This window comes from Nicotiana tabacum, chromosome 11 (genome assembly GCF_000715075.1).
Source record: "Nicotiana tabacum cultivar K326 chromosome 11, ASM71507v2, whole genome shotgun sequence".
In the NCBI taxonomy this organism is placed as follows: domain Eukaryota; kingdom Viridiplantae; phylum Streptophyta; class Magnoliopsida; order Solanales; family Solanaceae; genus Nicotiana; species Nicotiana tabacum.
This window is the reverse complement of record NC_134090.1, coordinates 21,950,137-22,022,225: the sequence shown is the minus strand read 5'-3', so window position 1 is coordinate 22,022,225 and position 72,089 is coordinate 21,950,137. Positions and strand designations below refer to the sequence as shown.

The following is a 72,089-nucleotide window of genomic DNA, read 5'->3' as shown; positions in this document are numbered from 1 at the left end:
TTTGCCTTGAAACTCAGAGTGCTTCTGTGAATAGTAACCCTAATGGCAATCCAGGGTGGTGGTGGCCCAGGTGCTACTAGAATCTCTACCAACTAAGGCTGGGCTGCATGGTGGACCAGGTTCTACTAGAATCTCTACCAACCAAGGCTGGGCTGCATGGTGGCCCAGGTGCTACTAGAATCTCTACCAACCAAGGCTGGGCTGCATCCCCCATTTCATACTTTTCTAGATATTCTTTTGGCTCTACATCTTCAAATCCCAAGTATGTGTTCAATGTGTGATGATCAAATTGCACTTTGAGGTATCTCACTTTCGTCACCTTTGTCCCCTTTTTGATATGCGCCACATTGGCATAGAATTCCCGGACAAGGTACTCTTTAGCATCCACCACACTCTAGGTGAACCACATCCACCCCTTACGTTCCTTGAACTGTCTCAGCACTGCCGGGTTATACTTCTCCAGATCTTTCAACTGAAACTGCCACTCAAGAGTAAGAGACCTCACTGCCCACCATTCACAGAAGCTGGTAAAGGCGACTAAGCTGACAAACCGGTCCTCCCAGGCCTCTTTCTTCTTCATTTTTTCAAGGCCAACAATTATAGCATCTCCCTCGCCTCCATCATCGGGGATGTCCTGAACTAATGTCTCTGGTGCCTCAGGGGCAGGTGTAGTAGATGGCTCAGAAGCTTAACTAGCACTTTCCAAGCCCTTGGAAGTGCTATGAGATGTGGATGACTTGTCCCTAAGTTGATACCTCCCTGGAGGCCTTGACTGGATAGCCGGCTGCGAGATTGAATTGTCCTCTGATGCTTCCCTAGATGGGACATAAGAGCTGGTCTCAAAAAGGTCTGCACCTCTCCCTCTACCGGTTGTAGGTTTCTTTGTGATTGTTCTTTATTGGCTGAGGGGTAAGGCACTCTTTCCTCGACCCCTGGAAGGTTCACCCTTCCCTTTCGAAGTGTCGCCTTTACCTCTAGATCGAACCATTTTCTATACCAAGCAAAGGCGATTATTAGTTACAATTCAAGTTCAGACATACAATGAGATATGTAAGGACACACCAGAAGACATAGTGAGGAAAAAAGTTGAAACTTACTTGTAGGATAAGTATCTAGGGTTCGCACATTTTTCTTTGCAGCCACAGATTGGGCCTTGTGGACCGCATAATTCTCTATTGCGACCATAGATGTGAATGCGGTTTGCACATTTTTCCTTGCGGCTGCAACTCACAAACCAAAAATATGCCAACTCTCTGATGACAGAGAATTGGCTGATGTGCGGCCGCAACCTGATTTCTGTAGTTCGCACAATTTGTCTTGAGGCCGCACATGTGTGTCACAAATTTGTAACTCTCTTATAACAAGATAAATGCAGTTCTGCAGTCGCGATGGGATTTCTGTGGTCCGCACAATTTTCCTTGCGGCCGCAGACCCATTCATTACTAAAGTTGCCCTAGACTCAACTTTTGCAGACCGCACAAATTTCTTGCGGCCGCAAAAATCAAACAACTACAAACAGATTAGTACGACTTACTAGGTTTTGCAATTTTTGTGCAATTTTTGACATGGAAACAACATAAAAGCATGAAAACATGTTTTCCCAGTCCCCAATAAGCAAGTATTAGATAACCCACTACATATTTACCCCTACATGGTTGTACAATTGAGTTCTACTAATAAATGGCCTAAAACTAATTAAAAAGCTATAAATTAAACTAAAAATGCAAAAATCTAACAAGGAATTTAAGCATACCAGGTGTGAATGAGTGTAAGGGATGAGTGATCAACAATTTCTAGGCATGTGGGCAGATGAGTCACCAAGAGATTTCAATGTTAGTGGTGTGTATGTGCTCATAGAGGGAAAAGTGTAACAGTAGCCCTAGCCCTTTTATTCATACTCATTGATTGTCTAAGGGAAGGAGGAGCGAGTGCGGCTGCAAAATTTCAATTACATACTGCACTCTATTACATTGTGAGCTTAAACCATCATTTTGTCTGCGGTCCGCAGATCCCTTGTTGTGGACCGCAGATTTTCTGTTAAGGCCGCAGATCGACCATTTTTCTAACAGACCAACTTCAGAGAGTTGTCATTTTTCCATCCTCCATTTGTGCGGTCCACAAGTTAATTGTGTGGCTGCAGAGCACCTTTGTTGCAGCAACCATAATTGTGCGGTCCGCACAATGTAACTGCGGTTTGCAATTCTTTCAACACTTAACCAGATTTCTGTCCACAATTCCTGTAAGACACACTCATCCCTGCAGCACACTTCAAATCAAGTTAGCACAAAATAACACCTAACTACAAAAAAAACAAAGAAAAGAAAAATAAACACGGGTTGCCTCCCAAGAAACACCTGATTTAACGTTGCGACACAATGCAAATACCATCAATTGAAATGAATGACTGCCACGACGTGGCCATCTCTAAATTTCCCAAATAGTGCTTCACTCAGTGAGCATTGACTCAGAATACCTTATTGTTTTTGTTCTTCAAGTCCAATACACCAAAGGGTCTCATACCAATAACTTCAAAAGGGCCACTCCATTTAGACTTTCACTTCCCGGGAAACATCCTCAACCGTGAGTTGAACAACAAAACAAGATCATCCACCTTGAATTCTTTGTTCCAAATGTATTTGTCATGAAGATATTTCATCTTTTCTATATATAAGGACAAACTTGAATATGCATGGTACCAGAATCCATCCAACTCATTAAAATGTGTAGCCCTAAAATTAGAAGCTACATCCCAATCAAGATTCAACTTCTTAAAATCCAGATGGCTTTGTTCTCAAGTTTCACTGGAAGATGACAAGCTTTTCCGAACACCAACTGGTATGGAGATATTCCGATAGGTGTTTTGTAAGCCGTCTGATAAGCTCATAATGCATCATCAATCTTCTTGGACCAATCCATCCGATTAGCATTCACTCTTTTGGACAAAATACTCTTTATCTCCTGGTTGGAGACTTCCACTTGACCGCTAGCTTGTTGATGATAGGGAGTCATGACTTTATGAGTAACAACATACTTGCTAAGTAAGCTGTCAAAAGCCTTGTTGCAAAATTGTGACCCACCATCACTTATAATAGCTCATGGAGTACCAAACTTTGTGAAAATATTCTTCTTCGAAAATGCCACCACACTTCTCGCCTCATTGTTGGGTAGAGCAACGGCCTCACTCCAGTTAGACACATAATCAACCACGGCCAAGATATAGGTGTTTCTACAAGAACTCACAAAAGGACCCATGAAGTCAGTACCCCACTCATGGAAAATATCAATCTCCAAATTGGTGGTGAGGGAAATTTATTTTTCTTTGAGATTCCACCAGTTCTTTGACATTCATCACATCTCTTCATTAAATCACTTGCATCATTGTAAAGAGTGGGCCAATAGAAACCGCAACTTAGCACTTTGGCCATCTTTCTTGCTCCACAATGGTAACCACTATATGCCGAAGAATGACAAGTCCAAAGAATTTCACATTGCTCTACTTCCGGTACACATCTTCTAATCACCCCATCCATAAAAATCCAGAAAAGGTATGGTTAATCCCAATAATAATCTTGATAATCTCGTTTGAGATTCTTCATTTGATTTAAAGAGAACTCATCTGGGATGATACCACACACAAGGAAAGTTTCTAGATCCGTGAACCATGGAACCTCTTTCATTGAAATAGCTAAAATTTGCTCATCGGGGAAGGAGTCATTGGTTTCAAGGCCATCATGCGGTCTCCCCTCCTCCTCCAAACGAGACAAGTGGTCCGCCACTTGGTTTTCACTTCCTTTTCTATCTTGGATGTCAATATAAAACTCTTGTAACAAAAGCACACATCTCATCAATCGAGCTTTGGAATCTTTCTTACTCGTAAGATAACAAAGTTCCGCACGATCCGTGTGGAAAATGACCTTTGCACCCATCAAGTACGGGCAAAACTTCTCAATTTCTAACACAATCGAAATGAGCTCTTTCTCCGTAACGGTGTAGTTGACTTGGTCACTATTCATGGTCTTACTAGCATAATAGACCGAGTGAAAAATCTTGTTGACGCATTGTCCCAAAACAGCCTCAACCGCTACATCGCTTGCATCACGCATGAGTTCAAAAGGGACACTCCAATTTGGAGCGGTGATGATGAGAGTAGTTGTCAACTTGAACTTTAACAATTCAAAAGCTCTCATGCAATCATCACTGAAGTTAAACTTAGTATCTTTCTCCAGAAGCTTGCACAAAGGGTTCACCACCTTAGAGAAATCTTTGATGAAACACCTATAAAACGTCGCATGGCCTAAGAAACTTTGCACACCCTTCACCGAAGTTGGAGGTGGAAGTTTACAAAATAACCTCAATCTTTTCCTTGTCAACTTCAATACCATTCTTTGAGATTTTGTGGCCAAGGGCAATGCCTTCCTCGACCATGAAATAACACTTCTCCCAATTGAGCACTAAATTTGTTTCCTCACATCTTGCCAATACTTCATCTAAATTTGCAAGAAAATCATCAAAAGAATATTTAACCACCGAGAAGTCATCCATGAAAACATCGTCGGTGCATTGCACAAACCAATGGCATCCGCTTGAAGGCGAAAGTACCATAGGGACATGTAAAGGTTGTTTCTCTTGATCCTCTGGAGCAATAAGGATTTGGTTGTAGCCCGAGTACCCATCAAGAAAGCAATAGAAAGAACGACCGGACAACCTATCAAGCATTTGTTCTTGTGACTTTTTTGAGCTTGCAATAGTCCATGCATACTCTTCAAACGATCATTGTTCTTGTAGGAATCAACTCATCTTTGTCATTGGTGACCAACATCATGCCCACCTTCTTTGGGACACATTGAACCAGAGCAGTCCACGAACTATCAGAATTGGGGTAGACAACGTCGGTATCCAATCACTTGATAATCTCCTTTTTGACAACTTCTAGCATAGCCTCATTGAGTCTCCTTTGATGTTCAATAGATGGTTTGGTGTCTTCCTCCAAGTTGATCTTATGCATGCAAAATGCGGTGCTTATCCCCCGGATATCCACCCAATAGCCTTCTTCCTCTTTTATAGACCGCCAATGTAGAATCTACCAGCACGTCTGTTAAACAAGAGGAAAGAATAACCAGTAAAGTAGAACTAGGGCCAAGAAATTCATACCGAAGATGTGGAGTCAATGGCTTCAATTCCAAGGTAGGAGGCTTTTCAATGGAAGGCTTTGTAGGAGGAGTTGTCCTATTTTCATGACCCAAAGATAGTTTCCAGGGTGCATAATTATACGACCCCAATCCTTGCAAAGAGTTCACACATTCCATGAAGCCATTCATCTCGTCATCATCAAAGTTGATCAAGATCGCCTCCAACATATCACTAACATTAATTGTGGCACTTGTATCATCAACAATAACATCAGTCACCAAGTCCACAAAATACCACACTTCATTGCTATTTGGTTGCCGCATGGATTTACACACATGGAAAACTACTTGTTCATCACCCACCCAGAAGGTAAGTTCTTCAGTTTCCACATCACAAAGAGCCTTCCCTCTAGCAGGAAAGGTCTTCCAAGAATAATCGACACCTCATAATCAACTTCACAATCAAGAATTACAAAATCCGCTGGAAGAATAAATTTATCAACATGAACCAATACATCTTCAATCACTCCCAAAGGTCTCTTCATAGTACGATCGACCATTTGCAATCTCATGGAGGTGGATCTTGGTTTCCCAAATCCCAAGGTCTTGAAAACCAAATAGGGCATCAAATTGATACTTTCCCATAATTTCAAAGAGCTTTACCAAACTCGGCACTTCCAATTATACAAGGAATCATGAAAGCATCGGGATCCTCCAATTTAGGAGCCATTGAATGCACAATTGCACTCACTTGATGAGTGACTTTGATAGTTTCAAAATTCATAGATCGCTTCTTTGTCACAAGATCCTTCATGAACTTTGTATATCTAGGCATTTGTTCCAAGTCTTCAACTAATGGCAAAGAAATATTTTTTGGATTTTAATAATTTTTTTTTTCTTGAAAAAAAACTTTTAAGGAGAAAGGAAATATTTTTGAACCAATATTCTGAATTTATGAAAGAAATACTACAGAAAAAATATTTTTGAATTTTATTTTGAATATCTTTTAAACAAATAATTGGGATTTTGAGATTAAAAGGAAATATATTTTTTTTTAAAAAAAATTTGAGGTCTAAAAGAAAAACTTTCTAAAGAAGTGAGTAATGTTAAATATTTTTGGATTTTTTTTTTTTGAATATGGTGAGCCGAAACCAAAGAGGTTTGCCTCTGATCTCACATCCGGTGAGAATCATACCCGCGTAGTTCAGGCTATAAACTAACTAATTTTTTTGAAAACAAACAAATTTTTCCTTTTTCTTTTATATCAAAAAAAAAACTATTTTCCTTTTTCATTTTTTTTAAATAAAGCAAATTAAAATAAAAGACTTATTCCTACACACTTTCTGCTTTCTAGGCAAACCAACAATTCTAAAAGTAAAAATATATATGTTTTTTTTTAAAAAAAAATTCGGCAGCACTTCGACAGTACTTGGACACTGATTTTTCTAAATTAATCAAATAACTTTTCACTTGCTATTTTTATTTTATTTTATTTTTTACACTCCCGAGACTCAGAAGCCGGTCAACATGCAAGACCGAGCGAATAAATGCACATAAAACAAATAAGATGCATCAGGATGGTCATTTTCATTTTTGGTGCACCTGTCCTAGACAGACCCAACCCCTGTGTTGAGCCTCCAAAGTCAGATGCACGTGATGCAAACAAACGTTCCTACTAGGGATCCGACATGTGGTTTTGTTATACTAGGTTCAGAACCTGGGTGTTTGTTCTAGACCTGGCTTACCCGAGCGGACAGCTCGAGCCGAGGGGGGTAGCGTACCGGGAATACAGAAGCTTCACCGGCTTAGCAACTTGTCCGAACCTCGTTCTAAATTGGGATTTTACACTATACAGAAAAGAAGTCGTACGAAGTACACCCTTCTTCATGATTTAGAAGACTCAGAGAGGAGATGGGTTTCGGCACAGTTTATACACAGTTCATGTAATATCAAAGCGGTAAAAGCAGCATTTAGCACATTAGGCTCAAACATGTAAAAATCAGATAAAACCAAATATAACAATTTATATGAGCTCGAATTTCTAACCCTGAACCACTGGTTCTGGGTTAAGCATCCCCAGCAGAGTCGCCAGAGCTGTCACACCTCCTTTTTCCGGCACCGCGAGGTGCGTAGGGAATTTTTTCCAATTAAAGGACAGTCGAAACAGGATTGGTTTAATTATTTCAGAGTCGCCACTTGGGAGATTTAGGGTGTCCCAAGTCACCAATTTTAATCCCGAATCGAGGAAAAGAATGACTCTATATTACAGTCTGCGTACCAGAAATCCGAATAAGGAATTCTGTTAACCCGGGAGAAGGTTTAGGCATTCCCGAGTTCCGTGGTTCTAGCACGGTCGCTCAACTGTTATATTCGGCTTATTTATCTGATTTTTAATACAATTATGAATCATGTGCAAATTTTATCTTTTACCGCTTTATTATTATAATTATTATTTTTTAGGAATGTGAACATCGCTTAAAACATATCTTTGGATTGTGTCACATGAAATGCACCCACAATACGAAACATATTTTATTTGATGTTTTAGGATTTAGATTTGGGTCGCATGAAATGCGCATCCGAGTTTAAGAAGGTAAAATTAATTAAATCGCGCCTAAAGAGTCTAACGCGTCATTATCTTTGGGGAAGGAAGTGAAATTCACTAAACAATCCATCCCAAATTCTAAGTAATTTTTTTTTAAATAATTAAATAAATAAATGAGATTGGAGAATCCTATACATTTGTATTATTTACATCTATTTATTTTTAGCGAAATCCTTTAATAATATCCTTTAATGACAACCTTTTTATTATTACTAAGTTTTTTATAAATATAAAATCAATATCTACATTCTTGAAAATGACATATTAAATAGAAGAGAAAAACAAATATTAACAGAAAGTAATAAAATTATAATCATAAATACAACATGGAATTATCGAAAAGTAAAAAAATAAAAAATAAAAACTAATTATCCCATAGTTGGATTAAAATTCAAATTATTAGTAAGACTTAAGCTTATTGAAACTAATTATTTACAAATACTGAAAATTGAAAGAAATAAAAATAAAAACTTGAGTACTAAATCATATTTCTAAAAATTTAAACAATTTAACATTAACTAATTTTGTTTTAATTCATCATGTCCTAATACTTGTTTGCAAACTAATTCATGTTATAACTGAAATTGACTACATGATTCGGATTAACTTATCGTTGACGAAAAACCTTATGAATAAGGAACTTAGTTAATTTTTGCCAAACTGATTCAATAACGCCATTTTTACGTTATTTCTTCTATTTTTTTTATTTAAACAATTTTAATTAATAACCAGGTTTAAATATATTTCCTAATAATCTGGTAAAGACGTTATTTAATATGTCGCTATAATATGCCTAGTTATGCCGATGACAGTGATTTACGGAATAATAATACATGAATAACCTAAATACAATACAAAAAATTAAATTAAACTAAATTAAAAATTTAACACTCCATTCTTCATTTCAGCTTACAAAATGCCAAAATTACAGTTGTGTACCTGATATTGTCAATATAAGAAGAAGAAAGTCAGCAACGTAATACGTAACACAGCAACAACAACAATAACCAGCAATAACCAGTCAACGAAAATCCCAGTGACAGCTTTGAAAAATTCAAAATAAAATCCAGGAATGCCAAAAATAACGGACAGAAACCAAGGGAAATTTTCAGATTTTTGAAAGGCTAGTTAATCTTCAACCCTTAATTTCTACACCTGTATACCAGAATATTTATCAGGTGTGTACTACTTTCTCTTCTAATTTTCAATTTTTTTTTCTTTGTATGTTTTTCTTTTCTTGAGAGTTTCAATTTTTTTTTTCGGAATAAATGTTCAGCTTTTTTTTCAATCTCTTTTTTTTCTGTCTGTATTTCTTCTCCCCCCTCTTGTGTTCAAGACTTCACATATATATATCCCATCCCATAAATCAATTAAAATCAATCCCTTTCTCTACCAAACCCATTATCTTCCCACTCATCCCCATTACATTAAATAAATATATCACACCACCCCATTATATTTTGTCCCCCATGCTTTATTTAAAATAATGCAAGATTCCCCTTTAATTTAAATCTTGTTCCCCCTTTATATTAAATAATCATATCACAACCCACCCCATTTCATTTTGTCCCTCATGCTTCAAATAAACAATTTCAAAATGTACAATTCCTAAACTACCCCTTCCGACCTTACTGAAATTACCAAACTACCCCTGAACGTATTACAAATTTACCAAACTACCCATCAGCTATAACACATCAATTAATCAAACTTAACCAAACTATAGACAATATGATCAATTTCTAACAATGTTCAAACAACAATATGAACACGGATGAACATCATAACAACAATATCACATGAACATGATTTTAACAACATTTCAACAACAAATCACATGAACACAAATTGAACAACCAAGAACAACTAAAATTTGATTGAACAATATTTTAGCAACAAACAATCCTATTTTCGGATTCAACACCAACAATAAACAAAGTATGAAGATTTCTAAACTCAATCATATTGAACTTAAAATCAACTCTAACAACATTACAACAAACAATTCTTATATTAAACTTTAAACAAGATTATGAGAACAATTCAAGAAATAATCATAAATGGTAAACAAGAAATCAAATTATACAAAATTTGGATTCAAGATCATCCAAACAAAGTATGAACATGAATTAATCTATTTTAAGACAACAAACATGACGGATTAAACGATTAAAAAAATATATTCCTTTAATACAACTAAATTCTTTAAACAAATAACAAGATCGACGAAGAAACAATTATGAACTTAAACTTGAACTTAACAATATTAACAATTTCTAACAATACATAAACACATGAAACAAATTGAAGAAACAATTAATTAAATTTCAATTTGAATCTAACAAACATCAAACTAACAAATTCTTACTTAAACAATACAACAAACATGAAATAAACATGAAAACAACTAATTAAACTTCCATTTTAAAATCTGAAAATTGATTTAACAAATAACACATGAACATGAACTAAAAATTAATTCAAACGATAAACAAAACAAACATTTGTTGATTTTAGATTCGAAAATATCAAAACAAAATATGGACAAAATAAAACTCAAAAACTACTAACCGGATCGAAAGACGAACAACGACCAAACAAACAACGAACTTGACGATGAACTTACGACGTATAGTATCTTCACTTGACGAAAAACCCTCGACCTTTGCCGGACTTTAACCGGACTGTCTTGTGTCGTCAACAACAGTACGAAGCGGCGAGCAGCAACATGACGCCAAGAAGCAGCAGCAGTCCGAAGCAGCGAGCAGCAGCAACTGTCGACGACGTCCATGGCGGAATGGACTGCTCCCGATGGCAGCGTGTGAGCTTGGTCGTGACGAGCAGCGGCGATGGGAGCTTCGATCAACAGCTGACTCATCGAGGCTATGTTCGTTTGGTTGTTTGGTTGAGACAGAAGCAACAACGACATAGACGTCGAGCTTCAACGAGCTTGAGCTCAATGAGCTTCATCAATGGCGGATAGGGTTGGGGTCGCGAAAGAGGTTGTGTCGTTTGGTGGTGTTTGGACGGTGCTTGGGTGGTGTTCGACGAAGGGGGTGGCTGCTGGGTAGCCATGGTTGTGCTTTGGAGTTTTGAGGAGAAGAAGATGAAAAGAGAGAAAGAGAAGAAAGGGGGGGGGGGCGGATAGCTTAGGATAGTTTTAGGGTTTTTTTTTTCTTTTTTTCTTTTGTTTTGTGTCTTTGAAATGCAAGATAGGGGTATTGGGTCTTTTGGGTTATGGACTGGGTCGACCCAGTTCGAAATGGACTAGGTCGTAGGGAAGATTGGGCCATTTTTTGGGCCTATAGCTTGAAATTGAAGAAGAGGCCCAATTCCGACTTTCTTTATATTTTCGCTCTCTTTTCTTCTTTTATTTTTTCTAAAACTAAATTATAAAAATACTTAAACTATTATTAAGAACTAAATTAAGTTATAAAAGCGCAAATTAACTCCCAATAACAATTAACGCACAATTAAGTATTAATTAAGCATAAAATTGTATATTTGGACATTAAATGCTAAAAATGCAAACGATGCCTATTTTTGTAATTTTTAATTTTTGTAAAACAATTTTAATTGCTAACAATTGTAGAATTAAATCCTATATGCAAAATGCGACATATTTTTTGTATTTTTTATTAATTTAGCAAATAAACATGCACAAACAAATACAAATAATTATTCAAAATGTCACAAAATATCACAAAAATGGCACACCAAGAAAAATTATTTTATTTTTGAATTTTTTTGGAGTAATTCTCATATAGGGCAAAAATCACGTGCTTACAAACTTCATACAAAAAATCACACTTTGGAAACCAACACTTAAGTTTCCTCTCTTCTTGGTAAGTTGTAAAAGTATGACCTTGTATTTATAATGATGAGAGTGACGTGGTTGATGGCTTGTTCACGATTTTGGTTTTTTTCAGAAATTGTTTACTACTACCATTTCCTTTTCTATAATATAATTTTGTTTGTTTACAAATCAACTAATAAACAAAAAAGAACCCAAGTCATAGACGTTTTAACTATTCCCCAAAGCAAATAAGCAGAGTATTCAAAATTAGAATATAAAGCTATCAAAACCAAAGAGCAAATCAGATATTCAAAACCATATTAATAAGGCCTCGCTTTATTCAAGCTTCACACGAACCAATACAAGATGAACTCCAAAATGAAGATCCGAATTTAGAAGTTAAAAAGAAACGGACCTTAATTAAACAGGAATGGAATTTAGCACTCGACAGACCATGGAAGCTTCGGCAAACTCTATCGACTCTTCGGAAATTCGAGGCTCGTTGGCAAGGCGAACTTCGAATCCCCAAATTTAAAATCTCACTCGACTGAAATTGGCGTGTTTTAATGGTAAGGGCAGTTGTGTTTTTTAGAGTAGCTTTTAGAGTTGGGTTGATGGTGGATTTTAGCTGGGTGTTGATGGTGGTTTCAGGCTGAGTTTCGCATTTTTTGGTTGAGGAAGAAAGCAACCACCACTAACGTATTTTCGACGTATGATTAGAATTACAGAAATTGAAGCTTTAGGAGATCTATAGAGAGATATGATGAAAACAATAGTTCCAAAAAGAACGTGCTTTGCCTCAAAAGAGATGACGGAAGTGATGAACCAAATAGAAGGCAAATTCTGGTCCTCTTCTGTTGAGTTGCAGAGGAAAAAGACGATGAGGAGTGAGCTCCTTTCTATGGGGCATGCGGCTGATCATTTTTAGTCTAGGTCTCCCCTCTATTTAGGAATCTAGGCATTGTTTTACAGGGGTAGGAATTAGGTTAGGTCAAATGGGGAATGAGTATGGGCTTAATGTTTTGGGCTATCCGAAATTGAGCCTTTTCAATTAAGACCAAACAAAATTAGCCTCAAATTTCATACTATTTCTTCTAAAACAAGACCAAAAATACTACACCATTTATTAATTAATCCTACTTAAGTAAAATAATTATTAAAATAAAACTATCCGTTAAAATAAACCTATTTTTGGTATTTTTTTAAAATATCATACTAAAAGATAACAAAATGGAAAAATCATTGTAAACTTAAGATAATATTCCTGAAACTATTTTGTTGTATTTTTGTATTTTATGTAAGGTAGACAAATTAAAAGTAACTAGATAAAAATGTTAATTAGCTAAATAAGAGAAAAATATTTTTGTAATTTTTATTTTTGTGATAAAATAAAGTAAAGAGAGTAATACTAAACCTAAACTAAATATTTACGCTAAAATGTGTAAAATCTTGGGGAGGGTCAAAAATTACATGTTTACAGTTGCCCCTCTTTGACTGAAAACGCGAAGAATTTTCAAACAAAGAACGACGAGATAGGTTTTTTGACCCGACCCTTATTTATAGAGACCAAATGCTAAGAGAAAGGAGAATGTGACCAAGCTCTGGTATCTGAGCTGCCTACATATCCTTGGCTATAAAGGAATCATGCCACGTGTAGTTCAGAGTGAATGAGGTGATGGAGTGTGTGACGACGATGAGAGAGTCGAGTGAGGTTCCGCCCGAGGTTTCGGTCCGTAGTCCCGTTATTACATCAAAATCAAAATTAAAAAAAAAGACTAACTAAACCTATCAGCTACAAGTTACAAGATTCCTATCTATGAGTCTTCTGATGCTTGATCTTGAGTCTTGGCTGGTTCTTCATGCGGACTCTGTTCTGAATCTTGATGCTTGTTAGCTACAGGTGCTGGTTCAATCTTATTCAGCTTTTCAAATCAAGACGGGACATGCAGAGCTTGTGACTTCAATTATGTCTTAAGCAGTCCACATCTTTTCTCCGCTTCTGCACTTAGGATTCACTCTCTGTTTTTTCTTTTATTCTTGATTGAGACTTTTTTTTTGTTATCTCGGACTGTCGACTCGTATTTTTTGAGGCGAGCTTCCGCTACTTCTAACTTGACTTGACTTCTGAAATGACTCCCCTTGTTCTCTAGGTGGGCGCCTGATTGCTAAAACTTGAACTGACTTACTTTGAAACTTGAACTGCTTCCCCTTGAAACTCGAACTATTTTCCCTTGAAACTTGAACTGTCTTCCTTCGAAACTGCTTTTCCTTGAAACTTGAACTGTCTTTCTTTGTTCTCCAGGTGGGCGCCTGATTGCTGAACTTGACCTGTCTTCCTTCGAAACTTGAACCGTTTTCCCTTGTTCTCTAGGTGGGCGCCTGATTGCTGAACTTGAACTGTCCTCCTTCGAAACTGCTTTTCCTTGAAATTTGAATTGTCTTTCCTTGTTCTCCAGGTGGGCGCCTAATACTACAGCTAAACAGACAACAAAAGAAACTTTTCTGCCCCAGTTTGCACTAGGAAGATTTGTGAGTTGTTAGCAGAACTATAAATCACATACGCTGCTGGTGAAGGATGCAATGATGAGAGTAAAATTAATGACTCAAATAGGATGTGCGTCTCCTAAACGTAATTGAACTTGCGGAAAACTATAAACTAAGCTTGACTAAAGTAAAGACTGACCCTATTCTACAGGCGGGGCCCCTGATTTCAAGAAAACTAAACATTGATAACTTAAGAAACTAAAAATTTACCCCTCTTTTTTTACAGCTCACTTTAGATCGCACCCAAGGCTTCGTTATCCCTAATCTCGCCTTTAAACCCTTAGTTATTGATCCCTCATATACTTTGGGAGTGGTGGTGTTCAACAATTACCTAAATATGCACTCTCTCCCGAGTAATACATACTAAATAGGCACAGCTAATTGAGGATCCTATCAGTTAACTACAATAAGAACGTAGTTGACCAAATAGAGATTAAACCGGGTAAACTATATTAACATAACATGAAGTTCGTCCTTCAATAGGTTCCATCAAAACCCTAGACTAAATATTTAGCTACTCATAATCGTATTCATACTAACAACAGCAAAATTCATCATAATGGTAAAATACAAAAGGAAGAAAGGAAGAACTCGATGTTGAATTATCCTCCTTGCCTCTTGCCTCTCCTTGCCTTCAACTAAGCTGTAAAAACCTTGATTCTGTCCTTTTGGGCGAGCTGGACCTCTTATAGGTTAAGTGGAATTACCCCCGAACTTTCAAGTTTACCCCTGAATTATATGTTCCGAACTAGACTAGCGCGGTCGCATTAGTGGGCGCGCTAATGACCGCACATATGGCATAGTATTTTGCCTCGAGTTCCTGGGCTAGCGCGGTCGAGCTAGTGGGCGCGCTAATGGCCGTGCTAAGCTGGTCATCATTTTAGCTCATCTTTTCTCTCTTCTTTCACATGTACTCAGCTCCAAGGGGTTTCCCTTGCTTCAATTTGGCTCCAAACACCATCCTAAGTCCTCATAAGCGCAACTCGCTCCTGCAAAACATGAAATTCATAATTAGAGCCAATTTATCGTCATTTAACTAACCTAGAACAGTGAAACATAGTCAAGCTGGGACATAAACAGTCGCCAAATTACATGAATCTAACCTATTATCAGAGAATTTTTAAAATCTCGACACCAAAATTTTAATCTATTTTAAAGTACTAGTAATATTAAATTATATTCTGAAAAGAGAGTAAAAAAAATTGCTTTTCCTATCGGTTAGTTCCCCATTCTTCTATATTTTTCTTTTAATATTTTGATGTGAAGATGTTTTTTTAAGAAAGTGAGATTTCTCATTTCCCCTTTGTCACGCATAATCACTGACCCCAGACATCCATTGAAGTGGAACTAGGGGCCATACTGGTTAGTTTTGCTGGGAGAATAACTGAACAAAATCAATAATAAGAGATATGTTGGATCTGTAGCCCCCTATTTGTTTGATCATTTCTTTTCTTTTATCTTCCTTTGTTTTAAAATTAAAAAATAAAAGTAGTAGTAGAATTTTCCGCCTTCAATATTTGATATTTTTATACAATATATTTTTTGTATATTTGTATCTGATTTATACATAATAAAAATAATTTCATACAACTAATTATATATTATACAACTTATCTATAATTTTTATATATTATTTCTACCTAGTTATATACAACTACAATATCATACAACTTAAATACAATTATTATACAAATTTTATACAATATGTCTTTGTAGACATTTTGTATCTGATTTGTATATATTTTGTATCTAATTTGTATATATTTTGTCTGTGGTGTGTGCTTCTTCCTCTCTAAAATTTCAATCAAAACTTACTCTCTTAATACAATTTTGATACATATCAATAACTTTATGTAAAATGATTGTATTGATAACTTAAATACAAATTTTATACAATGATTCACATATTATACAACTATTGTTCAACTTTCATACAACATTCAAATAAAAAAAATATATAACTACAACAGAATATAATTTACATACAATTATACTACCACTTTATAACAATTTCGTAAGTAAATTGTATATCATGTCTTCTTCTTCGACTTCGAGTTTCAATCTGAAATTCAGCCAAAATCAAGTCTAATCTTCACCAAACACCCTCAAAATTGAGATATAAACTCCAAACAATATTCTCAATTGTTTACAACAACACACAGTCCAAACAAATAATGATTTTTGAAAATTTAAATTCGAATTCAAAGCTTCAAAGCTTTTTAATGGTTGTCAATGGTGGAGAGTCAAACATCTTCAATATTTATTGATTGACAATTTCAATTTGAACACCAATTGTGCAACATTATTAAAATTTAAACACTAATTGTGCAACACTTTCAGCTCTATATTACTGGAATTTCAATAAGTGTGGAATTGATGCTCTTTTCCCTTTGATCTACATTACTAGAATGAGGGATTGAGAGACATAGAGAGATGTAGAGAGAGAGAGAGAGGAGGGAGAGAGAATTAGGATGGGAAATAATTAATTCCTTATTCAACTCCTAATATAAAAGAATACTCATTTAATTTCTAAAGTGTATATAATTGGTAAATTTTATATGCGTATGTAATTAAATTAAAACTTGAGTAAGGGGGGCAATAAAGTTTCAAATAGCGTATAGGAAGGTAAAATTTCCCTTAAACTACTAATCTGAAAACTGGCTAACCCATATTATTTTTACGTTTAAACCCAATTCAACCAAGCCCAAAAGGCTTATCAAGGCCCAGCGATCCATTTCATAACAACCCATGGACTCCCAGTCGGGTCAAGTTGCAAATGAAGGCCGCCTTTTCTTCTTCTGATGATGATGATACTGTAAGCCGGTGGAGCTGAGCAATTTCAAAATGAGAAAGCAAGTGCTAACCTTAACGGAAGCTGCGGCGTCGAGAATACGGCAGCTGTTAGAGCAGCGTCAGCGTTCTTTCCTCAAGCTTGGCGTCAAATCTCGCGGCTGTAACGGCTTATCTTATACCCTCAATTATGCAGGTTTTCCCCCTCTATCAAAATGGTTTACGATCTTCTTTTTAAGCTAATGTCATTTTTTTTCTTCCTGTTTGAGTTTTGAAGTGTATAATTTATCTGAAACCCGGATAAATGGAGGATATTTGCAATAGATAAATAGATTATATATTGCATCCAGCTTAAAAATAATTTAATTATAATGACCCATGATCAGTTTAAATATAAGAAATGTTTTTATACTGTTACTTATATTGGAAAAAATTGCTTACTGTAACCAATTTTCCTCACTGCTGCTCATTTGTATAATCTAAGACTTCTGCCCCAAACTTGCCTAACATTTTTGAACTGATGATTTTGGTTTTGGAAAATGAATTTTGATCCCCCCCCAAAAAAAGGTTTTGGAAAATGAATACAATATTTCAAACTCTTTTGCCATTCTCGGAGGCGTTCTTTTCCACTGTGCTAACTGTTAATTATCTGAATCTGCTGAATAAGAAACGTCTTGCATCGCTTTCCGTCATTATTTGAGCTGCATTATAATTGGTGTACTGATAGTTTGAAGTTTGTCACAACAACAACAAACCCTGCTGAATCCCATATGGGGTCTGGGGAGGGTAGTGTGTACGCAGCCTTACCCCTATCCTTTAAAGGCAGAGAGGCTGTTTCAAAGTTTGAATTTTGTCGCACTGAGTTAAATCAGTAGAATATATCACTCGTCAAATTTGTGCGAGCAGGCACAGAGAAAGTTTACTGAGTTCACACTTCACAACAGTAGTCTTCATTTATTTTGTGCTTGAAGTTTCAATATCATACTAGCAACATTTGCGTAGAGCTAGTTCTAGCGATTTGTGCAAGCATGTCCCTACAGATTATTCTGCCATTTTTGACCAATTGTAATTAATTTCCTTTAGATCTTGCCTATTATAAAGATTAATAACTGATGTACCATCAGTGAAATTTGTTAAAGAAATAAAAAAAAACATCTATGAAATTTCTTCTCTCATGTTTTTATTGATTTCTAAAATGACCTTGGATTGTACAGATGATAAAGGAAAATTTGATGAGTTAGTTGAGGACAAGGGCGTGAAGATACTGATTGATCCAAAGGCTCTTATGCACGTCCTAGGTACAGAGATGGATTTTGTTGATGATAAGCTCAGGTATGAGATGGTATTTCCATTTTATATCCTACTAGTATTGCCATATTATGTCTTCTATTCATGGCTACTACTGTTGCAAATTGCAATCATAACCTTTTTCTTATGATCGATCTTTTAAGCTTAATTATTCTTTGAGCTGTCAAGTCACAACATTAAGTATCACTATAAGACAATAAGCTAAGATTAAATCAAGTTTAATTTTCCACTTTTTCTTGTACCGTCTCACATCACGACATTAAGTATCTATATGAGCTAAGATAAAGCAAGTTAATTTTGTTAGTTTTCCAGTACAGTTGTGACATAACTGTGATGTTTAAAAGGCTGAAGTCAACTGCTGCCTTTTTTCTTTTCCCCTGCACAGACAACCCTCCTTTAGTTTTTCTTCAGAAGCTTTCCGATGCTTTATTTATTGAAGTTGACTTAAATATAATAGTAGTTTTTTTAATCCCTATGACTTTTGCAACTAGTCTTGTTGAATTCTTTAAACTAACCTATCATGTCCTTTTAGGGACTTTGCTTCAAGGAATAAGAAGGTGTAATGAAATAGCAATTACGTGATTTGATCTCTTTCGTTTGTGGTTTCTAGCTTTTGTTCAATCTTTTCTTTGCCATTTGAAGCCTCATTCTCTTAATACGGATATAATCTTTACATTCTCCTATCTATCTTAATATCAGTGATTCCCATGGAGGAAGATAAGAAAATATGCTTCAAATGATTAAGACTTCATGCTCTAACTTTTCAGTAAAAAAATTGATTGAGACTGCACACTGACTCATTTCTTTCCCTTTTTTCCCTGGTAAAGTAATGCTCTTGTTTCCCTCAAATAAACTTTGGTGCTAGGTTGCTCGGACACGGGTGCGGATCTAGAGGTCAGATCCTTCGAGATGTAAATTCTAAGATTTGGGGATACGGATCCTAGTACGGATACGGGTGTGGGGATCCGGCTAAAAATAATTCAAAAAAATAAAAATATAAAAATTATCTCTAAATTATGAGAAATTTTGTGGAATACTTATGTATAGTTTGTAAAGTGTGGATTTTTTTTTTCAAGTTGTAGATAAGTAAATAATTGATTTCTTAAGTAAGGTATGCTATTTTCTTCAAGTTTACCTTAGTTTTGGTTCTGATTTCGGGAATCAAATTGTATCTCGTTTCAAATTTTTCCTCCTGTTGTAGTCAAAATACTCAAAATTATTTGACCGAATCTGTTACGGATCACATACCCACACTCATACTAGTGTCGTGGCAACACGGGTGCGGCACCTAAACTGCCATGTCGGAGCAACTTAGCTTTGGTGATGGTTTGCCTAGTGGATGGACACATTTTGGCCTCCTTGTAACTATCCCATCTTGAAACCCCTAGCCTAACAACATATGCTTTCTCTCTTATTGCCATGGCAGATCAACCACCCTCAATCCGGTTGCTTCTTTTCCACGCAATTTAGAACTTTAGGAATATGAACTTTATATTTTAATTAGGAAAATTGAACATATAACAACCTTCTAATATTGTTCTGAGTTCTGACTGTGATGAACTGGCTAATCTGAAGGTCGACTTTGAAAAATGGTTAATCTTCGGTTGGCTGTTGTCCTGTTGTGATGGTCAGTTCATATCTTGGTCATATGATTCAGTTTCTAGTTTGTAAAAGATGGCATTTTGGCTAATGATGAAGGTGGTTTTTGAGGTGGATTAGGAATGAATTTCATGACTTTTACGTGGAGAGCATTCCGTCTTTTGCAGGTTTTCGTTCAATTATATCCCTACGTAACTTGTCATCTAAGGCTGCGGCCAAGATCCTATTTCTATTCTAAAGCAAAATCCCAAAAACAAACTCGGGATGAGCATCAAAAATCCATTTAGCTCTTGCTCGATTCATAGTATCTGTGTCCTTGTGAAACCGACAGGGGCGGATTTACGTAGAGACTTTGGGGTGGTACGGCACCTGGACACTCGGGTAAAATTCTATATATGTACTGGTATTTTACCGGAAAATATGATATAGGATCTGAGTGGCACCCAAAGGTAACAAAATGAATGTGGGTGCCATGGTTGAGTTGCCAAATTTTCACATGCAAAACCCAGGTTCGAATCTCACCTGGTTTCAAGCTAGTGCTTATTTCCCCTGTGGTCGTAGTTGCTCCTCTTTTTTAATTTTTTCTATTTCCTTCATTTTTGTAGTTGCTCCTCTTTTTTAATTTCTTCTATTTTCTTCATTTTTGTAGTTGCTCCTCTTTTTAATTCCTTCTATTTTCTTCATTTTTGTATTTCCACTCTCTTTGTACAACCTCATTATTATTATTATTATTTATGTAGAATTATATAATTGTTTCCTTTTTCTCATTCTAGATCTTCATATTTTATTTGAATGTGATTTTAATTATTTTTTAATCATCTAATGTTATATTTTTCTAGATCTGTATTTGCTAACTTAAATTTTATTTATGTTTTTTAATCATACTAAATAGAATTTGTATTTAGAGAATTAGATCGAATTGGGCAGTTGTTTTGGTGATCACATATTTATTTATGCACTAAAAATCTAGTAAACTGATTGAAATATTTCATAATGGATCGGATCAAACAGAACCGAAGTAATTCAGAATGGGTTGAACCGGCAGAATGTACACCCTAATTCAATCTCCTTCGCTAGTGGTAGGTTTGTAAAAAAATAATGGCACCCGTAATCATCAAATCCTGGATCCGCCTCTGGAAACCGATCCACTGTACTTAACTGCTTAAATTCTAGTGGCACTAAGTTGCAGCACCCATTTACATTCCAGTATTGTTGTTCACAAACCTGGTTAATCCTTATATGTGTCTCATAAACATCATTAAATCCTATAATCTCACATTATTGTTATTATAAGCAGATCTGAGTTTATATTTATCAATCCAAACGCAACTGGACAATGCGGTTGTGGAGAATCTTTCATGACAACAACTAGCTCAGAAGCTGCTAAGTTGCGTGGCAAATCAAACTGATAGCTTGTTTTAGTCAGTATGATGTACGTTATATATACACTTAGAAGTGTAAGTATATAATCTGGAGTGTCAAATCAATGAGTACGTTAATGGTCAGAAACAAAGGCTTTTGTTAATTTTTCCTCGACCTTTTTTAATCTTCTTTTCTTGTGTACATATTGTAACTCTGTTTCTTCACACCAATAATATGAGTTGATGCATGTATTACTTACTGCAGTAGCCGTTCTAAATAATCAAATTTCCTTTTTTCATTAGTTATTATTTGAGTATAAATTTGGTTGGTTGGACTCTCACTGCTTAGACTATAAATTTTGGTATTTGCATTAGAAACTAAATACCATAATGTGTATTCCTGTGTGCAGCAAGATATGCATAATTGAACAAGGGTAAAGCATGAGGCGAATATAAATGAAGAACACACTTATACCAAATCGTAGGGTGGATTTATAGGTATAAAGCAAATAACAGCATAAATTTTTAGATGAAATGATCACATGATTCAACGTGGTTTTTCGCCTTGAGATTTCTTCGACTCAAATTTTAAAATCACCTTTTGCATGGCTGCTTTGAAACTTTTCACCTTCTGCTTATCATCTGCTAAGTCATTCTTGTCAATACTGCTTCTTATGGTAAAAACACTTGACGGCGACTCGTCTTCTTCGCTTCCATTGAACTTGTAAAGCTTCACGTACTTCATTATGTTCTCCACAAAGTTGTAATGAATTCACAATACAGATGCACTTAATACAAAAGGCGCAATTGGAGCACTGGGGGTGAAGGCACACTATTGCTACACAATGGGTATTTATAGTGTGTGAAGATTCATAATTGAGCATAAAAGACAAAAGAAACAACAAGAGTTTCTGTTAAAGAAAATATTTTATATCAGAGAAAAGATCGAAGGATTTTGTTGGTAGTTATTGGTTGTACCTTTCGTAGCTAATCATAGATGGATCCAAACTAAGATGTCATTTTGCCGTGATGGGAAAAATGCAGGTTTGTTCAACTATATAAAAAGTCACGACAAATTGTTAGCTAACTAGCTAGTACTTCTACATTCTCGTGGCCTTTAATTGTTGGGCAAAAATACAAAAATAGTCGCTCGATCGAAATTAATTGTATTTGCTAGCCAAAAAGTATATTATATGCATATAATGCCACATACATATAAAAAAATATGCATTTTATCGGCCATTAATTTTAGAAGTGGTTAAAAATATACATTTCTATTTATTTTGTTTTGTTCTTGCTTTTGCTCATCCATTTTGGCCACCTAATTCTTGTGTCTAAGCCTGTCCAACCAGAGGCAATCAATTAGTTGTAGGTTATGTGAAATTGACCCTTACACATTCCAATCAAGAAAGTTTTGCTTTCAGAATTTCTTTTCTTATTTCCCGCACCATCGCCAGAGACGATCTTAGAATGTAGTATAAAGTTCAAAATATTCAAAAACGAATGTGATCTTTTATATATATATTATTTTTTTCAGAACTCGCCCACCGGCTCCACCACAACGTAATAATAAAGATTCAGATTATTACAATTCCTTTTTAGAAATCCAAATTTATCTAAGATCCGAAAACATATTCTCGAAAAGGATATATTATTCCATTTTGGAATTCAGTGATAATTCATTGAAAGATATGATCCCGTTCTTAAGAAATTCCCCAAAATAAATAAATAAATAAATAATATTGCCAAAATATTTGACACCATTTGTTGATAATACTGTTTTATACAACTTTTACTAGTTCGTAAAGTTCAATAACTAATTAAAGTTCAGTTATGTGTTATTCTTTTACAATTATATTTAGTTATTATTTTAGTATCTTGTTCCACCACTACCTCAATAATACACATTTCAAACTATTATTTTAAACTCCATACTTAATGTGACATCAAATGATGAAAGGAATATATATTCTAGAAAAGGATCAAATTTTCCCCTTACTATCTGAAATGGGGCAACTTTGCCTTCCATTAGACTTTGGTCTAATAAGTCTTGTCGTTGAGCTGACATCTGAGAGTAATTTTAAATTATAATTAAAAGTTTAAGAGCAAATTTAGACATTTTTTCTCGAATAATTTGGATATTGTGGATTCTACTAGTTGTAAAGGAAAATACCATAGAATTTGTTAACAGCAGAAATATGAATGAACCAAAACTTTAACTCAAAGTAAAATTGAGCAATTTTGGATGATAGAGAGAAATATTTAGGGAAATTACCAGTTATGTCAGCCCATAACTAAGTTAGTATGAAAATTAGTCAATTCTATTTATTGTTAATATTAGCCAATTAGCTATTTGTAGCAAGAAAAATCAAATTTTTGCTTTCTTTTGAGTGGGTGTTGTTGGAGTAGATATATCTTAAGAAATTTAAATTTCAGTTTTGGGATAACTTGGTAGAGTTTTGAACTGGTTTGAATTGAAAATTAGAAGTAGAAGATGTACATGAAAAAAGATGTTATCGATCATCTGTGTATCATATATATATCATATTTGTATCAAATATGTATCACATGTATACCTATGTGTGAGATACATGCGTGATACATGTGTCGTAGAAGAATTTTTTGAACTCGATTTTAACTACGAATTTTGATGCCAAATCAGTCCAAATCACCTCCAATATTCCTCAAATGTTGTATATTAACTCGCCTATCTGTTTTCAATGAATTTCAACAATACCCATTGAAAAAAGTCCCTTTTTGCTTAAATATTTGGAATCTTGTACAAATATTTCTGTTTGTATTTTATCACCTTGTTTTCTAGCTCATCCATGAAATTTTCTTTCCGTCTTGCATCTAATGTTGTTGTTCACGTTTAAAACTATGGAAGGAGATCTTTGCACGTGATTCTTGGATAGAAAGAATATTTATTTATTTGAATTTTTTATTTTTATATGTGTTTGACTAGTTTTGGTAAGTCTATGATTCATGGCTGAAGGTTGATAAGTTAGGATTTATTTGGTACATTTCCGTAAGATTCCCAAATATTTACACCATTAATGATACTCCACAAAATCTATAGGGATTTTTATCTAGCTATACTCCCTCCGGTCCACAATAAGTGACCAATTTACTTTTTTTATTTTAGTCCAAAATAAGTGTCCATTTATATAGTCAAGTGTAACGACCCGATTGGTCGTTTTGATTTTTAGGACCCCGTTCCCCTAAATAAGATTTTCCGCCCTTGCTTTAACTAATTTACGATCCGCGGGGATGGTTGGTTCGGGATTTGGAAGAGTTTGGGTTGAAATAGGCACAATTGATTCCCTAAGATTTTATTAAAAGACTAAGTTTGACTTTGGTTAACATTTCGAGTAAATGGACTCGGACTTGTGTTTTGACGGTCCCGGAGGGCCCGTAGGAAAATATGGGACCTTGATGTATGCCCGGAATCGAATTTCGAGTTCCCTAACCCGAGTAATGAATTTTCGTTAGAAATTGTTAAACTGAAATTATAAGAATTTAATGAAATTGAATAATGCTTGATCATGTTGGTATCAGGCTTGTATATTAGTTCCGGAGCCCGGTACAGGTCCAATATAACGTTTAAGACTTGCCCGCGAAATTTGGTGTCAATTCGAGTAGCATAAGTATGTTTGGGCGCGTTAGAAGTGAATTTAAGAACTTGAAGTCCATAAGTTTGATTCAATTGGTTTTAGGGGATGATTCTTAGAGTTAGTGTAGTTTCGGGCATTTCGAGGGTTCGAGCGAGTCCGTTTTATGATTTCAAACTTGTCGGTATGTTCGGTGGGGCCTGGGGGCCCCAAGCGTCAATCGGACGAGGCTCGAGTGAAGTTGGGAAAAAATGGCAAAGAACTGAAGCTCCAGCTATCTGTAATAACCGCACATGCAGTTGGTCAGTTGCAGGTGCGAGACCGCAGATGCGGTCGACACATCACAGAAGCGGCCAAGGGAAGGAGCCCAGGAACCGCAGATGCGGCTCCTTCTCCGCAGAAGCGGCTCCAATGCTGCAGAAGCAGTCCCAGCCCCCTGACCCAATTCTGCAGATGCGGACCCCCTCTCGTAGAAGTGAGACCGCATATGCGGTCCCCTAACCGCAGGTGCAGAAATCGCTGAAGGCGGTGCCTTCATTTAATACGGAAATGTGTCATTTTTTACACATTTCCACCATTGTTTGGGCGATTTGGGAGCTTCCAAAGAGAGATATTCTACCTAGTATCTTGAGGTAGGTTCATCCCACATATTTCTAATTTAATACTTGAGTCTTGGGTAGATTAACACACAAAGATTAAGAAAAAATCATGGGGTTAGAGCAAAACCTAGAGTTTTGATAAAAGTTAGATTTAACCACGAAATTTGTTATGAAATGAAGTAGAAATCATATATTATTGATCCTTAGGTTATAAAGAATAACTTTCTTAAAAAAAATCGGAATTCGGGCGCGTGGGCCCGTTGTCGGATTTTAGGAAACTTGTGTTTAGGGTTGGAAAATTTCTTTAATATTTATAATGCGAACTTGTGAGCTTGTATTGACTAGTTCCTACCTCGTTTAATTAGTTTTGGATCGTTCGGCTCCAATTGAGGGTTTAAGCACGTTCTTGGTATTGGAAGTACGCTTCGGAGTGAGGTAAGTCTCCTTTCTAACCTTGTAAGAGAGAATTATCCCCATAGGTGTAATAATTGAATAAATTGCCACTAAATGCGGGGGCTACGTACGCACTAGGTGATGAGAGTCCGTACGTAGCTACTACTATGTTAATTCTACGGGTAGTTTAGGACCCGTATCATGCCAAATTTGTAAATGTTTATATCCTTCCATGCTAATGAGATCACTTAAGATATGCTAGAGACTTGGAAACGGACATATGTGAACGTATGCACTTGTTTGAACACTTGTATGAATTATTTGAATACAAATGCGCCTTTATGCACCGTCTTGATGATAATTGATATTTATGGATCAGGGCGATCGCCTCCGTAGAAATATATGCATCTATGGTTTGCGTCATTCGACCCTCTGGCAGTGCACAATTTCTTTTTTGTTGGACCGGGCCGTACGACCTCGGCATAACGTGCGTATGATATTTATGTGAAATCTTATTCATGACTTACTTTGTTAAATGCTCTGAAATCAAAATGGCTAACTGCGATACTATCTAGGGATGACTTATCACTTCTTGCTATAAACTGATATTATCTGTAACATTCATGCTTAGCATAAAACTTTATTATATTATTTGACCCTAGTAAGTATCAAGTCAACTTCTCATCTCTACTTCTTCGAGATTAGACGGGATACTTACAGGGTACATATTGTTTATGTACACATACTACGCTTCTATACTTAATTGTACATGATCTGAGGCAGGTACATCTGGCTATCAGTCTGGTGCGCGTTCCTGATCATAGTCTGAAACTTCCATGGTGAGTTGCTCCCTTCCTATGCCGTTCAGCAGCTTGATGGAGTCTCTCTTTACTTTTGGTTGTCTACTCTATTTCAGACAGTAGGATAGATTTACTCTTTTGTATATTCTACTAGATGCCCATATACTTGTGACACCAGGTCTTGACACACATATTAGTAGGCTATTCTTTTGGGAATTGTAAAATTATTTTTGGTACGTTACTAATTATCACTTGTTTTAACTTCAAATTAAGAAATTGCTACACTTGTTTTGGTAAAGTAAAATGAGAACTTATTAATATTTCAGCGTTGGCTTGCCTGACAATGGTGTTGGGCGCCATCACGACCTATAATGAAATTGGGTCGTGACAATATGGTATCAGAGCACTAGGTTCACGTAGGTCTCACAAGTCACGGGCAAACCTAATAGAGTCTTGCGGATCGATACAGAGACGTCTGTACTTATCTTCGAGAGGCTATAGGGTGTTAGGAAACTATTCTTTATTAATTTCCTATCGTGCAGTGGTTGGTATACTAAATTCACTCTTCTATTCTCTCACAGATGGTGAGGACACGCACGTCATATGTTTCAGACCCAGGAGGGGCTGCTCCCCCCATTACTAGAGGCTGAGGTAAAGGCCGAGGGAGGGCACCGGCCCGAGGTAGGGGACGAAGACGTCCTAGAGCTGTTCCAGTAGTACCACCGACGGATCCTGCGGGAGATCTTATCATTGAGGAGCAGGGCGAGGTGCCCGCAGCTGAGCCTACCCTGGCGGACTTTATGACAGCATCGGGTTTCCAGGAGGTCATGGGCCGTATACTGCATTTCATGGACACCATGACTCAGGCTGGTTTATTTCCATCGGATCCAGCTACATCACAGGTAGGAGGGGGAGCACAGACCCCTACTGCTCAGGCTCTAAGTTATGCAGCTACAGTGTATCAAACTCTGGGTGCACTATTCGCGGATGAGGCTTAGCTAGTTGTTGCAGTGGTGTCTGAGCCCAGACCAACTGCGGATGGTGATCCGCAGAAGTTGTTGGATAGATGGACTAGACTTCACCCTCTTGTCTTCGGGGGTGAGCGTCATGAGGATGCCCAAGATTTCATTGATAGGTATAGGGACAAACTGCACAACATGAGGATACTGGAGTCGCATAGGGTTGACTTTACTACTTTTCAGCTAGAGGGCAAGGCCCGTAGATGGTGGCAGTCCTATGTTCTTGGCAGGCCAGTAGGTTCTCCTCCCATCACTTGGGGCCAGTTCACACATTTATTCTTGGACAGGTATATTCCACCCTCTGAGAGAGAAGAGCTGTGGTATCAGTTTGAGCAGCTTGAGCGGGGTCAGATGTCCGTGACCGACTACGAGGCGAGGTTTTCTGAGTTATCCCGCCATGCATTGATGATACTTTCTACTGACACAGAGAGGGTGCAGAGGTTTGTTGCAGGGCTGCATTCTGGCATTAGGACCAACATGGCCTGAGAGGTGCAGATGGGGACTTCTTATCAGCTATTAGTAGAGATTGCTCGGAGGATTGAGGGCTACCGTCTGAGGGGTAGGGAGCAGATGCAGTAGGATAAGAGGGCTAGTTTCTCTGGAGATTTCAAAGGTGCCCCGATTAGGGGTAAAGGTTAGTTTGGGAGGAGTCAGCCCAGCAGACCCCCATATTAAGCACCACACCTACTTGGGGTGCTCCAGCGCGCCCCTATTTCAGCGCCATGCTAGAGAGTTTTTATCGCCCGCTAGCTATTCAGGGTTCCTCCAATGGGTATTCAGGTCCCCAGGGTTCTTCAGGTTCCTATTTCAGTGCTATGCCGAAGAGTTCATACCGTCCACCGGCTATCCAGGCTTCTTGCAATGGGTCTACATGCCATCAAGGTCAGCCATTAGGGCAGCAGGTTGCCGCGCGGGGTTGTTTTTAGTGCGGAGACCTTGGTCATATGAGGAGATATTGCCCCAGGCTTCGGGGCAAGGCAGCACAGCAGGGTCAACAGCCTATGATTTCAGCACCGGTTGCCCAACAGTCTAGAGGTGGGGGGAGACTAGTAGAGGTCGTCCTAGAGGTGGAGGCCAGACAGGGAGAGGTCAGCCAGCTACTACTCAGTCGGGTAGAGGCCAGCCAGCCGACGCTCCATCCAGATTCTATGCCCTTCCAGCTACGCCAGATGCATTGGCCTCAGATGCCGTTATCACAGGTATTATTTCCGTCTGCGGTAGAGATGTTTCGGTATTAATTGATCCAGGGTCTACCGATTCATATGTATCATCTCTGTTTGCTCGTTTCCTGGTTATTCCTTCTGAGCCTTTAGGCACTCATATTCATGTGTCTACTCCTGTGGGCGATTTTGTGGCTGTGGATTGGATCTACCGGTCCTGTATGGTCACATTCTGTGATTTCGAGACTAGAGCAGATCTCCTGTTACTTGATATGATCGACTTTGAGGTCATCCTAGGCATGGATTGGTTATCCCCATACCACGCCGTCCTTGATTGCCATGCCAAGACTATTACATTAGGAATGCCAGGGTTGTCAGGGTTGGAGTGGAAGGGTTCTATAGTTGATACATCTAGTTGGGTTATCTCTTTCTTGAAGGCTCGGCATATGGTCGAGAAAGGGTATTTGGCTTATCTGGCCTATGTTCGGGACACCACCGCTGAGTCTCCGACGATTGAGTCAGTTCCAGTAGTTCGGGAGTTCACCGATGTGTTTCCTTCTGATCTTCCTGACATGTCGTCGGATCGCGATATTGATTTTTGTATTGATTTGGCTCTAGGTACCCAACCTATATCTATTCCGTCATACCGTATGGCTCTCAAAGAGTTGAAGGAGCAGCTTGAGGAGTTGTTATCAAAGGGGTTTGTTAGACCAAGCGTGTCACCTTGGGGTGCACCAGTGTTGTTTGTAAAGAAGAAGGATGTGACCATGCGGCTGTGCATTGATTACCGCCAGTTGAACAAGGTTACCATCAAGAACAAGTACCCATTGCCGCACATAGATGACTTGTTCGACCAGTTGCAGGGTGCTAGGGTGTTAGGGTGTTCTCTAAGATCGACTTGAGATAAGGTATCATCAGTTGAGGATTCGGGACTCAGATGTTCCGAAGACTGCTTTTCGTACTAGATATGGTCATTGTGAGTTTATGGTGATGTCCTTTGGCTTGACTAATGCCCCAACAGCATTTATGGACCTGATAAATATGGTGTTCAGACCTTATATTGATTCCTTGTCATTGTCTTCATTGACGACATCTTGATATACTCACGTAGCCTAGGGGCACGAGAAACATTTGAGAGTAGTGCTTCAGACCTTGCAGGAGTAGAAGTTGTATGCTAAGTTCTCCAAGTGTGAGTTTTGGCTAGAGTCGGTGACATTCTTGGGTTATATTGTGTTAGGAGAGGGTATTAAGGTGGATCCTAAGAAGATTGAGGCAGTTCAGAGTTGGCCACGTCCTACTTCAGTGACCGAGATCAGGAGTTTCCTGGGGTTAGCAGGTTATTACAGACGATTCGTGCTTTTTCATCTATTGCATCACCTCTGACTAGATTAACCTAGAAGGGTGCTCCTTTCCGTTGGTCCGATGATTGTGAGGCGAACTTTCAGAAGCTCAAGACAGTTTTGACTACAACACCAGTACTTGTGATGCCTTCCGGTTCAGGGATATATACGGTATATTGTGATGCCTCACGCGTTGGCTTGGGTTGTGTATTGATGTAGGAGGGGCGAGTTATTGCATATGCTTCACGCCAGCAGAAGATTCATGAGAAGAATTATCTTTTGCATGATCTAGAGTTGGCGGCGATTGTTCATGCTCTTAAGATATGGAGTCATTATCTGTATGAGGTGTCATGTGAGGTTTACATTGATCATCACAGCTTACAGCATTTGTTCAAGTAGATGGATCTCAATTTGAGGCAGCGTAGATAGCTTGAGTTACTGAAGGATTATGACATCACCATTCTTTATCATCCGGGCAAGGCAAATGTGGTCGCGGATGCCTTAAGCAGGAAAGTAGAGAGTATGGGTATCTTGGCATTCATTTCAGCAGAGGAGAGGCCACTAGCCTTGGACATTCAGTCCTTGGCTAACAGACTTATGAGGTTAGATATTTCAGAGCCCAGCCGAGTCCTTGCGTGTGTTGTTGCTCAGTCTTTATTATTGGGTCAGATCAAGGCCCGACAATTCGATGATCCACACTTGGCGGTTCTCAGATAGATAGTGCAACAGGGTAGTGCCAAGGAGGTTTCTATGGGCGAGGATGGTGTCCTGTGACTCCAGGGTCGCCTATGTGTTCCTAATGTTGATGGTCTGGGGGAGAGGATTCTAGAGGAGGCACACAGTTCGCGATAATCCATTCATCCGAGTGCTACGAAGATGTAACATGACTTGAGGCAACATTATTGGTGGCGGAGGATGAAGAAAGACATAGTAGAGTATGTGGCTAGGTGCTTCAATTGCCAGCAGGTTAAGTATGAACACCAAAGGCCAGGTGGACTACTTCAGCAGATGCCTATACCTGAGTGGAAGTGGGAGCGCATTACTATGGACTTCGTAGTTGGGTTGCCCCGGACCTTGCGGAAGTTTGATGTAGTGTGGGTCATTGTTGATGGGTTGACCAAGTCGGCACACTTTATTCCGGTTGTGACTACTTACACTTCAGAGAGATTGGCTCAGATTTACATTCGGGAGATAGTTCGGTTGCACGATGTGCCTGTTTCCATTATATCAGATAGAGGCCCTCAGTTCACTTCCCAATTTTGGAGAGCCGTTCAGAGTGAGTTGGGGACCCGTGTGGAGCTTAGCACAACATTCCAACCTTAGACCGACGGGCAGTCAGAGCGGACAATTTAGATTTTGGAGGACATGCTCAGAGCATGTGTGATTGATTTTGGAGGACAGTGGGATCATTTCTTGCCCTTGGCAGAGTTTGCTTACAACAACAGCTATCGGTCCAGCATAGAGATGGCTCCATTTGAGGTTTTATATGGTCGGCGATGTCATTCTCCTATCGGGTAGTTTGAACCTGGTGAGGCTAAGTTGTATGGTATAGACTTGGTGCAAGATGCTTTGGAAAAGGTAAAGTTGATTTAGGAGAGGCTTCGCATAGCTCAGTCCAGACACAAGAGTTATGCTGATCAGAAAGCGCGTGATGTATCATTCATGGTTGGCGAGAAGGTCTTCTTGAAAGTCTCCCCAGTAAAGGGTGTTATGAGATTCGAGAAGAAGAGCAAGCTGAGCCCAAGGTTTATTGGCCCATTTGAGGTGTTAAGGTGAATTGGGGAGGTTGCTTACGAGTTGGCTTTACCCCCAGCTTATCGGGAGTTCATCCAGTTTTCCAAGTATCGATGTTGCGGAAGTATCAAGCCGACTTGTCCCATGTGTTAGACTTTAGTACTATTCAGCTGGTTGAGAGTCTGGGTTATGAGGAGGAGCCAATTGTCATTATTGATAGGCAAGATCGCCAGTTGAGCTCCAAGAGGATTTCCGCAGTAAAGGTCCAGTGGAGGGGCCAACCAATTAAGGAGGCGACCTGGGAATCCGAGGAGGACATGCGGAGCAGATACCCCCATCTTTTTCCTAGCTCAGGTACTTTTCTATGTCCATTCGAGGACTAACGTTTGTTTAATAGGTGGAGAATGTAACGACCTGACTGTTCGTTTTGCTTTTTAAGACCCCGTTCCCCTAAATAAGACTTTTGGCGTTTGCTTTAACTAATTTACGACCTATGGGGATGGTTGGTTCGGGGTTTGGAAGAGTTTGGGTTGAAATAGGCACACTTGATTCCCTAAGATATTCTTAAAAGGCTAAGTTTGACTTTGGTCAACATTTCGAGTATACAGACTCGGACTTGTGTTTTGACGGTCCCGGAGGGTCCGTAGGAAAATATGGGATTTAGGCGTATGCCCGGAATCTAATTTCGAGGTCCCTAGTCCGAGTAATGAATTTTCGTTAGAAATTGTTAAACTAAAATTCTAAGGATTCAATGAAATTGAATAATGTTTGACCATGTTGGTATTGAGCCCGCATGTTGGTTTCAGAGCCCGGTACAGGTCCAATATAACATTTAAGACTTACCTGCAAAATTTGGTGTCAATCCGAGTAGCATAAGTATGTTTCGACGCATTAGAAGTGAATTTAAGAACTTGAAGTGCATAAGTTTGATTCAATTGGCTTTAGGGGGTGATTCTTAGATTTAGCATTGTTTCGAACATTCTGAGGGTTCGAGCGAGTCCGTTTTATTATTTCAAACTTGTCGGTATGTTCGGACGGGGCCCTGTGGCCCCGAGCGTCAATCGGACGAGGCTCGAGTGAAGTTGGAAAAAAATGACAAGGAAGTGAAACTCCAGCTATCTGTCATAACCGCACCTGCAGTTGGTCAGTCGCAGATGCGGTCGACACATCGCAGAAGCGGCCAAGGGAAGGAGCCCAGGAACCGCAGATGCGGCTCCTTCTCCGTAGAAGCAGCTCCAATGCCACAGAAGCGGTCCCAGCCCCCTGGCCTAATTCCGCAGATGCGGACCCCCTCTCGCAGAAGCGAGACCGCAGATGCGGTCCCCTAACCGCATGTGCGAAAATCGCTGAAGGTAGTGCCTTCATTTAATACGGGAATGTGTCATTTTTGACACATTCCCACCATTGTTTGGGCGATTTGGGAGCTTCCAAAGAGAAATATTCCACCTAGCATCTTGAGGTAAGTTCATCCCACTTATTTCTAGTTTAATACTTGAGTCTTGGATAGATTAACACACAAAGATTAAGGAAAAATCATGGGGTTAGAGAAAAACCTAGGGTTTTGATAAAAGTTAGATTTAACCACAAAATTCATTATGAAATGAAGTAGAAATCATATATTATTGATCCTTAGGTTATAAAGAACAACTTTCTTCAAAAAATTTTGGAATCCGGGCGCGTGGGCCAGGGGTTGGATTTTAGGAAACTTGTATTTAGGGTTGGAAAATTTCTTTAATAGTTAGAATGCGAACTTGTGAGCTTGTATTGACTAGTTCCTACCTCGTTTAATTAGTTTTGGATCGTTCGGCTCCAAATTGAGGGTTTAAGCACTTTCTTGGTATTGGAAGTACGCTTCAGAGCGAGGTAAGTCTCCTTTCTAACCTTGTAAGAAAGAATTGTCCCCATAGGTATAATAATTGAATAAATTGTCACTAAATGCAGGGGCTACGTACACACTAGGTGACGAGAGTCCGTACGTAGCTACTACTATGTTAATTGTCCGGGTAGTTTAGGACCTGTATCATGCCAAATTTGTAAATGTTTATATCTTTCCATGCTAATGAGATCACTTAAGATATACTAGAGACTTGGAAACGAACCTATGTGAACGTATGCACTTGTTTGAACACTTGTATGAATTATTTGAATACAAATGTGCCTTTATGCACCTTCTTGATGATAATTGATATTTGTAGATCGGGCCGATCGCCTCGGTAGAAATAGATGCATCTATGGTTTGCGCCATTCGACCCTAGGGCAGTGCATAGTTTCCTTTTTGTTGGACCGGGCCATACGACCTCGGCATAACGTGCGCATGATATTTATGTGAAATCTTATTCATGACTTACTTTGTTAAATGATCTGAAACGTAAAGGCTAACTGTGATACTATCTAGGTATGACTTATCACCTCTTGCTATAAACTGATATTATCTGTGAAATCCATGCTTAGCATAAAAAATTATTATATTATTTGACCCTAGTAAGTATCAAGTCGATCTCTCGTCTCTACTTCTTCGAGATTAGACGGGATACTTACTGGGTACATATTGTTTATGTACTCATACTATACTTCTGTACTTAATTATACAGGATCTGAGGCAGGTACATCTGGCTATCAGTCTGGTGCTCGTTCCTGATCATAGTCCGAGACTTTCACGGTGAGCTGCTCCTTTCCTATGTCGTTCAGCAACTTGATAGAGTATCTCTTTATTTTTGGTTGTCATCTCTATTTCAGACAGTAAGATAGATTTACTCTTCTGTATATTCTACTAGATGTCCATATATTTGTGACACCAGGTCTTGGCACACACATTAGCAGACTATTCTTTTGGGAATTGTATAATTATTTTTGGTACGTTACTAATTATCACTTGTTTTAACTTCAAATTAAGAAATTGCTACACTTGTTTTGGTAAAGTAAAATGAGAACTTATTAATATTTCCGCGTTGGCTTGCCTGACAATGGTGTTAGGCGTCATCACGATCTATAATGAAATTGGGTTGTGACATCAAGAAAGAATTCAATTTGTTTTTACAAAATTACTATTATGTACATATCCCTAAAAAGTTTTCTTACTCTTCACATTAAATATTTAATTAATGGTAGTTTAGTCATACTAGATAATTTTTGCATAGAATTTGGTATTTTCTTAATGGGCGTGTCAAAAGAAATTGGTCACTTATTATTGACCGGAGAGAGTAATATATTAGAAACTTATCTATATAATGATGGCCTATAAACAAAATCTAATTATACAAATTGGGAAAATGATATCGTATAGCCGCTCTTAAAATAATAACTAAATATATATATATATATATATATAATTTATATGCTTTTTAGGCTACCGAACTAATAGGTAAAAGCACATGTTAAGTATGGATTGGTTTCTGACAATGAACCCAAAACAAGAGAACTGAAACTGGCCGGCAACAATTTTTAGAAGAGCAGAAACAAGTTACAATCCTAATTCCCCAGTTTCTAAGACTTGAAAGTCAACAGTTTTTATCTCTGAAAGTTGAGAAATGGAATTGGAGAAGGGAGTGCAGAGATGGGCAGTTGACATTTCTGAATGGAACCCTTCTCCCCATCACTTCTCTTTTGCTATGTCTTTTCTTCCCCAGCATGAACATCCCTCTATTACCAGGTTTCTTTCAATTTCCTCCTCTGTGCTCTACTTTTTATATGGGAAATGTTTAAACTTTATGTATGTACTATGTAAGGTTTTCATCGTTAAGTTTATTCCACACTCCTGTTTGATTCTCGATTTCATATATTAAATGCTAAAAAATATATGTACATCATGTAAAGCTATCATCTTTAAGTTTATTTTGTACTTATTTCTTGATTTTGATGCAGTGTCCATGGATTTTTATTGAATGCTTAAAATTTATTGTTTGCTAATTTGGTTCTTGATTAGTTAAGGTGTTCGTGGAGTTTATAATTTATTTGAAGTGCTAAATTGATGTATGCCAAGTAAAGTTTTCATCTTTAAGTTTATTCTGTATCTTTTTGTTCTTGGTTGCATTAAACGATCTGCAAAAGTGCAAATTCTTACTTTATTATACTTGTCTTAATTCTATGTTGTGAATCTGCACTTTGTATTGCAAGTAAAGTTTTCATCTGGAAGTTTATTCTGTAACTCGTTGATTTTTTATTGCTATAAAGTGTCTACCATAGCAAAAATTTGAATTTGCACTTTGGTATAATTGCTTAATTCTATATGGTGTCTGAAAAGCTTGTCAAGGAATTTGGTTATCAAAATTGCCTTTGTAAAAAATTGAGTGGATGTGTCATTCACTGATTAGGTTTTTTAAAATGGAAGACCGAAAACGGGCGCTTGTGAGCAGATTGTTGCAGTATGCACTGGTACATCAAGTCTTGGGAATCCCATACAATGAAATTGTCATCAGGCGTACTGCTGAGGGAAAACCATACCTGGTATATATAGAATGTGATCACGTACAATGCTGAAAGTTCACTTGCTTTTGGTCTTATTTGTTGTTGAAATTATGTTTTTGATGGTTGCTTATTTAGGTATTTTACGAGTGTGTGCTTTATCATTAACTAGTTGGGTTCTCGCATTCTTCCAAGTGCTCCAGAAGATTCGAAGACTGAAAGAGGTGGAAAAATAACTCATTATTCTTGGCTGGAATTTCACTATAAAGATAGGAATTATTTTCAGTGGTCTTATACTGAAAAACACGTTATATAGATTTGCTATCCACTAGACAGCTTGCACAAGACAAATGCTTGGAATATGACATGAAGAACTTGATGTTAGACCTTTTCTGGGTAGTAAATATGAAATCTCCTTTTTCGAGAAAAGGTAATTGTATTAAAATAGCAACACTAAGGAAGTGCTGTAGTATGTACAAGGGGGAAAAACCAATAGAAAATTTGTTTCTTACTCTTGTAGGGAGTGAAAACGAAATCTCCTGACGTGCTTAATTGATAAATTAGTTTCTCGCCAGTGTCAAAGACATACTTTCTGTCATTTCCTTTGATTCGTTTCTTGTCTTCTTTTGGCCCCGCTTCAACAGCCATGAAGAAAGTTGTGCCTCTTAGCCAAGTCTCGTCCTTCTCTCCATTTGAACAGCACTTATTTATCAGTGAGAAATTATTTGAGTGATGTATTTTGGTCGAAAAGAATTTATTATATATTGGTTTGTTCTTGTAGATCTTTTCCTCCTCATTCTAAGTCGATGCAGTTGTCCTTCTCCATATCCAAATAAAATCAACTTATTTAAAGCGGACTTTGTAAAATCCACGAAGATGAGACAATTGGGATTCGATTGTGGCATATATGGTTTACCAGCATTTACATAGCTAGTAGTTGGAAAACTCTCCCAGTTACTGATGCTTTCTCATGTTTTTTATGTTTACATCATCGATAAAGATTCAAAATAAGATTTTTTCTTACTTGTTATCCAATATGTTGTCCTCATGTCAATTCTGATTCAGCTGAAAAGGTTTGTCCTTGTTTATGTTTGAAATTACATTTTTTAGGCCAGATTAACATTGATTGTTTAACTTCATATGCCACAAGAATTCGAGGATATTCTTCAAGCTACCAGCTATGATGTTGCTTGCAATCACTATCTTCCCATTTTCAATATTGTTAACCTTTTCTACTTCTAGGAATGTGACAAACCGAACTTGGAGTTGCCAAATTTCAACTTCAACGCATCACATCATGGTGATTTTGTGGCTATTGCTTCTGAACCAATATGCCTTGTGGGATTGGATGTTGTTGCTCAAACTATTCCTGAGAAAGAATCAGTTGAAGATTTCATTGAGAGTTTCTCATCATACTTCTCAGGACTGGAATGGTTTAACATAATCAATGCTGGATCTTCTCATCAGATTTTAAGTGAGTTTTATAGGTACCTATCTATTTTTAGGCCTTACTTAATGCAAATGCCACTACACTAGTGAAATTTTATTCTTGCTTAACCTCAAACTCCTACAATTATGTGCATTTCAAAGCTTTCTTTCTTCCATGTTCGAGTCAGAGATCGCAGTGAGTTTAGTCCGGTAAACTGTCGAAGGTAATTCCCAAGCAAAAGAAGTATGTAGGAACCTATGCACCTGTTTTCTCTTCCATTACTCATTACAGTTTAGTGTCTCATTTTGGATAAGCCTTAGTTGACGGCGCGGGACATTAATTTTCCAAAAAAGTTACAGAATATAGATATTTTCGGTTAAAACATTATTGACAAGGTACATAAAGAACTTAGTCTCTTTGGTTGGGAAAAGTTCCCTCGGATCAAATTGAGCTCAGATGGCTAATGATCAGGTTAAATGAACCTCCATACCTAAAGTACCTCCTCTAGGGAAGAATATCAACCTTTGTACTGCTGGGAACGACCATATGTACATGGCATTCAAACTGCTCAACAATCATTTTCCTTATGAGAATGTGCCAAGTTGGTTTCTACCATTTTACAATGGGTGGCATAATGCAATAATATCTCTGCTGTGACCAACTCCTCCGCCGCTTATTTTATGTTTATGTTTTATGGGAAAAGCAGGTGTCATACTGAGATTTGGCCTTGCTACTAGCAACAATTTCCTTCACCAACAACCTTTCGTTTACTGTGATAGTGTCACAATTTGTGCTATTTGAAGTATAGTTGCTGCCTCATAGTTTCGGCGGAGTAGTTTCAAATTGAATGTTATAGTTTCTGCTTTTGGCCTTGCCAAATTAATGTCTACTTTCTTGAAATGGGCATATCACATTTTCCAGTTTCTTGATGGGTCCCACTTTTACACTTCCAGCATCGACATGAATCAAAGAGTAATATATCGTATCACTTGTCAGAAAACGATTCATACTTCTTGACCAACTTAACAAACTAGCAGAGTATGAATTTGATGTAGAGGGAGTAGAAAATAAGATACTGGGAGACATCTTCTTTTTTTCTTCTTTTTTTGTGACAATGAATGACAGGTTTTGTCACCCCGAGAAATAAAATTCATGCTAAATGGTGGAAAAAATTATACTGGCAAATCTGACAACTTATGCAGATATTGGAGTGTGAAGGAAGCATTTGTCAAAGCCATTGGTGTCGGCGTGGGTTACAAATTGGACACTGTCGAATTTCTTCACAAAAACTGGGCAAACATAGTTGTCAAAGTTGATGGTAAAGAACTGAAAGATTGGAGATTTTGGCTTCTTGAATTGGGGAAAGGCCACATGGTTAGTTCTTCAATAGCGCTAATTCCTCTCTTGTTTTCCCTTTTGATTGCTCAATAATGCGATAGTAAAAAAGAAACATACAAGTACAAGTTCTGGATTTCTGATGCTAGATTAAATAGAAGCATTCACATAATCAACAGCCCCTCTTTCAAAAACTAGGAATTTAGCTGTTTAAGTTGTGAATTCTCTTTAATGATTTAGATTCTATTATTTTTTAAACTGCAATGCAACTTTTAAGAGTTCATACAGAGTTCTGATGCCGGCAACATTCGGTCACAAAACACAATCTCCCTTAGTTGCATGGACAGTAGTAACAAAAAAAATTCAATTTGATGATCAGCGACTCAGCGTGGCAGTCTGCTTTTTGCATTAAGTATGAGTTTTCTGTAATGTTGCAGGCATCGATTGCTAGGGGTCACCCAATGTTTGCCACTACCAGTTACAGGGGAACGTTGAAGCGGACACAATTTAATGATGAGGAATACAACATGGGGCTTAATCTTCCAAATGGAAGCTTCATTTTGCGGAAGGTAGAAGACCTTTTGCACTCCAATGAAGCAGGTAGAGTATCACCATAATTATCGCAAAATTGTGCTGTGATGAAGGATTAAAAAGAGCTGAAAGATAGCCATTGATCGATACATTGGGTGGTTAAAATGGCAGATGGAGCTTCGGCTTAGTCACTAAACATAAATATATATATATGAAAAAGGCCCATAAAATATTTCAATAAATACTCCATCCATCCCAATTTATGTGGCACTATTTCCCTTTTAGTCAGTCCTAAAAAGAATGTCATTTTTTCTTATTTAGAAACAATTTATCTTTAGGATTCCTACTTAAAATTCCGCCATGACAAGTGGGACTTGGGTTTTCTGGTGATTTTGGACTAGAGTTTGATTGTATGGCAGAGAATTGCTAAATTCATTGTGCAAGATTCGAATTAAATGCTTTTTTCTGTTTGATTATTGTACAAAGGAGGTGCTTGACATCTTATCAGAGACATGAATCATAATAGACAAGAGCTAGGACTCGATCCATGTTGAAAGGCACATGCTTTTACAAGCTGAACTTCAAGTAGCACGACTTTTGTACCTTTTCAGTCGTGGCCACAGAGGTGGAGCCAAGATTTGAAGCTAATGGGTTGGGGATTCTATTCCTTGTAAGTTATTGGATTCCAAATTAATAATTTGTACATATTTGGGGTGAGATTTGGAGAGAGAAACTTGGGGGGAGTGGGAATATACGGTAGAGTTAAATTAGGAGACTAATTAATAACATTAAAACCTCTAAAATGTACATAAATGGTAATTAGGTATATAAAAGGTAATTATATTAAAAGTTAAGCATGGAGAGTAATATAGTTTACTATATGACATAGGAATGTGAAAATCCCATTTTTAAAGGCAAATATAAGTTTGGACCAAAGCTACTAAGTTCGATGGAACCCGCATCCGAAGTTCTAGCTCCGCCCCTGGTTGTGGGATGTGTCCTTTAATGAGAATACTGACACGAGTCAATATATCATTTTTGCAGCTGCTTCTGTATTCTCTCTTTCCTAATCCGCTTATTGATAAATCTAGCATTTCTTTTTTAATTTTTTATTTTGGTCAAGTTAGTTCCTTTGGATCTCTAAGGGATTGATTGATCACCCATACTAGTGAAAGTAGTTTTGGTGTTTAATTCTCTATTAATATAATTGGCTTGCTAGTTATTCTTTTTATCTCAATATTAATGATGCATGCGATTGTTGCGCATTAGTTCTTGTACCATTTACATCGAATTTGGTGTTAAATAACCATACACGCATACAAACTAGCAAATGAAAAAACGTCCATTTATGCTATTATTTATCGAGTTAATCGTCTCGTTATCTCTTTAAATTCTATTAATATTTGCAATTTGGATTTTAAATTTATGCGGAAGTGTTCAAAATAAACATTCTATTATGCGGATGTTTACTTATTCATATTCCAAAACACGCCCTTTCATATTAAGAGCTTTCTTAATATTGTTCTTTATCAAGGAGAATTAAAAAAAAAAATAATGTTCATAAATTTGTCTTTTTGAGAATATAAATTTTTTCTCATTTAAATTATATCATACACCATCTTTAAAATTAGAAATGATAGATAATTAAGCATGGAGTTAATTTTAAACAATGTAATTCATAACAGTGAACACCAATATATACTAATTATTAACACCACAAACCAAATATCGGACTAAATGAAATTAGCACATTACGATTTCTGCATTGCAATCCCTACGGCTACAACTGATTAAATAGGAAACAAAATCTGTCTCAACAAATCAAAGTAAAAATACATATCACTTAACCATAGTTAAGTGTTAAAAGGTATATACGTGCAAGATATATGTCACATTTATTTGCGGGTAAGTTTTAGCCTTTCCTAAACTGTACGCAACGGGTAAAATCAATTAGTATTATTTATACAACCAATCCAAATTAATTAACCAAAGGTCCACCTAGAATTGCTGCCAAAAACAGACCCTTAATGACACAACCGCTCGTTAGGGGTGTACATGGACCGGATTGATTTGGTTTTTATCAAAACCAAACCAAACCAATTATATCGGTTTGGATTGGTTCGATTTTGTCGGGTTTTTTTGTTATATGAATATTATTTCAATCTTACTTTATTAAAACTATAGATAAAGCTTTGATAAGTGAATATATATTTAGTAAATATGGAAAAAATTGACAAACATATGATCTATTAAAATATTCTAATGGGAAAATTTTTTTAGTAACACATGGTAGTTATTTTCTTAGTCGTCTAACAATAATTTTTCGTTAATTTACGCTTTCTAAGGTTAATACATGAGAGGATCCCAAATATTTCTACATTTTCTAACGAAAAATCATTATAAAGTCTTAAAAATATAAATAAAATTTATATATTTATATGTCGGTTTGGTTCGAATTTTTTTACTCAATACCAAACCAAGTCAAACCAAACCTAGTCGGGTTTTTAAATCGATTTAGTTTGATTTTTCGATTTGGTGCAGTTTTCCGGTTCGGCTTGAACACCCCTACCGCTCGTGCACAAGGCTAGCAAGACTAGACGTCACGACAAAGTTTCGATCTAATCCAGATATACTGAGCGGCTTAGAAACAAGTACTCCAGTATTGATAACAACCGCGCGCGCCAGTCATTTTAACTGGCGAAAGGGGCTTATAATCGTAGGCCTGAACCCTTACTGAAACTGATCAAATTGCTCTTTCTAATTTGTTATTTAAGACACTCGAGCCTTCATCCTCACACAGCAATAAAAAGAAAGTAAAGGGAGAAACACCATTCTAACAACATAGATAAAGTCCCGCTGGGGACTTGGGCCATCCCTCACTTGTTCTTATGAATATTTTTAATAATAGTAGTGTCCGACCAGCTTCAGATCCTTGCTTCCTCCCACCGGGACAGGTACCAAATAACTCATGGGAAGAAATCACTTTGCTTTTCACTGTTCACTCTGAGATTGCCAACTAATAAGCAACTTCTGATTCTGCTATAGTGCTTTTTACATCCAATAGACGGACAATTGTAAGAAATTGTGCGCATTCTATGTGACACTAGAGTCCTGTCAGTTTATTCCGTTTATTCACGAGGAGAATCACAGATCACATATATTACGAATTAATCAGAAAACAGACATAATTTTACATGACAATGGAGATGATTCCAGCCCTTGCATTGACTAGCAGACAAGATTATATTATATAGTGTACATACGAGTATGCTCGCTAGCTAGTAACTTTCTTCATCTGTCTCAGGCCTCCTAAGGAAGTACCGCAGGCAGTTTACAAGCACCTGCAGGTTCAACGTTGGACTTGAGATAGCGAAAAAAGGACAACACTATGATAAGGAAGAGACTCAGAGAAATTGTTAGTACAGCCAATGAAAAGGTTAAAGCCTTTTACTGCTCAGTATAATCTCCAGGTTTTACTTACTGCGATCCTAGTCCAACTCTAATTGCATCTTTTTAAGCTACAATGCTACATTTCACCATAGCGTCCCCCATAGTTTACATTATTGACCACTTATCTTGACATATTCAGCAAGACATGTTAGCAACATGAAAAAATGAAGGGAGATGGATGATATTTAGTATTAACTTTTAAGTTACAATGCTATACGAAGATCGGAATATTGCTAACCATGAAAAGATACCTCAACCGAGAAACACGGCTATGATTGCCCGAACCACTTGAAAACTGTATACAGTAAGTTACCTGAGACAAAGAACTAGTTAATGCTGCCCCTCTGTAACTGACATAGAACTTGTCCTTCGCAACTAGACCCTATACATTTACAAAAGTGAAAGTTGAGGGCAAATTGAAGAGAAGGCAAATAACATGGAAGAATCAAGAATGTATAATACACTTCTTTTTTGGATATGTGAATGTAAGATACTCTTCTACAGGCATATGGAGAATGAAAGAAGCTTACTTCTGTATCAATCTCTGCTGATTCAACATCAATGTTAATATCAGCCATTATTTTGACGACTTCCACCAGTAAACCAGATCGATCAGCTGTTTCAACATGCAGTATACTGAAACAACCACAAGAACATGGCAAGTTAGTATGTGTCCCATCACCAGTTTCAACTGATGCTCATCAACATTTAACTAACTGAGGAGTGATAAATATAAACAATATAAAAACAGTTGCCATAGAATGCTACCTCCTTTTAGGTCCATCATCCTTGATATGTATATGAGTCGCGATATCAACATCAGGCTGCCATCAAGCAAAAGTACAAGTTTAGTAGGCACACTTGAAAAGGTTGAGGAGAAATAACCAATGACCATTAATTCACAAGTAGAGATGACAAAAAGGGCAACAAAGTGCAGCGGTATTGAAGCATAATCTTTTAAGCGTTCAAGGTCATTGATTTCCACCTAGTGAATAAGAGGCATGGGTGAGGGAGCAGCAAGCATTCCCCGGTGGAAGAGGAGTTATAACATATGCCCGCTATTTAAGTATTGACAATGATAAAGAGATCACAAGGACAATAAAGCAAATCCTATGGAGGGTCGAGTACACTATTTAGTCATTGCTTTCCGTCAAAGAACATGCAAGCAGATTAAAAAAAACTCACAGTGAAATGGCAACTACTGGTACAGCGGGACACCCCAAGAAAGAACAATAAGAAAAATGTTTTAGTTCAACTCATGATACTGGAGCTTTACTCCAAGCTCAGGTTGCCCCTTGAGTTTTCCACATTCTACGGGACTCTTACCATTTTGATAAAAACATACCAGATTTCTATGGGAAGTCAGCTAATAGCACCAGGACTAAAACCCACAGACGGATAAGAAAAACCTTAAGTGTTTCCAAGGCACCACAAAAATATTTTCACAACTTTCACATTACCATTGCTTTTCATCCATTTCTCACAATGTATACTTCAATTTAAACACAAACCTTATAAAGAAGTTACTTCTATTAACACATTGAAATTTGGCAACAGACCAAAGCTTATTGATATGCACAACCATTTCAAGTGCAAAAATAGTTATTTGGCTTCAAAATGGAAACAACAGTTATCATGAACTCTAGACGATAATGGGAATGATGTAGTGTCCTTCATTCATCCGAAACGTAGAGCCAAAAAGCAATTAACATGCATTTGAAGGGGCAATGGAAAGTGAAAAAGTTGTTTATTTAGATGGCTCCGGCCAGCACCAAAGAAGAAAACAATAATAATAATAATAATAATAATAATAATAATAATAATAATAATAACAACAACAATAATAATAATAATAATATTAATAATAAGATTTAGACAAAGAAAATAGGCAAATTGGAACAAAAAACGAGGTAACTCTCCCACCTAAAACTTGAAAATTCAGTTAATTGACAAACAATATATAATAACATAAATATCTATGTCAAACAATAGCTGTAAAATACTTGAAATGCTTTTCATCAGCCGTTGCGCGCTAGCACGCTAGCCTTTTCCCAACCTAGTATTTGTAAGCAAGTTGATGTACAAACAGGTTCAAACAGAGTGAAATGGACAGTGAGGTTTCATATAGGGCCCTAACTAGGTTGGGGTTGAGGCATAATTGTTGTACTGACGAGAGGCACTGGGATAAATAGGGAAGCAGCTAATTTATCTGAATGTTTCACCTTCTTTTCTGGTGCTTTTATCCCAAAAGCCTCACCCATAGCAAGCTGCTCGCTAGACTCCTGATAAACATAAAACATTCTACTTTAAGGGGTTGCAGTAGCAAGCTAAGGAATATGAAAACATGAACCATTATTCTATCAAAGGATAGATCAATCAGAATGGCGTGTATAGATTCTAGATGTGTTTAGAGATTGTATACGGGAAGTTCAGGAAACATACTGGATGATACTTGATAAGGTTGTTGATTATGGTCAAACGAATCCTCTCCAATAAATCAGGATCTTCAACTTTGCGCCCGGTATCCCTGGAGAGCAAAAACGGAAGGCATTTGTCTAAAAAGATAATGGCATATGCCAAAAGACATGCTTGTAGGGATGTTATTAACTAGAGATTTAGGGAAGTTATGGAATAACACATGAGGTATTTCTCATAGACATGAAGAATAATACATTAGGAGTAAAATAACAAGTAGTCATCCTCTCTAAAACTTCAAAGCATGCTGTTGGACATCCTCCATTTCTATATCATCTCATAAAGACACATATGTGCTACTGGTGAATCATTAGACAGGCATACCTACCCCCTGATCAATCACCATTAGGGTTTCAACCATGCGACCTTGAAAATATGCAACATATAATCCAACACCTTTGCTCTATTTCAGTTAATTTGACTTGCATTACCTTCAACAATTCCCATATATTTCCCAACATACTATAGAGAAGATTCAGCTTCAATCAGAATCAGGGCTAGCAATAAATCTGATAAAAAGGAATCATATGCAAAATGTATTTAGTCACATAACATTCAGTGCAGATCATACTGATTAATGCTCAAAAATTGTGGACTTGTGAAGAAAAGAAGAACTAGCCAAAATGATTAGCAGTTATCTTTTCTTATAAGTAATATGAATGTAAGTATATAAATCATAAACTACTACAAAAATTCAGAAAATCCAATTCCATGTATTAGCATGCCAAGGCACATATTAAAATGAAGTACAATAGTTAATCTACACTTACAATCGTGTAATAAGAAACTTTGTCTTTTTCACTGAACCCTCGGTGGTAACAATTCCTTTCACAACATCCAAGCCCAAGTCTTTGAGTGCCTTCATCTGCACGACATACAAGACCAACTAGTTGGCTATGTATACTTGATGAGAAGTCAAGACAGCAAAAACAAAAAGCACTAAACCCTGGAAAAGGAGATTGTACACGAAAATAACGAATGGGGTGGTTACCAATAGGAAAGGCATGCAGACAAGTATCATATAAATAGTGAACCACCAAATCTCTCCTCTGTGTATAAAATGCATAAGGCAAGTATCAACCATCGCAATAAACTTGTTTAGCTGATCACAACAGTATGTGGCCAGTAAACAAATACACAAACCGGAAACCAAAAGGAGAGAGACTAAAAACTCAGATCCCTTGAAAGAGGAAACATTAAACAATATTTTTTTTTAAACAAAGATAGAGACGTAGGTCCATTCAAGTGCTTATCAGTGGAGGAAAGTATCTGAACGGAAAATGTGAAATTAAATATCTTTGAGCCTCTCTCAGAGCATCTTTAACAGGTTGGATATGGGATCCGACATGCAATGAATCTCCAAGCGGAAATGGTATGACAAGGAATACCAGCTTCCGTGGTTTTTTTATCTCTCCCCTCTTTCAAAATTTTGTATTCAATGGAGAAACTTTTGCACAAAATTCCATTTATATGGAAGCAAAAAGAGAAACATGCATGTGGACATTGGCATGCATATGCACACTGCACAGGGTGGGAATGGTGTTCAAAGAATTCACCGTGTCAATGAGAAGACCTAGCCGATCACCGAAGCTAATTTCCACAGTGGTTGCATCGCATTCAGGATCCTGAATTAAATGAACAATTGGCAAAGGAACATAACCAGACTCCTGCTCGGCTTTCTGAAAGGAAAATATATAATCACCATCATGATCTGACAAAATGACAGAAATGTACAAAAAAATGCTAATGACTGGAGAAAGGGAGATTCTGCAATCTCTGCATTTTTTTCCATTCCTCATTATGAGTATTCAGTTAAACAATATAGCATATAGTGTTGTTGCTAAATTGTCATAGGAATTTATCCAATAAGAAAAATGATGTTTCAATGATTTCACACTGTAATATGATTATGTTTTCAACAAATGGTGATGTCACCAATATTTGCTGCAAGTTTACAGGAAACCACTAAATTATGGTGCTGGTAGCCTGGTGAGCAAACGAAAAAACTCAAAGCCACAGTCAGCTTAATTTGTTTTTGTATCTTTTATAGAAGAACAACTTGATTTTGTTCCTGCACTTCTTCTATCCTCCATCAGCTATAATAATATTTAAGTTGCCATTTAATTTTTTTCCACCCACCTTTCCCTGTTAAATTGCTGTTAAATTGCTGTTTCTTATCTTCAGCTGCCAAGTTCCAACTTCGAATGGCAGTGCATTTTATCAAATGCTAGAAATGTCAAACAACTACCATCTAACAATGCAACTTTCCCTTTTCCTCTGAATAAGCAGCGTCATTCTAGAAATGCATTGACCATTCATTTTCACAAGTATCTGAAAACTCGAAATTTGATTTATCAGATGCAGAGAAGATTTCGAAATGTTTTATTTGATTTATTACTTAAAAGCCTCAACAGCATGCAATAAAGTAAAGTACTAAAATACCTAAATTCATTAGCTCCTTGGGAAGCTATTTCAATAACAGTCTATAATAACAGAATATACTGTAAAGTCAGCATATGGAATCTTGAATAGCTCTGGTCACATGAACGCATATGGAATCTTGAATAGCTCTGGTCACATGAACAATGGGACATGTCACTAGAAGCACATCTGGAAGGTGAAAATCCCTTTTAAAATGGCTTGCTTTTGTTGGCTTGTCGTCAAAGAGGTTGTTCTAACTCATGACTGTTTAATGAGGAGAGGAATGCTTATGTGTTCCAAATGTTTCTTGTGTGGAAAAGAGATTGAAACAAACAGTCGCCTCTTTTCACATTGCAAAGTAACTAGTAGGCTGTGGTATCTTTTCATGAGTATGAAAGGTGTGAAACGGGCAATACCTAGGACCACTGCAGAAATGTTAGCTTGCTGGAATGACCCAGGTATTCTACTGAGGCTGAAGCATTGGTGGAGGTTGATCCCAGCATGTATTGTGGTCAATTTGGTTGGAGAGAAATTCAAGGTGCTTTGAAGATAGAGCTAACACTGAACAGAAGATCAAGACAAATTGTATATTTTTGTTTCACTTTTGGTGTTAAAGAAGCTTTGGTAGAGGATGTAGAGTCTATAGTGGATATTATTGGGTCTTTGTAACTACCACAAGTCTAGGTTTGCGTTTTGCTCTTTTTCGGGGGTCTTGTAACTATCTTTAACCTTTAGCATAATCTTTATGCTAAAGGTTTTTCTACTTAATTTATAAAACTTGTTACCTTCTCAAAAAAAAAAAATAACCAGAAAACCAAGAAGTCAAGTTCAAAAATAGAATTAGTGAAATTACATGAGTGAGAAAAATGCACAAAAACCTTATTCAAATGGGAAAATTTGCACAAAAATGGATTGACATACTTATTTAGAACTGAGATTGAGCCACTCAAGCAATCACTCCAGAACATCATAATATCCACGATAAACTAGCTACTATATAAGAGATATAATCAAAACTCACTAATGCTGGTGACAAACTCATTGAATCAACTCTATCTAGAGTACAATAAACAGTATACCTGCAAAGCAACTCAAACTTGTCAGATCACCATAGTTAGATATGAGTTAAGTTTTATGCAGCGACGGTACAATCAAGTCACTTATAAGGTAACTGCAAGTAAATCTCTATAGTAACATTAATTGGTAACCTGATAAAAAAAACTGCTATCACTGGTTAAAGAACACTGATTGTGTAAACTGTCGATGCATATAACTTAAATCTTTTAGATATATATATTTAATTACTTAAATAACTGAAAATCATTCACTTCTATGGTTTCACTAATCAAATAGAAAAAAACAAGATCATTCACGTGCTACTCTACATACCTAAAAACTAAACAGTGAAGATTCCGCAGAAACCAAATCAACCGGCAATTTCAGTACTTTCTCAACTAAAATAGCATAGAGAGTCAATAATTAGGTTTAATTTACTACTAAAACTTGTTTTTCAGCTAAAGCTGATTATATAGCTCAAAACATAATACGAGATCATATGTCAGTAATTAGTAAACCAGGGTAATAAGGCGAAAGGTTTAAGTAAAGTAGCTTACTTTCTCCGGCGAGAAGTCGTAACACCGGAACTGGAAAATGCGTGAAAAACGGCGGAGGGAGAAGAGTTGACGCCGTAATCGGCATCGGAGAACGCCGATCGAAGTGAAGCGAAGAAAGCGTTGGCGATAGCCATGAAGAAAATGGAGAGAGAGAGATTTTGTGATTCAACGGTGAAGTGATTGGACTTATGAGAGCAGTGAAGAGGTGGAATATAGTGGCGTTTGGACACAAGAATGGTAAAATTTTGGGAGAAAAATTAAGCGAAAATAATATTTAAAAATTAAAATTGTGTTTGAATATGAATATAATTTAAGGTTTTTTTTTTGAATTTTTGTAAATTATTTGAATTAAAAATTTTAAAAAATAATTTTTTTGGAGTTTTTAAAATTTTTTTTAAAAAAAAATTCATCTCCAAGTAAGAGAAATTTCATAGCCAAAATTTGATTTCGAAACAAAGAAGTAAAAAAGCCTTTTTTTTTTTTTCTTTGGGTCCATAGTACATGTGTTAAGATATTTTTCTTTTAAGAACTTCGATAGCAACGTTTAGGTGCTAGTATGCGTCAGCTTTGTGGACCCACCTGCCGCATTGCAAATGCCACGTCAGATGGGTCCCATTCAAGCTTCTTTTTTGTTATGCTTCTTCTTTTTTTATTTCTGGATTTTCAACTTGATCAATCATTACCTTAGAGTTGTTTTTTTCCAGAATAGGATGGGTGTATATTGTATAATTGTTTTCTTCCAATAATGAGGGTAATATATTAGGAAAATTGAAAACAACTTGCTAACTTGAATAAGCTTAGAGTTATGACTGATAGAATACGAGAAGCCTCTGAATTGAGATTTCCTACTCAAGAAAAACTAAATGAGTAAATTAATAAAAAGAGCTTTCTTTTTCATAAACTACAGTACTACACCCACAATGAGTTTATTCTTGTTTAGAAAACTACATTCAAAATGAACTCTATAATAGTATCGGCGACAAATTATTAAATAAACTTAATTTGCTACGTAGTACCATGAAAGTTTGAGAAAGAACGGTGGAAGGGAGGGTGAGGAGGGCGGTGTCTATATCCGACAACTAATTCGGATTTATGCCGGGTCGTTCTACTGCGGAAGCTATCCACCTTACCAGGAGATTGGTGGAACAGTATATGGATTGGAAGAAAGATTTGCACATGATATTTATTGACCTAAAGAAAGCGTATGACAAGGTTCCTAGGGAGGTTTTGGAGATGCCTGGAGGTGAAAGGTGTGTCGTAGCTTACATTAGGGTGATAAAGGACATGTATGAGGGAGCTAAGACTCGGGTTAGGACTATGAGAGGTGAGTCGGAGCACTTTCCGGTTGTTATGAGGTTGCACCAAGGGTCTGCGCTCAACCCGTTCTTATTTTTCCTGGCGATGGATGCACTAACACACCATATTCAAGGGGATGTGCCATGGTGTATGTTATATAGTTCCGATTGATGAGACGCGAGGCGGCGTTAACGAGAGGTTGGAGGTTTGGAGACAGACCCTTGAGTCTAAAGGTTTCAAGTTGAGTAGGACTAAGATAGAATATCTGGAGTGTAAGTTCAGCGATGCGTTGGGGGAAGCGGACATGGATGCGAGGCTTGACTCATAAGTCATCCCCAAGAGAGGAAGTTTCAAGTACTTTGGGTCAATTATTCAGGGGGTAAGGAGATAGATGAGGATATTACGCACCGTATAAGAGTGGGGTGGATGAAATGGATATTAGCATCTCGAGTTCTGTGTGACAAGAAAGTGCCACCGAAATTTAAAGACAAGTTCTATAGAGCGGCGGTTAGACCGGTCATGCTGTATGGAGGTGAGTGTTGGGCAGCCAAGAATTCTCATACCCAGAAGATGAAAGTGGCAGAAATGAGGATGTTAAGATGGATGTGAGAGCACACTAGACTGGATAAGATTAGGAATGAAGATATTCGGGAGAAGGCAGGTGTCACTCCCATGGACGACAAGATGTGAGAAGTGAGGCTTAGATAGTTCGGGCACGTGGGGGGGAGAAGCCTAGATGTCCCAATTAGGACGTGTGAGCGGTTGGCATTGGCAGGTATGAGAAGAGATAGAGGGCGGCCTAAGAAATATTGGGGTGAGGTGATCAGGCGAACATAATCGGCCGTTTTTCTTCTTTGTACCGGAGGCGGGACTAGGCTGGTAATGTTTCGCCTTGGGTTGTTAGTGGTTTGTAGTTTCCACACTATTTTCTATGGCATTATTATTGGTTATTGTTGTTGCTTTTTCATCTATTTTCTGTCTCTTACGATGTTGATATTATTTTTTTGGCTTTTGTTACTGTCACTGATCTATTGTTTATTTTCGTCTTCTTGAGCCGAGGGTCTTTCAGAAACAGTCTCTTTATCCCTTCGGGGTAGGGGTAAGGTCTGCGTATACTCTAACTACCTCATACCCCACTTGTGAAATTTTACTAGGTTGTTGTTATTGTTATTGTTATTTTAATTTGCTACGTAGGGTATAAGATTATTTGTGACCGTAAGCAATAATACTACATATTTTTCAGCATTAACAAAATATGAAAACTAGTGGAGGATAATTGTGAATAGAACAATCCTTTTTATTACTCATAATGATAATATTAATTATAGGTTGCTCATTAACTTTTTCTGATATCAAGTTTCAAATAGCTATTTACGTGAACTCTGTAACTTGAATAAATTCTATTAACTATAATAACATTTTGTAAAGAATTAAATTATTAAATCTCACGCAAAAAAAGCATCTTTTATGAGTTTCAAGATATTCCTTTAATTATTAGAAGTTCAGAGATATATCATTCAAAGTGACATAGATTACCCAAGATTTTTTTATTTTATTTGTTGGAATTGAATATTAATAAAGAACTAATAAAAGACGGAATCACTTAAAAGCATCACATTGTATTAAAATTAATTATCTTGGGTAACTTATATGGTTTCTTATATTTATTATTATAAAAGATATGATACATAAGTATGCCGTCTAAAACAATAAGTTTTCTATTTAAAACTAGATTAACTTTTGTTTTTTATTATTATCAATACAGTATGAAGTATGGGGGTTATTTCATTATCTCAAGAAGGTAACTTTTGACTTGCGCAGTCAAAAAAGTCAAGTTAGAGAGCTCCCTCTAAAATACATACATGGATACAAATACTACATCACCAATTATCCCATCGGAACTATCGGATAAAATTAATCAAATGGACGTAAAAGAAACAACAACGTATTCCTACAAAAAAAATGTTGCTAGATAAACAGACAACAAGCCAAGCAGAATATTATGACGAGGAACCCCCCTCAAACAACAAAGACGATAGGGGTAAAAGAGTTGATGGTCCAATTGCCTTATCTAAGGAAGACAAGAATCGTCTGTACCATTCATGGCGATTTTCAATAATCATAAAGGTCTTTGGTCGTAGAATGCCCCACCATTACCTCCGATCTAAGCTAGCTGACCTTTGAAAATCATCTGAACAGTTAATTTTGATTGACTTAGGATAGGACTTCTTCTTAGTCAAATTTCGATTAGAGGATATCATGGCTAAGGCACTACACCTAGGCTCATGGTTCATCTCTGAAAAATTCCTATCAGTATGTAAATGGGAACCAAAGTTTGTTACACAAGAAGCTACACTATCTTTTACTGCCATCTGGATTCACCTGCCACAGTTGCCAATAGAATTCTATAATAAAGAAATTCCGAAAAAAAAAGTAGAACGGAAGCTTGGTAAACTACTTAAAATTGATACATGCATATCCTCCACCATGAGAGGGAGGTATGCACGCATATGTATCCAAGTTCCACTTGAAATTCCGGTGGAAACATCGATCATTATCGAAGATAAAAAATAGGCAGTGATTTATAAAGGGAAAGGAATCTTGTGCAAAGGCTGTGGCAGAATTGGCCATACTTTTAAATCTTGCAAGTATAGAAAAGAAACAATAGCACCATCACAAGAAGTCCCAGAATGATCTGAAATGCGTAGTCCTAAAGAAGACAAGGACGAATGGAATATAATAATCTTCTCACGAAGAAGGAAACCAAATCACAAACCCATGCAGGGAAGAAGAAATGAAGTAGGAATTGCAAATCATCCTGATCAAAAATCACAAAAGATATAGGTAAAAATGTTCGATGCAATTTTTGGTAAGTTTCTGGAAACTCAAACCTTTCAATACAATTCTAAAATGAACATCACTCAGGATAATAATCCTAATTGTCCCAATAATTTGACTAACAAATATAAACCCATTTCCCAAACCCCGATAGCCCAACCCAAAGGCCCCAACCCAAGTCCAACGTAAAAGGGAAAGCGAAATCGGGGTCTGAAGAGGTAGGCATGGACGCAACAAATGGAGTGATCCAAGTTGTATCCAATGAGGCCCCCATCACTAACCCAAAACCAAGTATAGACCTGACAAATAATATTGGATTGGGCCACCACTCTCCAACCAAATCAACTAATGGGGTCCATACCCAATCAGAGTTTACAAGCCCAAATGATTTCCTCTGCCCCAGTACCTACATGCCCCCTATTCACTCCCTAACAGAGATCTCTACAGAGAAAACTTCACTAGAATCCATTGACACTCAAGTACCTCACTTTAGAAATTACCTAAACTCAGGTGACATGACACCTTCCGTCTACTCAAACAGATCCACAATTAATTCCAAATCCATGATATCATATGGAAATATCAATACTTAATTTGATGGATATGATTTGACCCCTAAACACAATTACCCCATTATGTATCAAACGCCTAACCTAACCCATAATTTTACTCAAAGAGACAAAGCCAAAAAGCACAAAAATGGAAAACCTCCAGCAACCACCCACCACCGTGACCTCCCTCCCATTGCCGTCGGATAACACACAGGTATCGTGGCTAAAGGTGGAGCTACGGGGCTAGGTAATAGCCTACAACGTCACCTTAGAGAACCAACCGGTGACCCTAATCATCAAAAATCCTGCGCACCTAGCGAGGGCAATAATGGAGGCCCTAAACAGGGCCTTGGCAACCTTTGTCGCAAACCTATGCAATCAATGACTCTTAATGGCAGCACGCATCCCAATCTAGACCTCCCATTGATCAAAAACTTCATCTCTTAAGCATTCTAATTGATTCCCTTATTCCCAGACCCAGTAGCGGAAGACCTAGCGATGACTCCATAATTTGCGACTATCAAACCATCATCCCAACAAGTTCCATCGTTTTCAACTCTAGCAGGGAAGAGCTAAGCACCATTGTTAGGGAATATAACAAAGGAGATCAACAAAGCGTTAGAAATATTGAAGGGGAAAACAACCATGGAGGTAGAAGGGGAAGGTTATGGACCACTCTGAACGGACTAACTCCTACTAGACTCTGTCAGGGTGATAGAGTTCAGTATAGAGAGCAGCGAGATCCTAGTTCTCTTATTCCCCAAGACCTTGACCTAGTGTGGAGTGGGCTTGGGATCTCACCACAATCAAGGAGTGATCAAGCCTCTACTGACATTAACCTCTGTAATGAGCATGAAAAATCAAGAACAAAAGAAATATGTGACGCCTTCTCAGGGGACAGAGACGGAACAGAGAACAAAATCCCCCAGCAAACTACACCCTTAATAAATTACATCATATGGAATGTTAGGGGTGGTATGTTGAGTTCAAGAGTCACCGCCTTGCCATGGTTCAAATGCACAAACCAACCATGTTGGTGCTGTTAGAAACTAGAATGGCCAACCACAAGAAGATGACTGAAGAAATACATTTTGACAAGCTAATTTAGTCCCCAACAGTGGGCCTCTCCAGTGGGATAGTCATGATGTGGAAAGCAGACTGTGTGCAAGTAGATGTATCCACTACTCCCCAAGGTATTCATGCCATGGTTAATATATTACCCTTTCATACTCCCTGGTTATTTTCAGCTATTTATGCTAGGAACTTGTTAGCTTATAGGAGACTGTTGTGGGATAACTTTGTTGCTATATCTAGAGTTATTCTAGGAACTGGTTTGTAGGTGGTAATTTTAATGAAGTCTTAAAAGCTAGAGATATAAAAATAGGAGCAGTATAATCTTAGAAAGAATTGATAGATGTTTTGCCAATAATTGCTGGATATCTTAGTACCCCAAGGCATGTGTAACCTATCTCCCTAGGACCCGCTCTGATTACTGCCCATCACAAATAAAGCTAAAAAGGGATCATGTCAATACCGCCAATAAGCCTTTTAGGTTTGAATCCATATGGACTAGCTATCCATCCTTCCCCAATATCATCACTGAGGCTTTTACCCCAAACTCTCCTCTAATTCAGTCAACACGTATCTTCAAGAACATAGTCACTTAGCAGAATAGACATGCCTTTGGCAATATCTTCTAGAAAAAAAAAGAATTATGGCAAGAATAGCTGGAATCTAAAGATCCCCCAGCTACCAGTTTAGTGACTTCCTCTTGAATCTAGAAGGTTGCTTGATTAAGGAACTTGACTCAATCCTCAGAAATGAGGAACATTTTTGGAAACTGAAATCAAGAGTCAACTGGCTAACTGAGGGTGATTTCAATACTAGGTTCTTTCATACTTCCACTCTCAATAGGAGAATGGGGAACAAAATCATGTCCTTAAAATATGATAGTGGGAATTGTCTATATGAGAATGGAGATATAAAAAATTCCATCCTGAACTATTTCAAGTCCCTTCATACCTCTTCCCACACTTAAGCCCCTCTCACACAACCAGTCCTGTTGGTCTGATCCACACTCTTTCCAACTCTCAAAAAGACAACCTGGACACGCCCTTAAAGGAATGTGAGATCAAAATGGCCATTTCTCGTTCAAACCCTTTAAATCTCCTGCGCAAATAGGTTATACCCTTTCTTCTACCAAAAATACTAGAACATTATGGGGCAATCAGTGATTGACTTCTGTAAATCATGTTTTGACACCCACACCATGAGTGAAACCATGAATGAGACCCTGCTCTGCCTCATCCCTAAGCGCCCCCAAGCCACTATGCTCAAAAACTTCAGACCTATAGGAATTTGCAATACCATCTACAAAACTGTCACAAAGGTTATTATTAATAGGATTAAACCTCTCCTCCCTAACATTATTGGCCCTAGCCATGCCAGCTTCTTATCCAATAGGAGGGCATTTGATAGTTCTATTATTGTCCAAGAATACATTATTCACTTTGGTAAGATGAGAGGGAATCATACCAACATGATCCTCAAAATATATTTAGAGAAAGCCTTTGACAGATTGGAGTGGTATTTCATTAGAGACACTCTTCAGACTTTCAAATTCCCACTTGGTTTAACCAAGCTAATCCTATCATGTATCACTTCCTCTTCCATATCTATTCTGGTAAATGGTGGCAAAACTAACACATTCAAACCAACTAGAGAAATTAGGCAAGGGGATCCCATCTCTCCATATATGTTCATCATGTGCATGGAGAGACTTTCATAGGCTAATTGATAGGGTTGTTTATGATAAGCAATGGCTTCCAATCAGCATTAGTAGGTCTAGCCCCAAGATATCCCATCTCTTCTTTGCTGATGACCTCACCCTATTTGTAAAGGCAAACACCAGAAATTGCAACACAATCACTATAATTTTGTAGTCCTTTAATGAAGCATATGGGCAAAAAGTCAACCTCACCAAGTCTAGGGTGCTCTTCTCCTCTAATTGAAAATTTGACACCATGGAGAATCTTACAAGTGCACTTTCCATTCAAACTTTAACCTCTTTTGGTAAATACTCGAACTTTCCAATGTTCCACAAGAGACCTTCCAGTAGTGATTTTTAGTTCATAATTGACAATATGAAATCTAAGTTTTCTGGGTGGAAAACAAATGTCTAAACATGACTAGAAGGGTAACTCTGGCCAAAGCTTTCCTTAATAGTATACCAAGCCATATCATGCAATTCATCAAGCTAACTACCCAAACAATCAAGCAAATAGATAGAATCCAAAGAAACTTTATTTGTGGTACTACATCAAATAAGAAAAAAATATACCTGGTCAATTGAGATAGAGTCATTAATCAGAAATCCCATGGGGGCTGGGTTTACAGAAAGTGGAATGCAAGAACAGGGCCTCCCATGCTGGCCTTGCTTGGAGAATTTTCCAAAATACCTCTAGCATGTGGGCAAGAGTTCTAATCTCTAAGCACTATAACTGGAACCATACTCCAAAAAAATCAAAATCTCCAATCTGGCAATGTATCATCAAAGGTTGGGATACATGTAGTAAGGCCAGCAGATAGGTGGTTCACAAAGGAAATAGAGTGAGCTTCCTTAGTGATGTTTGGATTCCCAAGAATCCGGCAATAAAGGACATGATTGAGAGTCCCCTCACCCAAAATGACCTTAATGCCAAAGTGAATGCTATCTACAACTTGGGGGAATGGGATACATCTTCTATCTCTCTGAAAATATCACAAACTTAATTAAATCCACATTTATCCTTGCAAACTCTGTCAAGGAAGATATGCTAATTTGGGGACTGACACATAATGTTCTTTTACCACCACTTAGTAACACCGGTAAGCCTCTAAAGAATGGGGAGGGGGTAACTTCAGTTGGATATGGAGGTTTAAAGTTCCAATAAAATAAAAACCTTCATCTGCCTGCTTGCTCTGGAAAGGCTCCCAACAGGAGCCTTCCTACACAGAATTGGAGTTAACTGTATCCCTGCAAGTTGTTTCTGCTTAATAGTTCCAGAAACTAACAACCATGTCTTCTTTGACTTCCCAGATGCCATCCAGTTCTGGTGACCTGGTCTCAAAAAGCTCAATTGAAAGCCAACATATGAACCCAACCTTCACAGCCCAGCTCTGGCCCACTACATGGAACAAGCTAAGGAAAATGCCTTTTAATAATATTATCTCCTAGGAAGTCATACTTCCATTCTGTTTTTGGCACATTTGGTTAACTGGGAATCGTAATATTTTCAATAATAGGAAAGATGACATCTCCACTGTGAACACCACTGCCAAAACTACTGAATTCTACCCAATAGCAGGCACAGGAAGCATTAAGGAGACAATCCCTATCAGGGTCAAGCGGGAGCCTCCCGTAAGGGGTCATTACAAGCATAATGCAGCTAAGGGCAACCCAGGAACAGGGGGAATTGGTGGTGGGGGGAGGGGGGGGTTAGGACACACAGTGGTGATTGGATCCTTGGGTATTTGGAGAACATACCACACACCACCAACACCCTTGCGGAACTAGCTGCATTGCTTAAGGGACTCCAAATTGAAGAACCAAAATGGCTTAATAGCATTGGAAGTAGCCACAAATTCATCAGAGGTAATAAGAATGTTAATCACAGGGAATGTAACTTATGATTCTATTATATGTAAATGCAGGTTGTTGATCCAAGAGATGGCCAGAGTAGTAGTGAAGCACAACTACATGGAACAGATTAGGGTGGCTGATGCATTGGCAAAGGAAGGAGTAAAACTAAGGTTTTTGGGAAGAACAACAATGCTACCAGTTCCTCTGGTGTTTGCAAATGAATTATTTTGGGCAGATATCCTAGGAACTGGAGTAATTAGAAATATTTTGACTTGTAATGTTGACACTTTGGAACAAAACTTCTCTGACTTAGGGGAATTGCAATATCCCCCTAGTAACCATTATTTCGCAATGTAATTATTTATATATATACAATCTCCATTACCCCAAAAAAAGGTAACTTTGGCATTTTGTTGTTTAATCCAGTTATTATGATCCTTAGGTTGTTATACTACATTGAATGTGATATCAAATAATAGAAAGAACATTCACGTATACAACTAGTTTTAATCCGTCGGGCGCTACGTGATCTTAATATACTGAGATGAATTATTCATATTACAACAAAGGTGAAGAACAACATATTTAACCTCCCCCTCCCCCTCCCCCAAAAAAATACAATATAGAATGGAATAGTCGTACGTGGTGTACATTTTCGGGACACACAACTATATTATGTTAAACCAGTGTATTAAAAGGCGTGGACGATAGGCGAGACATTTTATTTAATACGGGACGAGGCAAAAGTATTGAGGCGCGGGGCATAAGCTCCATAGATATTTAATTTTTAATAGTTTATAAATTAATAAAATAAACATATAAATAAAAAATATTAAAATTAAAAAATCAAGAAAATTTTAAAATTCGTAGGAAAATATAAAATCTATATAAATATGTCAATATGACCATAAAAAAATTACTTGAAAAAAGTAAAAGATGTAAAGATATATTACACATATAATTAACGTGACTATGATAGAACAAACTTAGAGTTATAAAAGTGATATTATATTTTCTAATAATTCAAATAATAAAAATATAAAATATATAAAGTTATTGTTTAAAAAACTAAAACTAGATAACGAATGGCATACGCTTGCAAGCGTGGAAGCAAAGTAAGAATTGAAGGAAAACTCTTTGCTTTGTAGTTCACACTTTGCAGAGATAGGTTTAAAATGTATTTGTTATTCAGTAGTAAGCGGCAAAGAGTAAAGATTATGAAATTTTCTTTTGATATTTTTAATAAAATTTACTATGGGTTAATTTTTTGATTTTTAAGTTAAACAAAAAGAGATTTATTAAGAAAATTTGACTCAAATTTGGAAAAGTTCAAGGAACACTCGGAATTTTGGGGCTTACACTTAGGCGAACACCCAAAATGTTTTGGCTTACGCCTCACGATATTTACGCTTCACCAATACGTCTCGTTGTATTTTTAGTATGCCACGCCAGGGGCTCGCCCAAAAAATACCTTTTAAAATATTGTGTTAAACTTCAGATCGGATGATGGTAATTTGATCTCACACTCGAGTTGTAGTTGAATATCGCACATGATGATATGCACTATAATGATGATCACATGTTTGTTGGAATAAAATTAAATTTCATCAAAGTCCTAAAACTCAAAAACAATAGGCGACCCTGCATATTGCATCTTCTGACATAAATTATTAATTAGTGAACATTTAATGGTAATGTAGGATCAAATACTATAACATTCAGGAGCAATAATGATCCATTATCTGCTATACATATAATATATGTATATATATATACCAAAAAAATAAAATAAAACTCTTAAATTGTTTCTTGTGCCAAGCTAAAAATGAGACATGCGCTTCTACATAGAGCACTTTTTGCTGAACAAACCAATTAAATCTCGAAAGGAATGAGGAAAAATGATATTGTATAGCTGTTTTCAAAAAAAAATACCTTTTTATGGCTACTGAATATGAATAGTTTTGACATCAAGCTAAAAGTGATCTTTGTCCAACTAACAATACTTATTGTTTATTCAGCAATTTTTCTTTGTTGAAAACGATGTTTTTTATTATACATATGAGAGGAGACAGGAAAATAGTGAAGGGATTGTATTGTAAGGTGGGAGATGGACCTCTCACCACCAAAATTAAAATTTAGATGATCAACCAACTAAAATTTAAAAATTTCCCACGGCCTATGGTTAATAATTCTTAATTCTTCTTAATTTAGATACGTTTCCTGTGCTATTTTTTCCTACTATTGTCCTCTGTGTACATTCTGTTTAACGTTTCTACATAAATTACTTTGGAGAAAATAATGATCTTTTAGTAAGAAACCACAGGAAAAAATAAAATAGAAAAGAGTATTGTATAGAAGTTGATTTTCAAGGAAAACGAAAAAGGAAGAAATCTGGAGTGGTTAGTGGTCAACAAAGTGGGTTTAAAAATATGAGTTCTTATGTCAAATTCCAGAGGAGGATGATAAAGGGATTCAAAATCATAACAGCTTCTCATTATCCACGTGATTCAGTTAGTTTTAAATTGCTTTCAACAAGAGTCGTGACATTCTAACTCTTGTGTAAATATCTGTTGTACTTGCCTACTTAGATTTGGATTCACAGATCCACTGTATAAATGTACGCAGCAAAGCCAATGGAAAAGCATCACTTTTAGCAACTATTTGTATTCCTTTATGGTACTAGGGCATCAAAGACTCCAACGAGTAATGAACACTTTCTTTTTTCTTTCCCTGTCAAACCAAACCAGCAACAATGCCCTCTTCAGATGCTATTGTTTTTGCTGCTACTGGTGGCAGTGCCCCTCAACCAAATCAACTAATCACCATTAATCCTGCATCCCAAATACCTCTCAAACTCACCGGACTTTCTACTCTCCTCATTGGATATGATCTCATGGGTTATGGAGATGGCATGGAACTACGTCCTCCACAGTTCCTTACTTTAACATATGGTTCAAGCAAGCCTACAAAATCTGGACAAGGTAAGATAGCCTTATGGCCTCAGTGGATTGCACAGTTGCACCAATGATAGCCAATGTCACCACAGCTGCACTTGCTTGGAAAAGTCTTCACACTACATATGCCACCAAATTCCAGGTTCGGATTTTTGGATTTCGTGAACAACTATCTGTGATGCGAAGGAATTCCAAATCTACTACTGATTCATGGGAGAAATAAAATCCTTAGCGGATGAACTGGCATCCATTGGATCTCCTTTAATCAGCGAAGAGTTGATGATTAAAGTCCTTAGTGATCTAGGGCCTGAATTTAAGGAAATTTTAGCAGCCATCCGAGCCCGAGACACACCTATAAGCTTTGAAGAACTATATGATAAACTACTTGGTTATAAAGTTTTCCTAAAGCATGAAGATGACAAGAAGGAACAACTTACTATCACTGCTCAACTCAATTAGAGAAACTCTTCAAACAGTCGACCTCGCAGTAACAACTTCAAAACTAATCGCAAGTCCTTCTCCACAAACGGACAGTCCAGCAATCATCTCAGACAACAGAATGGATATAACCCGCTGTTGCGGAAGCCAAATGTATATAGTGTGAATAAGTCACAACTACTATACCAAAAATTATGACAGCCACCAAATAATAAATAAGACAATAAAGCAACAATAAAGGGAACACCAGAATTTACGAGGTTCGGCTAATTTTGCCTACTCCTCGGACACAACCAATATTTTATTTCACTCCAAAAATACAAGTGAAATAATACTAAAGAGAGAAGATACAAATGCCTTAAACAGATGAGAAGGCAAATGAGAGGTGTGTATCAATCCTAAACATTAGGCCTTCTTTTATAGGGGAAAAATCTCCCCCAAACTTAACTCCCAACCAATGTGGGACTTTGGCATTTTGCCAAACTTCAACAAATCTCCACCTTGGCAAAATTCCACATTTTCAATTCTCTCTCAATAACAAATTTTGGTTGTGTCTTCATCTTCAATCTTCAGTGTTCAACAATGTTGAAACTTGACCGCAGTCACCACCTTTGTCAGCATATCAGCAGGATTCTCTGTAGTATGAATTTTCTTCACCGTGACTCCACCTTCTTCTATGATTTCTCGTACGAAATGATACCGAACATCAATGTGCTTCGTCCTTGCATGATAAACTTGGTTCTTCGCTAATTGAATAGCACTTTGACTATCACAAAAAATTGTGATACCTTTTTGTTCAACACCAAGCTCCTTTAGCAATCCTTGAAGCCAAATTGCCTCTTTCACAGCATCTGTAATAGCCATGTACTCTGCCTCTGTTGTAGACAAAGCAACTGTTGACTGCAAAGTAGACTTCCAACTAACTGGTGCCTTTGCAAAAGTAAACACATAACCAGTAGTTGATCTTCGTTTGTCCATATCACCCGCAAAATCTGAGTCACAATATCCAACTACAAACTGATTGTCTTCCTGCTCAAAAACTAACCCGACATCTACAGTATTATGAATATACCGTAGAATCCACTTCATAGCTTGTCAATGCTCCTTCCCTGGATTGTGCATATATCTGCTAATAACTCCAACAGCTTGTGAAATGTCAGGCCTTGTGCAAACCATTGCATACATCAAGCTACCAACAGCATTTGCGTATGGTACCTTTGACATATACTCTCGTTCAGCTTCATCCATTGGCGACATAGTAGTACTTAGCTTAAAATGGGAAGCAAGTGGAGTACTAACTGGCTTAGTCTTGTCATCTATGCCAAAACGTTGAAGTACTCTCTTCAAATATTCCTTTTGAGATAAACAGAGTTTCTTTGAACGTCTATCTCTAATTATCTCCATGCCAAGAATTTTCTTTGCCTCACCCAAATCCTTCATCTCGAACTCCTTCTTCAGTTGAATCTTCAACTTATCAATTTCTTCCGAATTCTTGGAAGCTATCAACATATCATCAACATATAGGAGAAGATATACAAAGGAACCATCTTTAAGCTTGTGCAAATACACACAATGATCGTATTTGCTTCTCTTGTACCCTTGCCGCAACATAAACTCGTCAAATCGCTTGTACCATTGTCTAGAAGATTGTTTCAATCCGTACAACGATTTTTCAAGTTTGCACACCATATTTTCTTTTCCAGCAACTTTGAATCCTTCTGGCTGAGTCATGTAGATTTCCTCCTCCAAGTTTCCATGTAAAAACGCAGTTTTTACATCCATCTGAACTAGTTCCAAATCCAATTATGCTACCAAAGCCAACATAATTCTAATGGAGGAATGTTTTACAACTGGAGAAAACACTTCATTGTAATCAATTTCCTCCTTTTGAGCATATCCTTTGGCCACCAATCTTGCTTTGTAGCGAACATATACTTGGTTAGGAAATCCTTCCTTCTTTGCAAATACCCATTTGCACCCAATTGCTTTCTTTCCCTTCGGGAGATTGGCCAATCTCCATGTATGATTCTGATGAAGGGACTGTATCTCATCAGTCATGGCAATCCTCCACTTATCTTCTTCTGAACTTTGAACAACGTCTTTATAAGTAGTAGGAACATCATCAGCTACAATTGAGGTTGCACAAGCAACCGTCTCTATGAGACGAACAGGTTTCGTTATTGTTCTTTTTGGCCTGCTGGTTGCTATTGATTCAAGTTGTTGTTGAGATTCCTGAGTTGGAATCTCCTCTACTGGCTCTCCTTCCAGAGGGTAATCTTCATTTGTTTCCTCCTCTGCTTCTTGTGTAGGAAAAATAAATTTTCCCTCAAACTCCACCTGCTTAGAAGCACCTTCATTTTGTTTGGTATCTTCTGTTACCTTATTTACCATAGCAAATTCATCAAAGGTAACATCTCTGCTGAATATTACTTTCTTTGTCATAGGACACCATAAGCGATATCCTTTGACTCCAGAAGTAATTCCCATAAAAATAGCCTTCTTTGCCCTTGGATCCAATTTTGACTCCGTCACATGATAATATGCAGTTGAGCCAAACACGTGCAAAGAGTTATAGTCTACAGCAGGTTTTCCGTACCATTTTTCAAATGGTGTTTTGCCATTAATAGCAGCAGATGGTAGACGATTAATGAGGTGGCATGCATGTGTAATTGCCTCAGCCCAAAATTCTTTGCCCAAGCCAGCATTGGACAACATACACCGTACCTTCTCTAGCAAGGTCTGGTTCATACGTTCTGCCACTCCATTCTGTTGTGGTGTATGTCTAACAGTGAAGTGTCGGACGATGCCATCATTTTCATAGACCTTATTGAAATGATCATTTTTGTATTCACCTCCATTGTCTGTGCGAATACACTTGATCTTCCTGCCTGTTTGATTCTCCACCATCGTCTTCCATTTGAGAAAAATTCCCAGCACTTCATCTTTGTTTTTCATTGTATACACCCACACTCTTCGAGAAAAATCATCAACAAAGGTTACAAAATAGTGCTTCCCACCCAATGAAGGTGTTTTGGAAGGACCCCAAACATCAGAGTGTACATAATCCAAAATGCCTTTAGTATTATGGATCGCTGTACCAAATTTAACCCTTGTCTGTTTCCTTTTGACACAATGCTCACAAAACTCCAAGTTGCAAGCCTTTACTCCTTTTAACAATCCTTGATCTGATAGAGTTTTCAAGGATTTTCCTCCAGCATGTCCCAAGCGCATGTGCCATAGCTTGGTTGCTTCTGCCTCTTTGTCGTCACTGGATGTCACTGTCGCTGTCCCAATAACTATACTGCCACGATAGCGGTACATATTATTATTCTTCCGATTAGCCTTCATTACCACTAGTGCACCGGAGCATACTCTCATCACTCCATTTTCTGCAATGATTTTGAACCCTTTTGATTCTAGGGCTCCCACAGAGATGAGATTCTTCTTCAAATCCGGTACATATCGAACATCTATCAATGTTCTGATCATTCCATCATGGTTCCTTAATCGTATTGAACCAATGCCATATGAGGTAAGAGGGCTGTTATCCGCTGTGTGGACGACTCCATATTCTCCTTCTTGAAATTCCACGAACCAGTCCCTGTTGGGACACATATGATAGCTACAAGCCGAGTCCATCAACCATATGTCTGATGATGTTGATGACTCTGTTGTAACTAATGAGAAGTCTAAATCATCACAATCAGCTACATTTGAATCCATAATGGCCTTTCCATTGTTATGTTTGGCCTTATTCTTCAACTTCGGACAGTCTTTCTTCCAGTGCCCTTTTTCTCGACAAAAGGCACATTCATCTTTGCTGGGTCTGGATCTTGACTTGGATCTTCCCTTCTTTGTCCTCGTTTGATTTTGGGGACGACCCCTCACAAATAGTGCTTCTCCTTCTCCGCCCTTCTGTTTTTCTCGCTTTCTTTGTTCATAGCTGTACAAAGCCGAACAAACTTCTCTGAGAGAAACTTCGTCATTTCCATGGAATAGAGTAGTTTCAAGGTGCTCGTACTCATCAGGAAGTGACACCAACAACATCAAGGCCAAGTCACCATCATCATAAGTTGTATCCATATTTTGCAAATCTGTAACCAACTTATTGAAACTGGTGATATGTTCATTCATCGTGGTACCAGGAACATAGGTGAAGTGAAACAGTCTCTTCTTCATGTACAATTTATTTTGACTATTTTTCTTCAAAAATTTATCTTCCAGTGCTTTCCATAATTTACTTGCAGAAGTTTCCTTTGTGTATGGATATTTCTGCTCTCTAGCAAGGTAGGATCGAATGGTACCGCAAGCAACACGGTTGATAATTCTCCAATCTTCTTCTCCAATAACATCTGGTTTCTTTTCTTCAATGGCCAGATCTAGCCCTTGTTGAAAAAGGACATCTAGAACCTCGCCTTGCCACATCCCAAAATGTCCGGACCCGTCAAATATTTCGACCGCAAATTTCGCATTTGACACAATTCTTGTCATAAGCGAAGATGCCAATGATGACGTATTGTTGACACTTGATGTAGATTCTTCTTGTTTATTGTCTCCCATCTTTGACACAAATATTATTTAATAGCTGACGACACAAATCAAGATTATTTCCTTTCTGGTGTGGAAGATCAGACTAAGCTGCAACCACAGAGCATACTCAGACAGAACCTTGACTCAGTTACCAAGATAAATCTTTTCTGATGTGGAAGATCAGACTATGCTGCAACCACAGAGCATACTTAGACAGTACCTTGGCTCTGATACCAATTGTTGCGGAAGCCAAATGTATATAGTGTGAATAAGTCACAACTACTATACCAAAAATTATGACAGCCACCAAATAATAAATAAGACAATAAAGCAACAATAAAGGGAACACCAGAATTTACGAGGTTCGGCTAATTTTGCCTACTCCTCGGACACAACCAATATTTTATTTCACTCCAAAAATACAAGTGAAATAATACTAAAGAGAGAAAATACAAATGCCTTAAACAGATGAGAAGGCAAATGAGAGGTGTGTATCAATCCTAAACATTAGGCCTTCTTTTATAGGGGAAAAATCTCCCTCAAACTTAACTCCCAACCAATGTGGGACTTTGGCATTTTGCCAAACTTCAACACCCGCGACAATCCAACAATCAACGAGTTCAGTGTCAACTTTGCGACAAATTTAGTCATATAGCTAAAGTTTGCTGCTCAAAATATCACTCTGCTGCTGAATGCAAGCTAATTTCGCTGCTCGTAACAACGTGTCAAATAACCGGTGGGTGATTGACTCGGGAGAGTCACACCACATGACAAATGATCCACAAAACCTCATGTTTGCATCGGATTTTACTGGCACGGACGAGATCATCATTGGTGACGGTAATGGTATTCCTATTTCACATATAGGAAACACTAATCTCTCAAATTTCAATTTTAATTCCTTTGTGCTTAATAATATCCTGTGTGCACCTCATGTAAGAAAAAATCTTATTTCAGTAGCCAAGTTTTGTAGACAAAATAATTACTTCATTGAATTCTTTCCATATTCTTTTATTGTGAAGGATTTGAGAACGTGGGCAATACTTCTTCAAGGCCAGAATAATGAGGATCTATACGAACGGTCATCAATTGATCGTGTCGCCAAGCAGTCACCACCTTCCACTCAGTTTGCAATGTCAACTAGTCATCCACCATTACATTTTTGGCATGCTCGTTTTGATCATCCTCAACCTCGCATCACAAAGTCACTGGTCTCGTTGTTGAACCTTCCGGTGTTTACATCCAAGTCTTTTAATTTTTGTGATTCTTGTCTATCTAATAAGAGTCATCGTCTCTAATTTGGAATAAATACTTTGCAGAGTATTAGACCTCTTGACATTTTGTATTCACATGTGTGGGGACCCTATCCTATTCCTTCCTTTGATAAGTCTCACTACTACATCATTTTTGTCGACCAGTTTAGGAAGTATTCTTGGCTTTTCACAGTTAGAAAAAAATCTGATATCATGTCCATCTTTGATAACTTTAAAAATCAGGTTGAACGATACTTTAATACATCAATTCGTTCTACATATAGTGATGGTGGTGGCAAATACATTGGCCTACGCTCTTTACTTAGTCGCTTGGGCATTTAACATTTCACCAGCCCACCGTACACTCCCAAACATGTTGGGACGGCTGAACGAAAGCATCGTAATATCATAGAGACGGTTCTTACTCTGCTACACCATGCATCTGTTCCACTTCATTTTTGGTCACTAGCATGTCAAGCATCCATTACTTAATCAATCACATACCCTCACCGATTCTCAAAAATAAATCACCTTATCAAATATTATTTAACATTGCTCCCAACAACTCGAAACTCTGTATCTTCGGTTGTTTGTTTTATCCATGGCTTAGGCCATACACAATCCACAAGTTAGACAATAAATCAAAACCATGTGTATTTATGGGATATAAAAAAATGTCAAGCAGTTACATTTGCTACGACCCTCAAAATAAGAAATTTTACTCTTCTCGCCATGTCATTTTTGTAGAGTCGGTATTCCCCTTCAAAAACTATCAAACTAATCTACCTCCTGTCAATCCTACACAACTAGATCCCTGCGTAATTCATGTTGTTGAATTTTCTTCACCTACTGGAGAAGTTCAAACTCCTTCCAAAGCTCTCCTATGATGAGATACAAATGGCGCCGATAAACAGAGATTCCTATTACTCTGCCTTGATCATTGATGAGCCTTTTGTATCACCGTCACAGTTATCTACTTCATCCTTCTCTTCTTCTTTACCTGCTTCACTACCTGCACAACCCAATCCAACATTTAGTGTTAACACTACTGGAAACTACACCTGCCCATCTCATCCTCAAGACTCAACTCATCCCCAAACCACTTCTTCTCAAATAACTACAACTCCACCAATATCAACTAACTAGTCTGCTTTATCACCCAACCAAAATCGACCAGTAACACGGTCAATGAATAATATTTTCAAACCAAAAGACGTCTTTGATTATTTAGCCATTGTCACACCTCCTTTTTCCGCCCCGCGCGAGGGTACAAGGAGTTTTTTCCAATTAAAGGACAGTCGAAACGGGATTTGTTTAATTATTTCAGAGTCGCCACTTGGGAGATTTAGGGTGACCCAAGTCACCAGTTTAATCCCGAATCGAGGAAAAGAATGACTCTGTATTACAGTCCGCGAACCAGAAATACGGATAAGGAATTCTGTTAACCCGGGAGAAGGTGTTAGGCATTCCCGAGTTCCGTGGTTCTAGCACGGTCGCTCAACTGTTATATTTGGTTTGACTATCTGATATAATACGTATTATAAACTTATGTGCAAATTTAACTTTTAAAAACCGCTTTTATCATTATTTATTTTATACAAAATTGCAACGTCGTGAAAACGCATCTCGAGCCACGCCACAACCAGTGCACGCGTGATTTGTTGACGCATTTTGACTTCGTCAAGATCGTGATTTGGGTTACATAAATGTACACCCGTATTCAAGAAAATAACCTTATTAAATATGCGCCAAAATACTACGCGTTATGATATTATTAGGTAAGACCGTGAATTTTACTAAATCGCCCATCTTGAAATCTAGGTATTTTCTTATATAAAAAATAAATAAATAAATAAATTGAAGGACTGCAATTTTTTGTATTATTTATATTTGTTTATTTGTTAGCGAGATCCTCCCTTATTTTATGAATACCCTTTAATGACTACATCTTTATTATTACTAAGTTTGTCCATGATTATGAAGTCAATCTCTACATACTTAAAAATAACATATTAATTACTAATTCAAAACAAATATTAATGGAAAGTAATATTACTAAAATGATAATTACGAACAACATGGAATTGCCCAAAAAGTAAAAAAAAAAAACTAATTATCCCATAGTTGGATTAAAACATATTGTTAGTATGACTTAAGCTTATTGAAATTAATTATTTACAAATACTGAAAATTTAAAAAAAAACTTGATTACTAAACCATATTTCTAAAAGTTAAACAATTTAAACTTAACTAACTTTGTTTTAATTCACATCATGTCCTAATACTTGATTCGCAAACTAATTCATGTTTTAACTGAAATTAACTACATGATTCCGATTAACTTAATGTTGACAAAAAACCTTATGAATAAGGAATTAATCAATTTTTGCCAAACTAATTCAATAACGTCATTTTTTACGTTATTTCTTCTATTTTGATTATTAAACAGTTTTAATTAGTAATCCGTCTTGAATATATTTCCTAATAATCCGGTTAAGGCGTTATTTAATATATCGCTATAACATGTCTAATTATGCCAAATGACAGTGATTGACAGAATAATAATACATGAATAATCTAAATACAATACAAAAAAATTAAAACTAAATTAAAAATTTAACATTCTGTTCTTCATTTCAGCTTACAAAATGCCAAAATTACAGTTGTGTACCTGGTATTGCCAATATAAGAAGAAGAAAGTCAGCCACGCAGTAATAACAATACAGCACAGCAACAAAAGTCCAATAGCAGTAACAACCCAGGAACAGAGTTTGCAAACCGGTGGAGTATTAATCTCAAAACAAAAGCTTCAAGCTTTGATGAAAAACAATTAATTCTGATTTCAAACAATAAAAGAAAGCAAAAGATTTTCTTTTTTAGTTTTTTTTTTTTTGAAAGTTTAAATATATTTTTTTTCGGAATTTTCTCTCTCTTAAATGTTCAGCCCTCTTTTTTTCTCTCTTATTTTCTTTCTGTTCAGATTCGTTCTTTTTCTTCTGTATTCTCTCGTATCTCTGTTCTCTTTTTTCTCTCGTATCTGTCCCCTTATTCTGATTTCAAGACTTCTTATATATAACTCATCCCATAAATCTTTCAATTAATTAAAATCAATACTTTTTCTCTACCCAACCCATTATCTTCCCACTCATCCCCATTACATTAAATAAACATATCACACTACCCCATTATATTTTGTCCCCCATGCCTAACATAAAATAATACAAGATTCCCCCACTAAATTTTGTCTTGACCCCCCTTAACCATATCACAACCCACCCCATTTCATTTTGTCCCCCATGCTTTATATAAACAATTACAAAATGTACAATTCCTAAACTATCCCTCCGACCCTATTGCAAATTACTATTTTACCCCCGAAAGTACTATAAATTACCAAACTACCCATCAGCTATAACACATCAATTAATCAAATTTAACCAAAATATAGACAATATGATTAATTTCTAACAATGTTCAAACAACAAATTTCATGAACATGATTTCTTCAACATTTCAACAACAAATCACATGAACATGATTTCTTCAACATTTCAACAACAAATCACATGAACATGATTTCTTCAACATTTCAACAACAAATCACATGAACACAAATTGAACAACAAAGAACAACTAAAATTTGATTGAACAATATTTTAGCAACAAACAATCCTATTTTCGGATTCAACAACAACAACAAACAAGTATATTTAGATTTATAAATTCAATAATATTGAACTTAAAATCAACTACTCTAAAACATTACAACAAACAATTCCTATATTAAACTTAAACAAGATTATGAGACAAATTCAAGAAATAATCATAAAAGATAAACAAGAAATCAAACTATACAAAATTCGGATTCAAGATCATCCAAACAAAGTATGAACATGAATGAATCTATTTTAACACAACAAACATGACGGATTAAAACGATTAAATCAATATATTTCCTTTAACACAACTAAATTCTTTTTAGACAAATAACAAGATCGACGAATAAACAATTATGAACTTAAGCTTGAACTTAACAATATTAACAATTTCTAACAATACATAAACACATGAAACAAATTGAAGAAATAGTTAATTAAATTTCAATTTGAATCTAACAAACATCAAACTAACAAATATTCACTTAAACAATAATACAAACATGAAA

At 37.1% G+C, this 72,089-nt stretch overlaps 3 protein-coding genes across 4 annotated transcripts; 2 read left to right on the top strand and 1 right to left on the bottom strand.

Moving 5' to 3' along the window:
- The first annotated feature begins 16,836 nt into the window (after positions 1–16,836).
- On the top strand, positions 16,837–21,396 carry LOC107818356 (iron-sulfur assembly protein IscA-like 1, mitochondrial). Of its 2 annotated transcripts, none has more exons than XM_075224911.1 (3): positions 16,837–17,060; positions 18,079–18,196; positions 19,038–21,062. In XM_075224911.1, exons 1-3 carry the CDS (start codon positions 16,919–16,921, stop codon positions 19,114–19,116), a joined length of 339 nt encoding a protein of 112 aa, XP_075081012.1. In that variant the 5' UTR covers positions 16,837–16,918; the 3' UTR covers positions 19,117–21,062. The 2 variants fall into 2 exon arrangements, with proteins under 2 accessions (XP_075081012.1, XP_016499845.1); XM_016644359.2 differs by lacking the exon at positions 19,038–21,062 and adding an exon at positions 21,069–21,396 and having other exon boundaries at positions 16,842–17,060.
- A 13,749-nt stretch (positions 21,397–35,145) lies between these two features.
- On the top strand, positions 35,146–39,963 carry LOC107818355 (uncharacterized). The gene is made up of 5 exons (XM_016644358.2): positions 35,146–35,437; positions 36,099–36,231; positions 37,432–37,676; positions 38,821–38,992; positions 39,391–39,963. The coding sequence occupies exons 1-5, from the start codon at positions 35,316–35,318 to the stop codon at positions 39,568–39,570; spliced, it is 852 nt and encodes a 283-aa protein (XP_016499844.2). The 5' UTR covers positions 35,146–35,315; the 3' UTR covers positions 39,571–39,963.
- Positions 39,964–42,620: 2,657 nt separating this feature from the next.
- Positions 42,621–49,672, bottom strand: LOC107818354 (ACT domain-containing protein ACR12). The gene is made up of 10 exons (XM_016644357.2): positions 49,444–49,672; positions 48,852–48,909; positions 46,966–47,088; positions 46,180–46,274; positions 45,377–45,461; positions 45,157–45,216; positions 43,703–43,758; positions 43,465–43,570; positions 43,248–43,316; positions 42,621–42,825 (listed from the first exon to the last, which is right to left on the bottom strand). Exons 1-10 carry the CDS (start codon positions 49,575–49,577, stop codon positions 42,763–42,765), a joined length of 849 nt encoding a protein of 282 aa, XP_016499843.1. The 5' UTR covers positions 49,578–49,672; the 3' UTR covers positions 42,621–42,762.
- Positions 49,673–72,089: the final 22,417 nt, after the last annotated feature.

Bases quoted from the DNA above. Each gene is read 5' to 3' on its own strand.
- LOC107818356 (XM_016644359.2), top strand. From the start codon at position 16,919: ATGAGAAAGCAAGTGCTAACCTTAACGGAAGCTGCGGCGTCGAGAATA. The intron at 17,061-18,078 runs GTTTTCCCCCTC...TGGATTGTACAG, and splicing joins TTATACCCTCAATTATGCAG to ATGATAAAGGAAAATTTGAT. The intron at 18,197-21,068 runs GTATGAGATGGT...TATTATAAGCAG, and splicing joins TTTGTTGATGATAAGCTCAG to ATCTGAGTTTATATTTATCA.
- LOC107818355 (XM_016644358.2), top strand. From the start codon at position 35,316: ATGGAATTGGAGAAGGGAGTGCAGAGATGGGCAGTTGACATTTCTGAA. The intron at 36,232-37,431 runs GTATATATAGAA...TTCTACTTCTAG, and splicing joins CTGAGGGAAAACCATACCTG to GAATGTGACAAACCGAACTT. The intron at 37,677-38,820 runs GTACCTATCTAT...CAACTTATGCAG, and splicing joins ATTTTAAGTGAGTTTTATAG to ATATTGGAGTGTGAAGGAAG.
- LOC107818354 (XM_016644357.2), bottom strand. From the start codon at position 49,577: ATGGCTATCGCCAACGCTTTCTTCGCTTCACTTCGATCGGCGTTCTCC. The intron at 47,089-48,851 runs GTGAGTTTTGAT...TTTTCCTTTCAG, and splicing joins TGAGTTTGTCACCAGCATTA to AAAGCCGAGCAGGAGTCTGG. The intron at 45,462-46,179 runs GTAAGTGTAGAT...TTTGCTCTCCAG, and splicing joins AAGTTTCTTATTACACGATT to GGATACCGGGCGCAAAGTTG.